This window comes from Zingiber officinale, chromosome 8A (assembly GCF_018446385.1).
Source record: "Zingiber officinale cultivar Zhangliang chromosome 8A, Zo_v1.1, whole genome shotgun sequence".
In the NCBI taxonomy this organism is placed as follows: Eukaryota; Viridiplantae; Streptophyta; class Magnoliopsida; order Zingiberales; family Zingiberaceae; genus Zingiber; species Zingiber officinale.
Window position 1 is genome coordinate 39446867 of NC_056000.1, and position 72089 is coordinate 39518955.

Sequence of the window (72089 nt, forward strand, 5' to 3'; positions counted from 1 at the left end):
GCTCTCTATGGGCGGAGGTGTAAATCTCTAATCTGCTGGTATGAGAGTGGTGAACAGAAAGAACTAGAACTTCAGACAGATCTAGTGGCAGATACCACAGCAGCTATACAACAGATCCACCAGAGGATAGAAACAGCTCAAAGCCGCCAGAAAAGCTATGCTGATACACGGCGCAGACCTTTAGAGTTTTCAGTTGGGGATTCAGTGTTCCTCAGAGTAGCTCCAATGAAGGGAGTAATGCGTTTTGGGAAGAAGGGCAAGCTAAGTCCCAGATATGTGGGACCATACCTCATCAGCAGAAGAGTGGGCAGGGTAGCATATGAGCTAGAGCTACCCCAGGAAATGTCAGCTGTCCACAATGTATTTCATGTCTCGATGCTGAAGAAGCATATCCCAGATGCCACCCAGGTGATTGAGCCCCAGTCGGTACGGATCCGTGAAGACCTCAGCTATGACAGTCGACCTATTCAGATAATAGACCGAGCAGTTAAGAAATTGCGGAACAAGGAAGTACCATTAGTCACAGTTATTTGGCACAGTCACACAGCAGAAGAGGCAACATGGGAGACAGAAGCCAGTATGAGACAGAAGTACCCAGAGTTATTCTAAGTTCGAGGACGAATTTTTTATAAGGTATGGGGGATTGTAATGCCCGAAAATTCTCAAAACTATTTTAGAAATATTCTATGATTTTTCTAGAATTTTAGAATATTTTTATGGAATTTTTAGAGTAGCGGAGGTAGCAAAAATAAATAGAAAACGAAAATAGCTTACGCGGGAATCGAACCCGAGACCTATGGGTCCTATGACTTATGTTGAACCTTAGTAACCAAGTGAACCCAGCAGGGTCGTGCTGAAAGGAAGGGGAAACAATTAAATTTATATTAGAGTTGGGCTGAGTTACCCACTTAATATAAATAAGGAATTAATTAGTGAGGAGATAATTTTTAACGCAACTTTTCTTCTCCTCAACCTAATTCCGCCGACCCCTCTCCCTTCCTCTTCTTCTCTCGGCGCCAACCACAAGCAAAGGCTAGGGTTCCGCCCCTAGGCTACCCGGAGCACCTTCCGGCGACGACTCCGACACGAGGACGCTTCCCTTCGCGAGAGGAACACCTAGACGCAAGAGAATCGTCGAGAAGATCGTCTCCACCGGAAATCTAGCGATTAGAATCGTAAGAAAACCAACACAGGAGGTAAGAAACCCCTCATCTGTAGTATAAGTAGCTCTCGTGTGAATTTCATGTATTAGTTTAGTAATATGTAGACTATCGATACAAAGGATGTAAATTAGCGCATACCAAGTGTTCGATTAAAGGTTTAGCATAGAAAAATACAACTTAGGCATTTTAGTAACTTAGATAAATGCAATAGAAGCATTTTATAGCTTATTTAGTCTTGCTCCAGCTTTTACAGGACTAGATGTCCAATGGGTGGGCTCCCACAGTCGCCTCTAGGTTTAGATAATCTAGTCCTAGGTTCAGACAACCTAGTAAAAGCAAGACAAGAATTTATTAGCTTATGTTCAGTATTTTACTTTTCAGTGGCACTGTACTGGATTAGATATCCATTAGGTTGGGCTCCCACAGTCGTCCCTAGGTTCAGATAACCTAGTAGCCCTACTAAATTCGGGACTTGCAAACCCGGGTCTAGTTAGGGATGCGCGCATAGCATGTACAGTTGTCGGGCCCATTAGCAGCATGATTATGTATTTTAATCTATTATAGTATTAGCTTTTCAAAACTCACAAAGATCAGTTATGTTAGTTGAGTTTGAATTCAGTTACAGTCTAGCTTAGTTCATGTTCAGCTCAGTTCTTCTTTATTGATACACATGATAGTTTATGGTTAGCTTTGTATGCCATGTTTTGGTGTTCATGTTTAGTGATTTCAGTATGCCATGTTTTAACAAGTTTAACATATGTTTGATAGCATGTTCTTAAAAGCATAAATGCATCGCATGCATGTTTTAGTGAGTTAGATGGTTTCTTACTAAGCGAAAGCTTATAGATACTTTCTTTTCCTTATACTGCAGATAAAGGTAAAGGAAAGATGGACTAGCAGAGGCTGGAGGGCAATGCTACGAAGATGTGTGTGGGCAGGAACTTGGAATAGAGATCTTAGGGAACTTTAGCAAGCTTGGTTTAAACATTAGAACTTTTCAGTGTTTTAGCATTTTGCACTTTAATATGTTAATTGCTAGGAATTAGTTAATCATGCACTCTATTATGCTTAGAACACTATTTTTATTATGTTAGAATGTTAGTTATTATTGTTAGGATGTTCTTAGTCATTTTTGGAGTCATTATGTGTGATTTGGCACGAGACAGTGCTGAAATCAGATCTTTGGCACGAAGTCAGAAACTCGAATCGATCAGCGGATCGATTCGAGGGTTTCCAATTGATCAATTGATCGACTGGGCAACTCGTCTTGCGAACAGTAGGCGTCGGGATCGATCAGCCGATCGATCCAGCCAATTCCGTCGCGAACAGAAGGCTCGGGGATCGATCACTGGATCGATTGACTAGTCTGGATCGATCAGCCGATCGATCCAAAATATTACCCTGAGCACAGTAGCGTACTGGATCGATCACTGGATCGATCCGACATTTCAATCGATCAATGGATCGATTGGGAGGTCTGATATCAGCGGGAAAATGTTTAAGTTCAGTTCCTTGACCATGGGGAAGGTAAAACATGTTATGAATAGTTAGTTTACACCCCTTAGCATGTATAGAACCAAGAAATGTTAGTAGTTTAGCAAAATTTCATTTAGTACCGCTTCCGCACCTAGATTTAATGGTGGTCAGGGAATAGTTTAGCACAGCATAATGTGACGATCGACCTTACAGGTTAGTTAGTAGAAGGTGGGTCGTTACAAAGTGTAACTGATCTTTTGACTTGAGACCTTCATTTATTCTATGCGTGGAGTTATATGCTTTGACGCCGTTAAAAGTAGTCTTTAATCGGATTGGGATTAATATGGTAGTTGGGTGTATGATAAAGCATAGAGAGAATATTGTTGAGTCAATAGAGGATTCTTCGCTCTCTTGGATTAGGAGTTAACATCCTGGCCACTTGATTGAGATATTAGTGACTCGAAATCCATAGTCATGGGAGGAATAATTTATCATTCAAGAGGAGTCTATTATATCTTGGAAATCAAGTAAAACAATTAATTTGGTAATGATGCATAATGTATCGAATTAATTGGGATGTAGGCTTAGATGAAGAGATTGAATTATACAGTAATCGGTTCATAGTGGTTTATAATTTATGACTGATATTAATTTTATCGCGTTGGGTAGCTAAAAACTGTTGCTAGACGGTTACCTTAGTTTGTGTATGGATTTACACTACCTTCTTGTATAAAACCTAAAGGGTCGCATGCATAACACATAGACATGAACAATGGTATCGGAAGCTAGTCGAGATCAAGATTAAATATGGATTTATTTGATACAAAGAAGAGAGAATTCGAATAGTCATAATCATGATGATTAATGGAGAATTCAAAGAGTCATTATAATGATAATTAATGAAGAATTTGAAGAGTCATTATAATGAAGGTTATAAATGAAGAATTTATGGAGCCTATAACTCCTCATCTTCCTAATTAATGAAGATAATAAATGATAAATTAATTGAGACATTAACTCTTCGTATTTCTTGGAGGCTCTAAGTAATCATCCTCGGAAAGATGCAAGAGACGAATTACTTCTCTCGATTTCTCCCTCGTCAACTTTTTCTTCGTGAACCTTCCACCGGAAGAGATCGGTAGTGCTTCCGAGACTTTGTCGATCCAAGAGGCTAGCATCTAATGGATCATATCAAGTTCGTGATATAGTGCGCTTGGATACCGCTAGAGGAGTCACCCGTGGGGCTCTTATCTGTCTATCTGTTTGTGATATCATTCACACCTATCGAGGACTCGAGGTATGTTTTTATGTTACTTTTGTATAAAACTATATATGCCACAAAAAGATCCATGATCAATATATGTCTTCTGCTGCGCTCCGAACCCAACAGTTGTCTTGCAAATCACGAAGCAAGTAAAGAGCATATGGAGTGTGTGATGAATTGGCTTGAATTGGAAAGAAAATTGAGAACAATAAAGTGATTGATGTAGATGCACAAGTACAACTTAATAAAGAAAAAATATTAGAAATAAATGTTACAGAGGATAATCGTAGTTGTTCAATGATTGGCAAAAAATAACTTAGCATTTTAAGGGAGTTGTGAAAAGCTTTATGGTGAAAATAATGGTTTGTTCCTAAAAATGATTGAAATGATTGCAAAGTTTGATCCAATGATGAAATAACACCTCTGGCACATTAAAGACCATGAGACTTATACTACATATCTCGATTATAAAATTCAAAATGAGTTACAGATGTTGGCAAGTGAGGTAAGAAAATTAATACTTGCAAAGGTTAGACAAGTAAAATATCTTTCAATAATATTAGATTGTACTCCTAATATCAGTCACAAGGAGCAAATGTCTATTATCATACGATGTTTAAATGATTTAGAAAGTTCTATAAAAGTAAGAAGAATATTGGGTGCAATTTTTAGAGGTTGATAATACTTTAGAACTTGGGTTTTTTATGTATCCTAAAATATTTTAGTCAATCTTGAGCTTGATATTGATGATATTAAAGGTCAAAGATATAATAATAGAACTAATATGACAGTGAGACATAAAGGTATAAAGAAAAAATTACTTGAAATGAATCCTAAGGCTTTTTATACTCGTTGTTGTTGTCATAGTCTTAATTTAATTTTAGGTGATATGGAGAATTGCTATCCTAAGGCTATGCAATTTTTTGGAGTGATACAACGAATCTATACATTGTTCTCCTCTTCTACCAAGTGATGAGAGATTTTCAAAAATTATCTGAAGGGGCTTGATAGTTAAACCATCATAACAAATATATTAGAAAAGTTATGTTGAGGGTGGTAAACATATTAAGGAGCACATTGCACAAGTAAGAGATACTTTGTATGACTTGACGAATGATAGCGAAGATCCTAAAACAAAGAGTGAAGCTGAGTTCTTAATGTTATATAAACTTGAGAACTTTAAATTCTTGCTTGGCGTGATAATTTGGTACAAATTGTTACATGCTATCAATACTGTGAGTAAATTTTTTCAATTTAAAGACATGGATATTGATATCAAACTTTTACAAGGAAATATTTTATTTCTAGAAGAATTTAGATATGATAGTTATGATAAGGCCATGGTTGAAGCTCAATGACATGTGAGATGGGCATTGAGTAGTATTTCAAGAGAAACAAGTTGTTCGAAAAAAGAAGCAATTTGGTGAAAGTAATAGTGAATAAGTGGCACAATTAGCAGTAGAATCTTTTTAAATCAACTACTTTCTCTTATAATTGATCAAACTCCTTCTATGAAAACTTGATTTGAACCGTTTAAAAAATATAAAGAAATATTTGATTTTTTTTTTTTCAATCCGGAGATGTTACAATGTGCACATGATGAAGTCTTATAAGAATCTTGAAAATTCTGACTTATAGGGATTGTTATGATATTCATGGGGATGGTTTATTTTCCGAGTTAATATTCATAAAGTGTTCATTACCAATTAGAGAAGCAAAATCGGCAATTACTTGAAGAAAATGGATGGACATTTTCCAAATACTCACATTACTTATAAAATCTTGCTCACTATATCAATTATCATAGCAATTGTAGAATAAAGTTTCACAAAGTTAAGTTCATCAAAACTTTTCTCCGATTAAACATGTCACAAGAAAGATTAAATAGATTAGTTATGTTATCAATCGAGAAAAAAATTACTGAACAACTTGATTATACAAATTTAATTAATATTTCAGCTTAAAACTATAAGGCGATTTATTTTTTATTGATTATTTTGGATATATTTATCTTATTATTTGATTGCGATATAAATATTTTGACTATTGTGTATTGTTTAGTTTTTTAATATTATCTTTAATGTATTGATTTAATTAGAAAAAAGTTATTATGGAACTAAAGAATAGGAACGCATATTAGGGATATTTTTTAAAAGTTAGGCTTAGACCCAAAAATCGATTGAGGCTTATTTTCTCATGAGGTTGTGAGGTAGCCTAAATCAATAGGTCAATTGATTCTGGGTTTATTTGCGAGAGCACAGATGCACTCTGAATCAATCGGTCGATCGATCAAAGCCTCCCCAATCGATCAATTGATCGATTGGAATATGATTGTTTTGCAGGATGTAGGGTTTGGACGGTTGAGATTGCTGGGATTTGACGTGACAATCGATTGGGAGCATGCCTAATCAATTGAGAGTCCTAAAAACGCAAACATAAAGACGACCGCGAGTTCAAATGATAGAGTGCTTACACGACACTCTATTTTGCTGCAAATCATCATCATCGAAGCGCGAGAAGCTATTCACCCCCCCTCTCTAACTCTGAAGTGACCCAACATAGTGTATATTGAATAATTAAGGATATATATTAGGATGTAGTGCTAAAAGTGAAGATTTCAAGCGGATAAACTAAAGTGTTTTTTATAAAAATAAGGTTACATCAAATATCAACTTTAAGTCCTTATTTTTTATACTAATTATAGATGAATTTACTGGATACATCCAAGACATTAATAAACTTATTGGATACATCCAAGACATGTTATAATAGTGTATGTTATTTGTGGATAATTTTTTTTTAGATGAAATAGTGAATGATTAAATGCTTAATTCGAATTTTGACAGAAAATACTAGAAGCGAATTTTTTTAAGTTTAGTAGAGTAAAGAACAAATATATGAAATTTAATTTTAATGATATTAAATGTAATAAGATAATTATTAAGATAAGAGATGTCGAGTTATTTATAAATGAGAGATTTAAGTATTTATGATTATTTTTGTAAAATGATAGAGAGGTGGAGAAAAATATCTTATATAGAATATAAGAAAAATGGTTGAAATAGAGGATAACGTCAATGTAATTGTAAAGTAGCTTTGAAATTTATAAGAGTGTTCTAAAAAGACGATTAAACATGCTATATTATATGAATATTAATTATGACTCGAATACATAAATAGAAAATGAAAATTGTAAAGATAAGAATGATGATATTAAATTGGACGTACAAACATACGAGATGAATAAGATAAAAAATAAGAATATTATAGTGGAAATCAAGATTACATCTATTGAAAAAAAAATTATGAGAAATATATTTAAAATAATACGAAGGTAATGTAAAACTTGTCGAATAAGCAAATTAAATTTTTTTTATGATATACATTGGTCGAGAATTAATATCTACCCTATATTATTATGCAATCTAAAGTAATTTTCAAATAGTTGAAATGATTGTTACTAAGTTTAAAGAATTATATATATATATATATATATAAAATTAACAATATGTTTTATATAAAAAACTGTACTTATCAATATATTTACGACAGATCAAAAGTATCTTGACCATCAAATCAAAATCATATTCCCTCCACTTCTAGTTCTACCCATCATCACATCATCACATAAATCCTCTTTCCGCTCCCGTAAATTATCATCATCATCATGCCTGCGTGCATGCTCTATTTACCTCATCACACACGTCAAATCTTCCTCATTAGGCCTCCCTCAGCACACCATGGACCTTGCTGCATGCCTCCCTGCCCTACGTTTTTCCTTTGACCAGAAACGCTCGTCTCTCCACCCAGAAAAGGCCAGACAGGACCATACTCATATACACAGCCTTCCTCTGCCATCATCCTTGGCAAACTGCTTGCTTATCATTACCTCAACACGCGCTTTGAGCCACTCCTTCCCTACCTCCCCTTTGCCATTGTCTTTTTCTTGCAGTTGGCGGAGCCATGAAGCTCCTCCCTCTGAGTAAAACCTAATTTGTCTCCAACGGCTATTTCTCTTTCTTTTTTTTTTTCCCCCTGCCGCCTCTCTCTCTTTATGGCGCGGTGTCCCGTAACGTTAAATGACTGCCTGCCACCTCTGCTTCGGCCCTGCTCTGCTTGCCCACTGCAAGCAAGCTGTTCACTGGCCACTGGTCACTGATCGCGGCAGAAGCTTTTATCGCAAGTCTTCCCTTCCTCACCTACTACTCCGCAGCATTTACTCCTTCTGGCCCCCGTATTCTACGCGCCTCAAAACCTCAAAGCCAAAGTCGTGGTCTTTCTCTCAGGAGTTCGCCTCATGGAGCGGCTGTGGGCAGTGGAGGCGGTTGTGGTTGTCGTACTGGTGGCCGTGGTGGCGATGGCGGAGGGGTTTCCAAGCGAGGACCTGGTGGAGAGGTTGCCCGGCCAGCCGAGGGTGAGGTTCAGGCAGTTCGCGGGGTACGTGGAGGTGGACGTGCAGGCAGGGAGGAGCCTGTTCTACTACTTCGCCGAGGCCGACGGCGTCGCCAACAAGAAGCCTCTCACTCTTTGGCTCAACGGAGGTTTGTGTCTCTCCGCCTCTCCTGTCAAGATCGAATCTTTGTGCCACTATTGCTTGTTTCTCCCGTTGTTTTGCTCCATATGATCTCTCATGGCACTCGATCTTTATTGCCCTTCATCCGGATAAAGATGAACGAGGTTGTTCATTTGAAGGAGTGCCAGGGGCTAAAGCTTTACTAGTTTATTACTCACTGTTGCATTGCTTGGGAAAGCATACTTTATGAGCTTACACTGCTTGGTTGGCCTACAGTTTGCTTAGTTTTTCTCAAAAGAAAAAGCAAGCTGCTTTCTCTTTACTTTTGTTGTCGAGAAATCTAGTCCCTTGGTAGATTAATTGCATCCCAAGTGTCATGCATTGTTTGATCTCTTTGGATGATTTGCCACCATAACCATAACATTCTCACGTTTAGCATTTTTGACTTAAAGATTCATGCACTTTTTCAAAGTTACTAGACAGACATTCTTGCTTGCTCCCTTGTTTTTACATGAAAGCAATATTTTGGTTGAAGATGAAGGGGCTTTAGCATTTCAAATGAAGAAATCTGAAAGGAAAGAGAAAGCATCTCTAGTTTTTACTATGTAACTAAATACCCTTCTAAGTAAGAGAAGCAACATCATAGTTGATTGTGTTTGCAACTAACATACTATGTACTAGGAAACATCAAGGTGGTGTGTCAAAGACAAACACGATTTGGTCTCATTATAGAATCTAACTCTGAAGTAGAGCTTTTAAGGAGGTCACCCATCCCATAATTATTCCACACTAAGTGTAGTTAGCTACAACGTCTTATGCCAATATTTTATCCTTGCAAGTACAATACTAATAGTAAAGGTAGCGGTTAAAAAACTTTTTTGTGTTTGTTAATATAAGAGATATAAATACAATCAAAATAACAAACACAAAAAGATACAACAATAAAAAGATGCTAACAAAATATGGATTCGGTTATATGGATACTCCTACGTAATTTGGCTAACACACATGTGAGGAGCCTTGTTGCAGCCATTAATTCCTAAAGTTCAAGAGTTCGAAAGAATCCTTGAAGTATCTTATGCTGGCTACTCTCAAATCTCATATCGTGTAATTGGTGCAATTGAGGGAATGGAATGATGCGTGAACTTACCTTATGATAAAGAAATATTAAACTAAATTTAAGTAAACATATCTGTGTCATGGTGATTATAACAAAGAAATAATTTCATTAACAAGACTATTATTCGAGAGTGAAAGAAATAATTTCATCAATTAGGTGTTAGTCAAATAGATGATAAAAATGAGTGAATAGATATTAAGATGGTAATGTTCAAAGAAGACAAAGATGCTCCTGGGGCAATGGTGCAACGGCATGACACCTTGATTTCCATGGCCGGTGGAAAACTTCTATGAGGCTGGGTCGGTTACCATCGAGATTAGTTGACATAAGTTGGATACCTAATGTCAACTAAAAACAAAGGGAAGACAGAGATATTAAATGGTTAGAAAAAAGTGAGTATATTATTAGAGTGGAATGTTCAAGTTCAAACAAAATATTAGTCAATATACTAAAATCATATACCCTTGAATATCCGATATGGGATACTATTCATATAACTAATTCCAAGTGGTTAGGATATGTACAAGCCTGCTGCTGATGTCCCTATGATTCAGGATACATGATTTCTTCTGATGATGCCCCTGAAAGGTCCAAAATGGTTATTTACTTCGCCTTGGGTATGTTGTTTTTTGTCTTGGCCTCAAGTTCCACCAAATCAAATAATGTCTTTGCGTCATCTTTTGAATGAATTTTTCTTGCCAAATTGCCATAACTTGAAATGGATTAGAGCTAATAGCATCTAAAATTGATGCTATATGCAGGTCCAGGTTGCTCATCGATTGGAGGTGGTGCTTTTACTGAGTTAGGTCCATTCTTTCCAAAGGGCAATGGCCGAGGTCTCCGTAGGAACAAAGATTCCTGGAACAAAGGTGCTGTTATTTTTTTTTTTTTTGCCAGTGTAGGACATTTTCTGTCAACTTATTGATGTTTATGCCTCAATATCATAGTATCAAATCTTCTTTTTGTCGAATCTCCTGCCGGAGTTGGATGGTCTTACTCGAGTACAACTTCTGACTATACTTGCGGGGATGAATCAAGTGGTAGGTTTTAAACTCAAATACTAAACCTCGTTCTTTATTTTGTCGCTCGTAGTTATGTTAGTATCTGCTTGCTAATGTTCTGTTAACCAAGAACATTATCTCCCGTCCATATCTTGTCTGATAATTTTTATCTAAAATTGGAAGCCAATGACATGTATGAATTCCTGTTACGATGGTATGACAAGTTTCCGGAGTTAAAATCGAGGGATTTGTTTCTCACTGGAGAAAGCTATGCAGGTCAACAACTGAACACCTTTACAAAATTCTCTTGTTTTGCTGTAGTTCTTCACTGTTTTTTAAATTGTTTTAGGGCACTACATACCACAACTGGCAAATGTTCTTCTCAATCATAATCAACATTCTACAGGGTTCAAATTCAAGATTAAAGGAGTTGCTGTAAGAAAATGATTTCTCTAACGGATTGTTCAATGTCTTTGTATATACAGTTAAAAAAAATTTAAACACAAAAAGCTCTCTCATGACTCAGATTGGCAATCCACTTCTGAAGCTTGATAGGGATGCTCCAGCGACCTATGAGTTCTTTTGGTCGCACGGTATGATTTCTGATGAGATAGGCCTGACAATCATGAATCAATGCGATTTTGAAGACTATACCTTTGGTACTCCCCACAATGTTAGCAAAGTATGCAATGATGCCATTGAGAAGGCAAATGCTATTGTCGGAGATTACATCAATGAATATGATGTGATTCTAGATGTTTGTTATCCAGCAATCATGGAGCAGGAATTGAGATTACGAAAATATGTATATTTTCTGTTCAAACTATTCCCCGAATCTTCTAGTTTCACTACTGAAAAAGTCATGATCACTTGAATTCTTATTGCATTTGCTTGATTGCCAACCTCAGGTTACAAAGATGAGTGTCGGGGTAGATGTGTGTATGTCATTGGAAAGGAGGTTCTATTTCAATCTCCCAGAAGTTCAGCTGGCTCTCCATGCCAACAGGACAAAATTGCCATATTCTTGGAATATGTGCAGCGGGTAAGTTGTAGATATTATTTTGTAGAATTCTTTTTAGTTGTTTTCATGAAATTAATAGATTCTGATACGTGCATTGGAGAATTCATGTATCGTATTGGCTACATGTGACCTCAATTGCTCTAGGAAAATGGACGCTCAAACTCATGTAGTCTAGTGAAGCACTTCAGCCAAACTAAATCGACTCTAGGCATGTTGTATTGCCTTGGCAAGAATATAAACCATCTCAGTTGAGTCTCATCTGCTTCAAGTGAATCACTCATACCCTATGTCTGAATGTCACTTGTACTCATCTGGCTACGAACCCATTTACTTGTGCATGTCAGATCGACAATAGAAACATATCGATAATAAGCTTTAACAACTATGCTTAATACTTTCTTGACTCTTTGCTGATTTTGATTCTACCAGCCTCCTCAACTACAGTGACGCGGATGGAAACATCAACATCTTGCCATTGCTGAACAGAATAGTAAAGCATGAAATACCAGTCTGGATTTTCAGGTAAAGTCTTTTTTTTTTTTATCAATATCATAGTCCTAAACATTCTAGTATCAGCCTCTCTTCATTGTGATATCTTTATCATTTGCTTCTTGTTCTCTACTCTACAGTGGTGACCAAGATTCAGTTGTTCCTCTTCTCGGGTCTAGAACACTAGTTCGGGAATTGGCACATGACCTAAAATTTGACATTACTGTCCCTTACAGTGCCTGGCTACACAATGGTCAGGTAATGAAAACACCAAATGCATGTTGTTATCAAAATGACAATTAAGTTGCAACTTGTTCTTGGAGATTACGAGTGAATGGTCCTAGTTGAGCGATAACGAAGATCTGGAAATATTGTATCCATACTAATGGGCATTCTTCTCATTATGATTTGCAAGGTTGGTGGCTGGGTGACTGAGTATGGTAACCTGTTAACTTTTGCGACTGTAAGAGGTGCATCTCACATGGTTCCATTTGCGCAACCAGCTAGAGCTCTTCGCGTATTCAGTTCGTTCGTTCATGGCCAAAGGTTGCCAAACATGACATATCCTCCTATTAATTAACTAGGCACTGCTCTATTTAGGTTCTATTTTCAATGGACAGAAAAAATTTCTGAACCTGTTGATAGATCTTGCATTTGTAACTTCTGTTTATGCTATAATAAAAGAACTTGTTCCTAATTTTCTATCTGAAGTTGATGTTTCAATCTAGAAGCTATGGCTGGTTTTCACATGTTATTATTCTTTATGTAGCTCATCATATATGTTTTAGTTATGCAACTTGAATGAAAGTGGAGTCATCTTTGACATTTCATCGACAAACACTTACCCTTGGGTTTGTTTGTTCTTGAGTTAAGTTCCATAAATAATCTAGGATTGTGGATTTTCCTGAGTGATTCACTTTATGATGGCTATGTTAACATGTGGGTTGTTTTCTCATCAATAGTAATATTCACTAATCTCAGCAACTTTTCCAATGATTGGAGGTGTCTATATATATATATATATATATATATATATATATATATATATATATATTTATTTATTTATTTATTTATCAGTTTTCATCTCCTGTGATGATAGTCCTGTGGTTTTGTGCGGTTTGGTGATGTGACAAGTTCCATGTTGTCATCTGTTGTGGTGAGAAGTTGCTAATGCGTGCAGAAAACTTTTGACGCACAGAAACCCATTCCTTACATTTTCCTCTCTGCAGAACCCTAGTCGCGTTGCTCCTCCCTCTCCGAATCGGCTCTCTCGCCGAAGTTGGGATGCGAGCTCTCTTGTGGTGATGCGCTACGTTCTTGTCCTCTAGTTGCCCTCTCTCGTTGAAGCTATGAGTCTCTCTCGCAACGAGCCCTCTCCTGCCGCGAGCTCTCCCTTGCCGCGAGCCCTCTCTCAATCGGCGAGCTCTCCTTCGACACGAGCCCTCTCCTTCCTGTCTGTGATCAGTCGTCGATGAACTAGGGTATCACTCTCCGCCAAACTAAAGTTTCGCCTCAACAGAACAGGAAGTTGATTGGTAAAAGCTCCTCTCATTTATTGCTGCAGGAAGTTCATTTGGTGCCTTGTCAAACATATGATCCAAACATTTAATTGAACTGAGAGATTGAGCTTGGGGATTCTCCCTTACAAATTCAATTTTTTTAACTCTTCGTAAAACTTAGCTTCTTCTGATATTGCTACTGTTTGCTTAATATATTTTTTGATGGATGTGTCGTTAGGTGTACGATAACTTAGAGCATTGATTTGAATGATTGTAATGCATGATTTCAAAGTTTTGTGGCTTCTCTGCTCCTTTTCTCTAGAATGCTTTTTCTTTTTAGAATGTTAGCTATTGAGTTATAATAGATCAGAATGTTAGCTACTGAGATATAATAGATCTAGCTAAGGATATAGTACTTTGAAGCTCTATGAATGTTGAAGTTTTAAAATTAACTCACGCTGTAAGTTTAGATGTCTCACTTGATTCTATGCTTGCATTTAAAATTGATTATACTTGAAAATGTGTGTTCAACCAGTAATGAATGTGATAATTAAGAGAGATTGAATATGAATATAACTCCCTTCATTCATTTGAATGTTGTAAATTTTAATATATGAATGTTGTAAAAAAATTTAATCTAATTAATGAAAATTTTGATTATTAGGTTGCTATTTCATGACATCATCAAGTTATAACAACATCGACAATACGAGATTTCAACCTGTAACATGTAGGGACTGTGGATAGAATATTTGTGTGTGTTTCTAAATCAACCAAGAATTTTGGAATACAACATTATAGATGTGGACAACATGGATAGCAAAAGCGGGTGACTACCGATACTAGTTCATCCTGCAAAATTGAAAGTGAACATCATGCTTCTTATGGACATAATTCGGGAATAATCAAGGTACCGAAATTCATTAGGATATTAGTGATACTAGACTTGATTCTCTTAGCGATAATCCTGATTTGATTGTTAGTTCATCTGGTTATTTAGTGTTGTAATATAACTGGCTAAATGTTTGTGATTCTGGACACAAACTTGGTTTGTTAGTTTATATCATTAAACATTGTTGAATAATAATGGTGTTGTAATTTCAACTTATATATTGTTATAATTCCTTGCTTCGGTTGAGTACTTGTTTCGCCATGTATCTCGATCGACTCTTAAAGACCCACGTGAGTGCTTGCAGTCTTTGCATTAAAAACCATAGTCTAAACCTTTCCCCATCCACAATTGTCACCCTTGTAATTTTGGATCAAGTAGAGTTGTTAAATGCTTGCTAGTATTTAGCATTTAGCATTTAGTTAACCCTGCACTTTTTATTGGAAGAAGATGTAACACTTTAGCTTTTCGTTTATATGTAACTAATGGATTTCACAGAGTAAACACTTAATAGAAGGACACAACTAAAAGTAATAGTTTAACAATAGAGATCGGCACACAGAGTACAACCACTTAATAATTTTATAGAGATAGCATGATGTGTATTAAGGAATTCAAAAAGTAATGATGCAAATTGATGTTACAGATGTGGCAGATGTCAATTGATTCTCAACCAAAATATCAGAGAAGGTAGAAACTACCAACTAGGCAAAATTAGTGTTTTATGCCCCCTCCTCACAAGCCAACATTGTACATCTTTCTTGCAAGACATACAAGACAATTATGCCTTAAATAAGAACAAAATCAACAACCCATGACAACACAGTTGAAAACAAAGTCTCCAAATTGCATAATGACAATAGTCTTCCACTCAGGTTGCCCTTTGTTTGGAGCCCAAGAATACAATTTAATCATCCCTCCGTGAGATTCTAGAATTCTCAATAAACAAAGCCTTAACCTAAGAGGATTGTAGAAAGACTAATTTTTCACATAATATGTCATTCATAATCCTGTAAGTGTTTACATTATGAAGGAAAATGCCAATATGCATAGATAATTTGTTAGAAAGAATATTTGTTAAAGACTAAGATTTCAATGAAAGAAAAAAAGACAATTTGTTAGAAAGGACATAGATGTATATCAACCATAAATAATTACACCATCCTATCGCATGTTATTAGAACTAGCAAAATAAATATAATTTATTAATTTCATTTTCTTAATAAACAATAAACCACTATAATTTAACAAAATAAAATTTTAATAGTATCCGCTATAGATCCCAAATCAAGTTCATGTGTATCGTTAAAACCGATATGATTATTATCTTCAATTGATCTGATAATTGATACATTATCATATACAAAATATAATAAAATTAATTTATGTTTGCAAGAAAAAATATAATAAAAATACAAAATAGAATCGACACATACCGTTGCTGCAAATTGGGACAGTTACACTTATCATGTGATACTCCTCGATGTCAGCATCCACGATAAAGCCTGAAATTTGAGGTTGATTTCTCGTTTGATGATTTCAATCTCTTTCCACATCCTTTAGTTGTTACTACAGAATGATCAATAATACTAAGACCATCATCAATGATTTTTTTTTTACTTCTATCATTGCATGTTGTACTACGGGACATCTCTTTCATTTTATTGTAGATACAATCGTATTGTTCATCCAAGAAGGTTGTCCTCTCATTACTTATAGATGCATCATCAACTAATACTGAAGCTTTATAGGATAACCTCAAGTACCTCGACATCAAATACCTTTCTAAATCTGGATCATCAATGAAATTTTGCTCCCCTAAAGCATATATTACTCCAACTTTTGCATTTCGTGTCCATTGTTTGAGTATATACATATCAGGTAAATAAAACACTTGGTTGATATGAAAAAAAACTAACATATGTCTATATGGAATGCTCTTAAACTTAAATTTCGTGCAGCTACACGATATGTAATCCCTTTGTTTGTCATGCCTAAGTACTCTTGATTTTGAGAAAGAACTTTAAAATTTCATCATATGGTGAACCGCTAAAGCAACTCCTGTAAATGTTTGTTGCACATAATAACTATATCTCTCGATCATTTCACTTTGAAACTTCAATCATTTCTTTTTTGTGTACAACTTAACCATTTGAGTTTCCATTGGCCAGGTTGTCTTAACCTTGGGATGATCATTCATATCAATATGATCTACAACTAACTCATATATCTTTGGTGTCTCAGTGCTCTATTAAAATGAGTAATAAATCTATTAATGAGTTCTTATTTGAGACATATTTCTAAAAAATGCATATGAGCCTTCAGATCTTTGACTACTTGATATTCCTACAGAAAATACATGACTAAAATATGCTGGTACCTATCTATGTCGCAATTCATATATCAAGGACAACCAATTATTTTTCTCTAAATTAGCACACTTGATAGTCTCTTCCCATGACTTCTCAAAATCATTAGGTGTTATAGAATTTGCAATGACATTTTTTATGCTGTGATAGTGGTTTCGAAAAGTCAAAGTGTCTAATTTATCTAGAAATTTGTTCAATATGTGCCATAAATAATATCAATGCACTGTTTTAGGAAAAATTTGTGTAATAACTTTTGTCATAGTAGGATCTTGATAAGTGATAATAATGTTTAGTGCACCTTTAGACATCACTTCTAAGAACTTTGTAAACAACCAAACAAAAAACTCAGTTTTCTTATCACTAAGAAACCCACAAACAAATAGAATTTTTTGATGATGATGATTACACTACAACAAAAATGTTAAAAGACAACACCATAAAGACAATGATTTTAAGAGAAATCGTTGCGAATTTAGCCAAAGACAACGGTTTTGTTGAGATGTATACTATAAGCCTAGCTTTTGTATGAACATATGTTTTGAAATATTTTGAAATGAGAATTACTTTGGTCAAATATTTGCATTTTATATTTATATATATGTTAATGCAGTTGTCTATTTAATTTATATTATAGATAACATGATGTGTGGTGCCACACAGAAGATCATGTTATCGGTTCCTTATAAATTATAAATAGTAACTCATAACCAAGATGGATTGGGGAAAACCATTGGAACGGTTGTAGTGTAATTTGGTATTACTCTGTCTTGACTATAAAATTACACTAGTACACTATGTGTGTATTGAGCAGGTCCATTTGAAGTTGTTTGATTTGTACTGACTACATAAAAGAACAGAACCTCTATTATTATGGATGCGTGTCCTCTTAATCCCTATATAATAACAAGCATGTATACTTAGTATTTATTTCTTTAACTTATCAATGGGTGAGATTTATTCGTTAAATCAAAGGCCCGATGAGTTGGGAAATAGTACTGTTTATATGATGTGTTATTGATTATAGAGGAAATCTGTGTCCTAATTATTTAGGCTGATGATATCCCCTAGAAAGCTCATAAGGATTATCATGTAAACTCTGCAAGTGGACTTAGCCCGACATGATAATAAAGTTGAGTGGTACTATTCTTGGAATCAGATATTAATTAATTGGGTTGTCAGTAACTCAATTAATTAATGGGCATACGATATCTTAAACACAAGGAGATTAACACACTCATGATGTAACGACCACCCTTCTTACTACTACTACTACACTCTAAGGATGACCGTTACTTGACTACTAACTCTACTTAACCGGTATGATTAAAAATCACATGGAAACCCTACCGAAAAATTTCGGCAGAGTCTCCCAGGTACCGGTAACTATAAACCAAGATAAAAGCATAGTATACATCAGCCACAGGCGGCTGGTACATTTATCAAACACCCACGCAGCTAAATAAGTATCAAACACACAAATATCTACTTACTAAACTGAACTCATCCTACATGCAATCTAAACAGAATAATCTCAATGACATGAACTTAAAATACAACTCAAATGTTTACAATAACTAAAATGCGGAAACTAAAATTAAAACTTCTTTCCTAGTCCCAAGGCTTCCATAGTCCTGGCATCACACATCCTTCGAACACCTCCTTGACGCCTTCCTTTCTATATCTTTTCCTTTCCTGTATCTGTAGTAAGAGGAAATGCAAACTATAAGCAAAATGCTTAGTAAGCGCTATCTAACTCACAAAAACTCGATATGCATGTGAATATACTGAAAACTAAAACGAAATGCTCAACAGAAAAACTACTCATGCTCATCTACTAGTAAATAAACAAACATACTGAAGTGTTAAACATGTAAAGCTACTCATGCTCTTCTAAGAACAGTAAGTTAATCTAAATAACATGCTAGCATAAAAGGAAAACTAAACTTGCTTATTTTAAGACAAAGTGAAACTTAATTCATTTGTTCTAAACTTATTCTTTTATACCTTTATACTTATGTGAAACTCATTTTGTTTGTTCAAAAACTTATACTTATAATACTTCAAAATAATAATCAACTTCTTCTTGGGCCTGACAACTGTACTTGCTATGCGCGCATCCCTAACTAGACCCGAGATAGCTGGTCCCGAATCTAGTAGGGTTTACTAGGTTATCTAAACCTAGGGACCGACTATGGGAGCCCAGCCCAAGGACTACTGAGAGTCCTGCATACTAGGTTATCTAAACCTAGGGACGACTATGGGAGCCCAACGCAAGGACAACTGAGAGTCCAGTACAGTGTCACTGATAAAAGTAAAATACTTGTTATCTTTTAATACTTCTAATATATAATGTCTCGGTATTTTAATAAGCACATTATGTGCCAAAATCCCTAAAGTCTTGACTTTGGGATCTACTTAATTAAGGCCTTGACCTTTTTATTTCTTTTCTTTATCTTTCTTATACTTGTTAATACTTCTAACAAAATAATGCTTCTTTAAAACTAAAATGTTTAACAAAAATCTGCATATAAGCTTAATAAAACTCTGTTCTAAAATTGGAGTTCTGCATGCAACACTTATCAAAATTTTCAAACAATACTTATAAAAATCTGCACTGCTACAAAATGCAAAAATCTGCACTTAATAGGTTTACACTTCTAAACTGTTTCCAACAAAGCAAAGCATAAGGAAAAGTTATCTGAGTAGATGTCAAGAAGAGGAACTAATTGACAAGTTATCATATATTACTGTATTGATTCGAAGATACATATATAAACTTGTGTTTATGAAGAGTGGTATTGCATAATGATAACAAATGACTAATAAATCTCTTTATAAAGGAACTACAAATTGTTATTGACTTTCATAATGATATACATACTGATATCATTGCAGTTATTCTAAATACATCAGGATGATATGTTAACTGAGAAATATTTGTCAGTTACATATTTAATGGTGCCACTAGTCACACCATTAACTCCAAAACATTTGATATTATCACTACTATTAGTGTGACCAATTTATTATCTCTGTTATGGCATAAACGACCGAGAAAATAAAGCAAACAAAAATCTTGAATACCAGCCTATACAACAGAGGTTAAAGGTGACCAATTCGAAAGATTCACTCTTTTAGTTGTTCCTATTTATTTAAGGAAACCCAAAGCTCAATCTACAATGCTTTCAAATACAAGGCTGGTTATATTCACAGCATAAATTCAAAACCCTAATGCTACAAGAAGGATTGTTCATGCTTGGCAAGGGAGTAAAGAAGAAAACAAAGTCACGGACTGCTGCAAACCCAAACTATATCTGTTCTTTACACCATGTGTCATGGCAACAGGAGGTCTTATGACATGCCACAGCTGTAATGCAAAGGAGAAGGCAAACCTCGATCCTACTCCCAAATCTCTAACAAGCTACATCTGTCCAGTGTATTCCGAAAGCCAAAAAAATGCAACCATATTCATCAGGCATGCTTCCAACAACTAAAAGGAGGCTAATCTAATCCGGAAGCAAGGAAAAACAAAATTCCAACATCCTCAATTCTCCACAACTAAAATCTGAATTCAAGTTATAAAGCTTGAGGTATAAAACCATACGTTTGAACTTTACCCATCCTGGTCTTTCTTTGAAGGTCACGGCAGAATCAATGAATCCCATGGTCATCGAATAAAATTCACAAAACATAGCGCGCTAGAAACCAAAATAGGATTCAAATCCAACCACACTGCATCTAAACCCAAAACTACTCTAGGGTTTTCAATAAGCTCCGAGAGAAACAAGAAGCTAACAAAAATCCGAACTACTCCTACCGTAGGTGAGAAAACGCTTACCTTACTGTTCTTGAACTCACAGCCGGCAAAAATCCCTTCTAGGGTTCGGAGGAGCCCACGATCTCGGCCTTCCTTCTGTGCCCGCGTCTTCTCTTCGACGAGAAGAGCTCGGATCCGTGAAGATCTCACGGAAAGACCCCTTGGCCGGCGCCGGAGATGAGCCCTAAACTCGCCTCTGTTTTCCGCTCAAGGGGAGTCGCCGACGCGAGAGAGGAGAAGAGGAAAAGAGAGAAAAGAAAAATAACTTAACCCCTCTCTTACTTATCCTTTTATAATCTAGGGTTATAGCTTAAGACCAATTCGTGATTGATTTGTTCACGAAACATCGCTTGGTCAGCTGGAAAGGCAGATTCCCGAAGGTCTCGGGTTCGAGCCGCCCTCGACTCCTTTTTAAACGGAAATTTTATTTCGTTTCTTAAGACTGCTTAACTATATTTAATTCCCTTAAATTATAACAAAACAACCATGGATCAGCTGGTTGTCTGAGTTCGGTTAAGACTCGGATTCGGGTCCGAGATCTTGGGTTCAAAACCCGACTCCAACATATTCTTTTTCTTTTCTTTTTTTTTTAAACTTCTTCCTCTTGGTAAAAATATCAAACTAACTCCAAAAATTACATAAAAATACGCTAAAATTTTTTAAAAATCCCTAGAATATTTCTATGGCATTTCTAAATATTTTTAAGAACTTTTAAAACTCTTAATGAGGAAAATTGGGTCGTTACAATCCCCCATACCTTATAAAAAGTTCGTCCTCGAACTTAGAATAATTCAGGCAAGTGGGTACTTGTTAAATTTGGCAAAAGAAATCGACACAAAAGAGTGGGTATCACCAATATCAAATAAGACGGTAGCTAAATGTAAAGGGTAGGTATTTGACCTGTGACTACCGTGGAGGTACCGGCAGCTTCTTCCTTAGTGAGAGAAAATACTCTGGCATTGATTGGAACGGGTGGGGCTTCCAACCTTTCCTGACCGAGATAGGGTCCCTCTAGTGATGTTGTCATGTAGTGTAACTGTGCAGGCTTGCCTTCATATTGCACTAACTGTTGCTGAGGTGCCTTAAACTTATTAGGACATGCTCTAGCTAGATGTCCTTCTTGGCCACATGAATAACATCCGGTCATACCCAAAAGACAGCCTCCTGGATGCGATCTCCCGCATTTAGGGCAGGAAGGGAACTTAACCTGCTCGTCTATTGGACCTCCCTTTTGGCTGCCTCCTGTATCCCCTCGTTTCCTTTAGTTACCCTTGTCATTCCAATTCTGATCCCTTGACTGAGATTTCTGGCTTCCCACTGTCTTGTTTTCGATCTTGATTGACTTGTGTTGCTCTTGCTGCCCCTTGATGTTGTCCAGATAGTGCTCAGGGACTAATGCTCTGCTGACCAGCTCTTCGCCAGTCTGGGGCTGGTGAGTTCCACTACTCACATTAAGTGCTATTACTGGTCTCAGCATCCTGAGCATCATTCTGACTCGTTCCTTTTCCGTACTTACTAGCTCTGGACAGAGACGGGCTAGCCTATTGAATTCTTGTACTGCTTCTTCCACCGACATGTCTCCTTGTCTGAATTCTATAAACTCCTCAAAATGCTTATTGGTAATCCGTTGACGGAATAATTCTTCGTAAAACTCTGTCTCGAAATCAACCCAGCTTATATGATTGACCAATCTCTTGCTCTTAACTCTCTCCCACCACATACGAGCATCACCTGATAGGCAGAAAGAGGCACACTTGACATTCTCGACTTCTGGCCAGTCAAGAAGCTCCATGGTGCTCTCCAGTGTCTTAAACCAAGCTTGAGCATCCCAGGGCTCAGTCGTGCCTGAGAAACTTTCTGGCTTCAACTTCAACCACTGTATCAGGTAGGCTTCTTGTCTTCTAGGTGCTGTGGGGACTTCCAGAGCAGCTGGTGGAACCTCAGTCACTACTGGAGTCTCCACATTAACAATTGGAGAAGTGGGAGGGACTGGTTGCTGATTCGCCATCAGGTTGACGATCACTTGTTGCTGCTCCGCCACTTGTCTCTGGAGTTGAGCAACAACTTCAGAGAGATTTGGTTAAGCTATTCTGGTCTCTTCGTCTTCCTGTGCTCGACCCTCAGTACGAACGGTATGGGGACGTCCTCTTCTTGACATCTAATTATGTAGGAGAGAACAAAACTAAAATCATCTCTATTCTTCCTAAGCATATGTATCCAAACATAGAAACAATAAATCAAGAATTTTTTTTCTTACTTAACCGCATATAAGCAGATATTCTACACCGCAATTAATAAGCATAAAAGAAACATTAAATACTTTCTTACTTGAAGACGGCAAGGATGGTGCTGATGTATGATGCTAGAGAATGGGAACTGCTCTGATACCAACTGTAACGACCACCCTTTTTACTACTACTACTACACTCTAAGGATGACCGTTACTTGACTACTAACTCTACTTAATCGGTATGATTAAAAATCACATGGAAACCCTACCGAAAAATTTCGGCAGAGTCTCCCTTGTACCGGTGACTATAAACCAAGATACAAGCATAGTATACATCAGCCACAGGCGGCTGGTACATTTATCAAACACCCACGCAGTTAAATAAGTATCAAACACACAAATATCTACTTACTAAACTGAACTCATCCTACATGCAATCTAACAGAATAATCTCAATGACATGAACTTAAAATACAACTCAAATGTTTACAATAACTAAAATGTGGAAACTAAAATTAAAACTTCTTTCCTAGTCCCAAGGCTTCCATAGTCCTGGCATCACACATCCTTCGAACACCTCCTTGTCGCCTTCCTTTCTATATCTTTTCCTCTCTTGTATCTGCAGTAAGAGGAAATGCAAACTATAAGCAAAATGCTTAGTAAGCGCTATTTAACTCACAAAAACTCGATATGCATGTGAATATACTGAAAACTAAAACGGAATGCTCAACAGAAAAACTACTCATGCTCATCTACTAGTAAATAAACAAACATACTGAAGTGTTAAACATGTAAAGCTACTCATGCTCTTCTAAGAACAGTAAGTTAATCTAAATAACATGCTAGCATAAAAGGAAACTAAACCTGCTGATTTTAAGACAAAGTGAAACTTAATTCATTTGTTCTAAACTTATTCTTTTATACCTCTATACTTATGTGAAACTCATTTTGTTTGTTCAAAAACTTATATTTATAATACTTCAAAATAATAATCAACTTCTTCTTGGACCCGACAATTGTACTTGCTATGCACGCATCCCTAACTAGACCCGAGATAGCTGGTCCCGAATCTAGTAGGGTTTACTAGGTTATCTAAACCTAGGGACCGATTATGGGAGCCCAGCCCAAGGACTACTGAGAGTCCTGCATATTAGGTTATCTAAACCTAGGGACGACTATGCGAGCCCAACCCAAGGACAACTGAGAGTCCAGTACAGTGCCACTGATAAAAGTAAAATACTTGTTATCTTTTAATACTTCTAATATATAATGTCTCGGCATTTTAATAAGCACCTTGTGTGCCAAAATCCCTAAAGTCTTGACTTTGGGATCTACTTAAGGCCTTGACCTTTTTCTTTCTTTTCTTTATCTTTCTCATACTTGTTAATACTTCTAACAAAAGAATGCTTCTTTAAAACTAAAATGTTTAACAAAAATCTGCATATAAACTTAATAAAAATCTGTTCTAAAATTGGAGTTCTGCATGCAACACTTATCAAAATCTTCAAACAATTCTTATAAAAATCTGCACTGCTACAAAATGTAAAAATCTGCACTTAATAGGTTTACACTTCTAAACTGTTTCCAACAAAGCAGAGCATAAGGAAAAGTTATCTGAGCAGATGTCAAGAATAGGAACTAATTGACAAGTTATCATATACTACCGTATTGATTCGAAGATACAGTTATAAACTTGTGTTTATGAAGAGTGGTATTGCATAATGATAACAAATGGCTAATAAATCTCTTTATAAAGGAACTACAAACTGTTATTGACTTTTATAATGATATACATACTGATATCATTGCAATTATTCTAAATACATCAGGATGATATGTTAACTTAGAAACATTTGTCAGTTACATATTTAGTGGTGCCACTAGTCACACCATTAACTCCAAAACATTTGATATTATCACTACTATTAGTGTGACCAATTTATTATCTCTGTTCTGGCATAAACGACCGAGAAAATAATGCAAAAAAAAAATCTTGAATACCAGCCTATACAACAGAGGTTAAAGGTGACCAATTTGAAAGATTCACTCTTTTAGTTGTTCCTATTTATTTAAGGAAACCCAAAGCTCAATCTACAATGCTTTCAAATACAAGGCTGGTAATATTCACAGCGTAAATTCAAAACCCTAATGCTACAAGAAGGATTGTTCATGCTTGGCAAGGGAGTAAAGAAGAAAACAAAGTCACGGACTACTGTAAACCCAAACTATATCTGTTCTTTACACCATGTGTCATGGCAACAGGAGGTCTTATGACATGCCACAGCTGTAATGCAAAGGAGAAGGCAAACCTCGATCCTACTCCCAAATCTCTAACAAGCTACATCTGTCCAGTGTATTCCGAAAGCCAAAAAAATGCAACCATATTCATCAGGCATGCTTCCAACAACTAAAAGGAGGCTAATCTAATCCGGAAGCAAGGAAAAACAAAATTCCAACATCCTCAATTCTCCACAACTAAAATCTGAATTCAAGTTATAAAGCTTGAGGCATAAAACCATATGTTTGAACTTTACCCATCCTGGTCTTTCTTTGAAGGTCACGGCAGAATCAATGAATCCCATGGTCATCGAATAAAATTCACAAAACATAGCTGCGCTAGAAACCAAAACAGGATTCAAATCCAACCACACTGCATCTAAACCCAAAACTACTCTAGGGTTTTCAATAAGCTCCGAGTGAAACAAGAAGCTAACAAAAATCCGAACTACTCCTACTGCAGGTGAGAAAATGCTTACCTTGCTGTTCTTGAACTCACAGCCGGCAAAAATCCCTTCTAGGGTTCGGAGGAGCCCACGATCTCGGCCTTCCTTCTGTGCCCGCGTCTTCTCTTCGACGAGAAGAGCTCGGATCCGTGAAGATCTCACGGAAAGACCCCTTGGCCGGCGCCGGAGATGAGCCCTAAACTCGCCTCTGTTTTCCGCTCAAGGGGAGTCACCGACGCGAGAGAGGAGAAGAGGAAAAGAGAGAAAAGAAAAATAACTTAACCCCTCTCTTACTTATCCTTTTATAACCTAGGATTATGGCTTTAGATCAATTTGTGATTGATTTGTTAATGAAACATCAGCGAGCGCGCTTGGTCAGCTGGAAAGGCGGATTTCCGAAGGTCTCGGGTTCGAGCCGCCGGCTCTTTTTTAAACGGAAATTTTATTTCGTGTCTTAAGACCGCTTAACTATATTTAATTCCTTTAAATTATAACAAAACATCCATGGATCAGCTGGTTGTTTGAGTTCGGTTAAGACTCGGATTCGGGTCCGAAATCTTGGGTTCAAAACCCGACTCCAACATATTTTTTTTTTCTTTTTTTTTAAACTTCTTCCTCTTGGTAAAAATACCAAACTAACTCCAAAAATTACATAAAAATACTCTAAAAATTTAAAAAAATCCCTAGAATATTTCTATGGCATTTCTAAATATTTTTAAAAACTTTTAAAACTCCTAATGAAGAAAATTGGATCGTTACAATCCCCCATACCTTATAAAAAGTTCGTCCTCGAACTTAGAATAATTCTGGCAAGTGGGTACTTGTTAAATTTGGCAAAAGAAATTGACACAAAAGAGTGGGTAGCACCAATATCAAATAAGACGGTAGCTAAATGCTAAATGGTAGGTATTTGACCTATGACTACCGTGGAGGTACCGGCAGCTTCTTCCTTAGTGAGAGAAAATACTCTGGCATTGATTGTAACGGGTGGGGCTTCCAACCTTTCCTGACCGAGATAGGGTCCCTCTAGTGATGTTGTCATGTGGTGTAACTGTGCAGGCTTGCCTTCATATTGCACTAACTGTTGCTGAGGTGCCTTAAACTTATTAGGACATGCTCTAGCTAGATGTCCTTCTTGGCCACATGAATAACATCCGGTCATACCCAAAAGACAGGCTCCTGTATGCGATCTCCCGCATTTAGGGCAGGAAGGGAACTTAACCTGCTCGTCTATTGGACCTCCCTTTTGGCTGCCTCCTGTATCCCCTCGTTTCCTTTTGTTACCCTTGCCATTCCAATTCTGATCCCTTGACTGAGGTTTCTGGCTTCCCACTGTCTTGTTTTCGATCTTGATTGACTTGTGTTGCTCTTGTTGCCCCTTGATGTTGTCCAGATAGTGCTCAGGGACTAATGCTCTGCTGACCAGCTCTTCGCCAGTCTGGGGCTGGTGAGTTCCACTACTCACATTAAGTGCTATTACTGGTCTCAGCATCCTGAGCATCATTCTGACTCGTTCCTTTTCCGTACTTACTAGCTCTGGACAGAGACGGGCTAGCCTATTGAATTCCTGTACTGCTTCTTCCACCGACAGGTCTCCTTGTCTGAATTCTATAAACTCCTCAAAATGCTTATTGGTAATCCGTTGACGGAATAATTCTTCGTAAAACTCTGTCTCGAAATCAACCCAGCTCATATGATTGACCAATCTCTTGCTCTTAACTCTCTCCCACCACATACGAGCATCACCTGATAGGCAGAAAGAGGCACACTTGACATTCTCGACTTCTGGCCAGTCAAGAAGCTCCATGGTGCTCTCCAGTGTCTTAAACCAAGCTTGAGCATCCCAGGGCTCAGTCGTGCCTGAGAAACTTTCTGGCTTCAACTTCAACCACTGTATCAGGTAGGCTTCTTGTCTTCTAGGTGCTGTGGGGACTTCCAGAGCAGCTGGTGGAACCTCAGTCACTACTGGAGTCTCCACATTAACAATTGGAGAAGTGGGAGGGACTGGTTGCTGATTCGCCATCAGGTTGACGATCACTTGTTGCTGCTCCGCCACTTGTCTCTGGAGTTGAGCAACAACTTCAGAGAGATTTGGTTAAGCTATTCTGGTCTCTTCGTCTTCCTGTGCTCGACCCTCAGTACGAACGGTATGGGGACGTCCTCTTCTTGACATCTAATTATGTAGGAGAGAACAAAACTAAAATCATCTCTATTCTTCCTAAGCATATGTATCCAAACATAGAAACAATAAATCAAGAATTTTTTTTCTTACTTAACCGCATATAAGCAGATATTCTACACCGCAATTAATAAGCATAAAAGAAACATTAAATACTTTCTTACTTGAAGACGGCAAGGATGGTGCTGATGTATGATGCTAGAGAATGGGAACTGCTCTGATACCAACTGTAACGACCACCCTTTTTACTACTACTACTACACTCTAAGGATGACCGTTACTTGACTACTAACTCTACTTAATCGGTATGATTAAAAATCACATGGAAACCCTACCGAAAAATTTCGGCAGAGTCTCCCTTGTACCGGTGACTATAAACCAAGATACAAGCATAGTATACATCAGCCACAGGCGGCTGGTACATTTATCAAACACCCACGCAGTTAAATAAGTATCAAACACACAAATATCTACTTACTAAACTGAACTCATCCTACATGCAATCTAACAGAATAATCTCAATAACATGAACTTAAAATACAACTCAAATGTTTACAATAACTAAAATGTGGAAACTAAAATTAAAACTTCTTTCCTAGTCCCAAGGCTTCCATAGTCCTGGCATCACACATCCTTCGAACACCTCCTTGTCGCCTTCCTTTCTATATCTTTTCCTCTCTTGTATCTGCAGTAAGAAGAAATGCAAACTATAAGCAAAATGCTTAGTAAGCGCTATCTAACTCACAAAAACTCGATATGCATGTGAATATACTGAAAACTAAAACGAAATGCTCAACAGAAAAACTACTCATGCTCATCTACTAGTAAATAAACAAACATACTGAAGTGTTAAACATGTAAAGCTACTCATGCTCTTCTAAGAACAGTAAGTTAATCTAAATAACATGCTAGCATAAAAGGAAACTAAACCTGCTGATTTTAAGACAAAGTGAAACTTAATTCATTTGCTCTAAACTTATTCTTTTATACCTTATACTTATGTGAAACTCATTTTGTTTGTTCAAAAACTTATATTTATAATACTTCAAAATAATAATCAACTTCTTCTTGGGCCCGACAATTGTACTTGCTATGCACGCATCCCTAACTAGACCCGAGATAGCTGGTCCCGAATCTAGTAGGGTTTACTAGGTTATCTAAACCTAGGGACCGACTATGGGAGCCCAGCCCAAGGACTACTGAGAGTCCTGCATACTAGGTTATCTAAACCTAGGGACGACTATGGGAGCCCAACCCAAGGACAACTGAGAGTCCAGTACAGTGCCACTGATAAAAGTAAAATACTTGTTATCTTTTAATACTTCTAATATATAATGTCTCGGCATTTTAATAAGCACCTTGTGTGCCAAAATCCCTAAAGTCTTGACTTTGGGATCTACTTAAGGCCTTGGCCTTTTTCTTTCTTTTCTTTATCTTTCTTATACTTGTTAATACTTCTAACAAAAGAATGCTTCTTTAAAACTAATATGTTTAACAAAAATCTACATATAAGCTTAATAAAAATCTGTTCTAAAATTGGAGTTCTGCATGCAACACTTATCAAAATCTTCAAACAATACTTATAAAAATCTGCACTGCTACAAAATGCAAAAATATGCACTTAATAGGTTTACACTTCTAAACTGTTTCCAACAAAGCAAAACATAAGGAAAAGTTATCTGAGCAGATGTCAAGAAGAGGAACTAATTGACAAGTTATCAATTGATTCGAAGATACATATATAAACTTGTGTTTATGAAGAGTGGTATTGCATAATGATAACAAATGGCTAATAAATCTCTTTATAAAGGAACTACAAACTGTTATTGACTTTCATAATGATATACATACTGATATCATTGCAGTTATTCTAAATACATCAGGATGATATGTTAACTGAGAAACATTTGTCAGTTACATATTTAATGGTGCCACTAGTCACACCATTAACTCCAAAACATTTGATATTATCACTACTATTAGTGTGACCAATTTATTATCTATGTTCTGGCATAAACGACCGAGAAAATAAAGCAAACAAAAATCTTGAATACCAACCTATACAATAGAGGTTAAAGGTGAACAATTCGAAAGATTCACTCTTTTAGTTGTTCCTATTTATTTAAGGAAACCCAAAGCTCAATCTACAATGCTTTCAAATACAAGGCTAGTTATATTCACAGCATAAATTCAAAACCCTAATGCTACAAGAAGGATTGTTCATGCTTGGCAAGGGAGTAAAGAAGAAAACAAAGTCACGGACTACTGTAAACCCAAACTATATCTGTTCTTTACACCATCTGTTATGGCAACAGGAGGTCTTATGACATGCCACAACTGTAATGCAAAGGAGAAGGCAAACCTCGATCCTACTCCCAAATCTCTAACAAGCTACATCTGTCCAGTGTATTCCGAAAGCTAAAAAAATGCAACCATATTCATCAGGCATGCTTCCAACAACTAAAAGGAGGCTAATCTAATCCGGAAGCAAGGAAAAACAAAATTCCAACATCCTCAATTCTCCACAACTAAAATCTGAATTCAAGTTATAAAGCTTGAGGTATAAAACCATACGTTTGAATTTTACCCATCCTGGTCTTTCTTTGAAGGTCACGGCAGAATCAATGAATCCCATGGTCATCGAATAAAATTCACAAAACATAGCTGCGCTAGAAACCAAAACAGGATTCAAATCCAACCACACTGCATCTAAACCCAAAACTACTCTAGGGTTTTCAATAAGCTCCGAGAGAAACAAGAAGCTAACAAAAATCCGAACTACTCCTACCGCAGGTGAGAAAACGCTTACCTTGCTGTTCTTGAACTCACAGCCGGCAAAAATCCCTTCTAGGGTTCGGAGGAGCCCACGATCTCGGCCTTCCTTCTGTGCCCGCGTCTTCTCTTCGACGAGAAGAGCTCGGATCCGTGAAGATCTCACGGAAAGACCCCTTGGCCGGCGCCGGAGATGAGCCCTAAACTCGCCTATGTTTTTCGCTCAAGGGGAGTCGCCGACGCGAGAGAGGAGAAGAGGAAAAGAGATAAAAGAAAAATAACTTAACCTCTCTCTTACTTATCCTTTTATAACCTAGGGTTTTGGCTTAAGACCAATTCGTGATTGATTTGTTCACGAAACATCAGCGAGCGCGCTTGGTCCGCTGGAAAGGCGGATTCCCGAAGGTCTCGGGTTCGAGCCGCCCTCGTCTCCTTTTTAAACGGAAATTTTATTTCGTTTCTTAAGACCGCTTAACTATATTTAATTCCCTTAAATTATAACAAAATAGCCGTGGATCAGCTGGTTGTCTGAGTTCGGTTAAGACTCGGATTCGGGTCCGAGATCTTGGGTTCAAAACCCGACTTCAACATATTTTTTTTTTTAAACTTCTTCCTCTTGGTAAAAATACCAAACTAACTCCAAAAATTAAATTAAATACTCTAAAAATTTCTAAAAATCCCTAGAATATTTCTATGGCATTTCTAAATATTTTTAAGAACTTTTAAAATTCCTAATGAGGAAAATTGGGTCGTTACACATGATAAGAAGGAGTCTATATTGTAATATGGGATTGATGCGGTAGTTCAATAATAACCCTTTAGTGGTATGAGTTATTATTGATGGACTTGAGTTGAGTGTTCGAATCGAACACAAGAAGCCCAACCCCATCAGGAGGTCTAAACCAATTCCTCCTCTAGGTCCCTATTGTAGCCTCTATATAAAGCCTCACATTCACCCATCCATGAGTAGTTGTTATGGTTTTCGACACCTCTTCTTTTCCTAGGGTCGGCGGCACCTCATCTCCTCCTAGGGCAGCCACCACACCTTCTCCTCCTAGGGCCGGTGCCACACCTTCTCCTCTTAGGGCCGACGCCACACCTTCTCCTCCTAGGGTTGGCGCCACCTCCACCTTGCTAGGGTCGGCACCACCTCCACCTTGCTAGGGTCGGCGGCACCTCCACCTTGCTAGGGTCGGCGGTTCCTCTACCTTTGTGAGCGGTGGCTTGGAAAAGAAGAAGAAGAGGAGAAGGTGTCTTATCCTAGAGCTTCTCTTGGTGGTCGGCAGTTTGGAAACAACGAAAGGAAGGGTGTTTGTCATCTTGGTAGATAGTCGCCCACACGACGTCCAAGAAGAGGAGAGGAGTACAACAGAAGACCAAGAGGTCTTTAGCTACAAAAGAAAGGTACAATAAGTTCTTTGATTCTGCTGTATAATTAGTTTAGTTTTCTTTGTATCGATTCTAAATACCAACACAAGAGGCCAACGATCTTGTATTTCAATCAAGGTGTGCTTTGATCCATCAAGAACTTGGTTGATTAATCAAACACATGTCTGATCGAACATGCGGGTTACTAGAAAAAGTTCTGTACTTGTACAATTTTTGTACAGGAAAATTGAAACAGAACGGAATTCCAACGTCTTCAGGTTTTTGACAAAATCGTTGTCTTTGAACTCCCATTAAATATAAAAGACAATGATTTTATGAAAATTGTTGTCATTGAGCGACTTCTTTTTAAATCAACAATACTTTTTACAATGGTTTTCTAAAATCATTGTCTTTAAACACTTTTTTTAAGGCCTATGACAATAGTTTTGATTAAACCGTTGTCTTTGACTTTATTAGTTTCGTCATTTCCCCCCTCACAGTTATGCTTTCCCTCTCTTTGAAAATCTTTTCGGCGTCGTGTTTTCCCCTTCACGTTCCCAAACCCTAAGCTATTTTTCTTTCTGTCTCCTCGGATGATCTCTTCATGGCATGACACCAAATGGAGCACTTGCGCGAGATCTGCAAGTGCCTCAAAACGCTAGTCGACTTCCTCCTTTGCCATCGTGACACCCTTTCGAAGCACAACCCCAAGCCATGGGATCCTCGCTTCGACCCGTCGTAGCCCTCTCCCCCGATCTCCTATCCCATCACCGCTTTCAAAGGCCTCGCCTCCCACTCCTACCTCTGCTCCTTTCATTTCCCCTGCAACCGCGCCTCCGTCCTCCGTCACCCCCCCTCAAGGATCCTCATTTTCCATGACATGAAGGCCAGGTACGTCGATGACCTGTGAGTGCAGGGGAGTGGCAACCTCAGGGCATACGCGATTTGGCATTGGCACCTCATGAATGTCTTCGTCTACTTCTCGCATGACCTGGTCATGCTGCCGCCGCCATGCTGGACCAACTACGCCCACACCCATGGCGTCAAGGTATTCTCTCTCGATGGTCCTCATCCCCTTTATGTTGTTGTTTGGTCTAAAATGCTCCAGCTCCACTATTCTTGATCATTACGGTGATGATTTTCTTTATGAGCTATACCTTGTTATTTTATTCATGTTTTCGCTGCAGATAAAACAGTGGTTGATTGATCAGTGACATTCTATTTAATTTTTCTCAAAACATTTACGTTTCTATGTCTCTGAGATTCATTTTTTCCTTTATCCAGTCTTGTTTTTTTTTTTTTTTGAACTTTCCTATCCGTTGTTTGCTTATTAACCTTTTATTTATCAAAGTGTGGAAGTTTATCTTACCTAAGTTCATTCAGTCAGCTTGATTCACATGAGCTTTCTATTCCGTTAAAGCTCGACTTATTCTTTTTGCTTTGTTGCATGATTTAATGGATATGAAGGTATTAGGAACTTTCTTGGTTGAATGGGATGAAGGTAGAGTAATTTGTGATACCTTGCTTTCGTCAAAGGAGTCTTCCCAAATGTATGCTGAACGACTTACAGAACTAGCTAGTGCTTTGGGATTTAATGGTTGGTCGGTTAGTCTAATCTTCTCTTCTCTTCCCTTTCCTTTTTTTTTGTGTGCATGTGTCTGCATAATCTTTGTTTTCAAATAATTATTTCCTTTAGTTTGGAGTTCTTGATTTTTTTGCTTTGTATCTTTTCCAAGAATTGCTTTTCTAGGAGTTGAATTCGATCTTGATTTGTTAGTTCCGTTTTGTGTGTTGACCCATATAAAAACGATACATGATAGTAAGACTTTTCAGGTCAATATAGAAGTCAAACTAGACAAGAAGCAAGTTAATAACTTGAAGAAGTTTGCCCATCATCTATCTCGTACTATGCATTCTTCTGTTCCTGGGTCTTCATATGGTCATTTAACTCACTAAATTTTAAATTCTCTAATAATATAACTCCTCATTACACTTTCTTGGTGAGCTGTATTAGTGGTCAGAATGATTTGTAAAATGCAGGCTTAGCTACATGAAATCACTACAACAAAAATGCTAAAAGACAACAAATTTTATCCGTTGTCATAGGCCCTTAAAACCATTGTAACCGACTGTATTGTTAAAACTGGGGGCTACGACAATGATTTTAAATCGTTGTCTTTGAATGAAACGACAACAGTTTTACAATGATTTAAAACTGTTGTCTTTGAATGAAAAGACAACGGTTTAAAATCGTTGTTGTTTAGAGCACTTTTAATAACGCTGCCAGTTACAATGATTTTTGGGACTATGACAATGGTTTTTAACCGTTGTCTTTGAGGGCGATATACAACAACAACGGTTTTAAACCGTTGTCTTTTAAACTATTATCATTTAATATCAATATATCATATTTCAATATAAATATATAATAAAGGCTCATAATCATAAAAGAAAGAATATTCTCCATATCAATGTTATTCTACTTATACAAGAATTACAATCACTAAAGAAGAAACATGTCTCATGTTCAAATAAAATTTATCCCAATACAAATAAACAAATAAACTCCATTTACAACTAATGAATAATAGCCAAAAGACTAGAAACTTGTGATGGTGGTTCATGCCATGTAACCCAAGTCCCATCACAATCTTCAACTTGTAGGATTTCATTGGACTCCTCTTTCTCACTTGCTGATTCTTTCATGCCAACCTTTTCCAATATTGTTGATCATCAGTTCCATAACAATGCAGTCTTCCCCACACCAGTTCTATCAAAAAGTCCAATCTTTCCACCCCTTTATAAGGCACCAAGATATCAACAACTTATTAATATCAAAATAAATACACTATTATATATATATGAAAAAACTTGTTCTGAAAGAATAATAAACACACATATACTTTTACAACAGTTACCATATGTGTGCCTTTGTTATTCTTTCAGAGTTGTGAATGGTTCCACAATTTAAAAAGTATACATAAATTTGAGATTTTATTTCTGAATATGCAAAGATCTAATAATTTAGGTTTTACCTTTATATTCTGCATTAGTCATTGACCTTGTGTATGGCAACACCGAAACAACTTCCAAGTAAATTGAAAGTGCTAACAATGACAAGGCACAATCTACAATTATATAAATAAAAAAAAAGTCATCAGATCTTGTAAAAACAATCATATAAATAAAAGAAATGTTTATCGAATCTTGTAAAAACATGCAAGCTATTTATGATCAAAAGAGACAAGTTTCAAAATCTTGGACAATTCACTTCAACAGGTTAAAACTAGAACCAGTCGCCAATCTTGTCTGGTAGGATTGATGGACTCTGGTTAACCTAGAATTTTCACAAGTTTAACTTGGAAAGAATAGTAAGACCTCCAAGTGAAACCACAATCCAGATTTTTCAATACAGGGGTCCTAACAATTTATAAGGTATGACATAAATCATGAAAGAACATAAGATCACTGCCCAACTTACCGACAGATATCGCAGTTGTACTCCTCTTATATTTGTACATTTGGACATAGAATAGGAAATCTCAGTTACAATATCAATCATTGGAGAACAAAAATATTAGTTACATGTAAAGAAGTATTTACACATAAGAAAGGGAATGAACAAGCCCCTACATTGAATCAGTAAAAAATCCATTCTCATCCATTAGCCAGTTCTTTAAATAAGTTTTGCATTCGGCTGACAGGGTACACTAAGTTAATAGTACATACTATATGTACAACATAAAAAGGAGGCTACGTACCATGCATGTAGCTAAGCCGACATTTTACAAATCATTCTGACCACTGATACAACTCACCAAGAAAGTGTAATGAGGAGTTATATTATCAGAGAATTTAAAATTTAGTGAGTGAAATGACCATATGACTAAAGACCCAAGAACTGAAGAATGCATAGTACAAGATAGATGATGGACAAACTCCTTCAAGTTATTAACTTGCTTCTTGTCCAGTTTGACTTCTATATTGACCTGAAAAGACTTATTATCATGTATCATTTTTGTATGGGTCAATACACAAAACGGAACTAACAAATCAAGATCGAATTCAACTCCTAGAAAATCAATTCTTGGCAAAGATACAAAGCCAAAAAAATCAAGAACTCCAAACTAAAGGAAACAATTATTTGAAAACAAAGATTCTGCAGACACACGCACAAAAAAAAAAGGAAAGGGAAGAGAAGAGAATATGAGACTAACCAACCAACCATCAAATCCCAAAGCACTAGCTAGTTCTGTAAGTCGTTCAGCATACATTTGGGAAGACTCCTTTGACGAAAGCAAGGTATCACAAATTAACTCTACCTTCATCCCATTCAACCAAGAAAGTTCCTAAAACCTTCATATCCTTTAAATCATGCAGCAAAGCAAAAAGAATAAGTCAAGTTTTAACGGAATAGAAAGCAACATCATGTGAATCAAGCTAACTGAATGAACTTAGGTAAGAGAAACTTCCACACTTTGATAAAAGAAAGGTTAATAAGCAAACAACGAATAGGAAAGTTCAAAAAAAAACAAGACTGGATGAAGGAAAAAAATGAATCTCAGAGACATAGAAACGTATGTGTTTTGAGAAAAATTAAATAGAATGTCATTGATCAATCAACCACTATTTTATCTGTAGCGAAAACATGAATAAAATAGCGAGGTATAGTTCATAAAGAAAATTATCACCGTAATTATCACAAATAGTGGAGCTGGAGCATTTTAGACCACACAACAACATAAAGGGGATGAGGACCATCGGGAGAGAATACCTTGACGACATGGGTGTGGGCGGAGTTAGTCCAACACGACGGTGACAGTGTGACCAGGTCATGCGAGAAGTAGACGAAGACATCCATGAGGTACTAATGCTAAATCACTTATGCTCCGAGGTTGCCACTCCCCTGCACTCGCAGGTCGTTGACGTACTTGGCCTTCATGTCATGGCAAATGAGGATCCTATGGTGGGTGGGGGGGAGGCGGTAGAGGACGGGAGCGGGACGGAGGCACGGTTGAAGGGGAAATGAAAGGACAAGAGGTAGGAGCGGCATGCGAGGGCTTTGAGGACATTGATGGGATAGGAGATTGTGGGAGAGGGCTGCGACGGGTCGAAGGGAGGATCCCATGGCTTGTGGTTGCGCTTCGGAAGGTTGTTGCGATGGCAAAGGCGAAAGTCGACTAGGGTTTTGAGGCACTTGTAGATCTCGCGCAAGTGCTCCATTTGGTGGCATGGCGTGAAGAGATCGTCCGAGGGGAGGAAAAGAAAAATGGCTTAGGGTTCAGGAACGCGAAGGGGAAAACATGGCGCCGAAAAGATTTTTGGAGAGAGGGAAAGCAAAACTATGAGGGGGAAAATGATGAAACAAATAAAGTCAAAGACAACGGTTTTATCAAAACTGTTGTCGTAGGCCTTAAAAACGCTTAAAGACAACAATTTTAGAAAATCGTTGTAAAAAGTATTTTTGATTTAAAAAGAAGTCGCTCAATGACAACAGTTTTCACAAAATCGTTGTCTTTTCTATTTAATGAGAGTTCAAAGACAACGATTTTGTAAAAAAATCGTTGTCTTTGGCTAAATTCGCAACGATTTCTCTTAAAATCGTTTTCTTTATGGTTTTGCCCTTTAACATTTTTGTTGCAGTGATAGTACGACCTTGTTTTTATGTTGTACGTATCGTATGTACTGTTAACTTGGTGCACCCTGTCAGTTGAATGCAAAACTTATTTAAAGAACTAGCTAATGGATGAGAATGGATTTATTACTGATTCCATGTAGGAGCTTGTTCATTCCTTTTCTTATGTGTAAATACTTCTTTACATGTAACTAATATTTTTGTTCTCCAATGATTGATATTGTAACTGAGATTTCCTATTCTATGTCCAAATGTACAAATATAAGAGTACAACTGCGATATCTGTCGGTAAGTTGGGCAGTCATCTTAAGTTCTTTCATGATTTATGTCATACCTTATAAATTGTTAGGACCCCTGTATTGAAAAATCTGGATTGTGGTTTCACTTGGAGGTCTTACTATTCTTTCCAAGTTAAACTTGTGAAAATTCTAGGTTAACTAGAGTCCATCAATCCTACCAGACAAGATTGGCGACTGGTTCTTTTAACCTGTTGAAGTGAAATGTCCAAGATTTTGAAACTTGTCTCTTTTGATCATAAATAGCTTGCATGTTTTTACAAGATTTGATAAACATTTCTTTTATTTATATGATTGTTTTTACAAGATCTGATGACTTTTTTTTATTTCTATAATTGTAGATTGTGCCTTGTCATTGTTAGCACTTGCAATTTACTTGGAAGTTGTTTCGGTGTTGCCATACACAAGGTCAATGACTAATGTAGAATATAAAGGTAAAACCTAAATTATTAGATCTATGCATATTCTGAAGTAAAATCTCAAATTTATGTATGTTTTTTAAATTGTGGAACCATTAACAACTCTGAAATAATAACAAAGGCACACATATGGTAACTGTTGTAAAAGTATATGTGTGTTTATTATTCTTTCAGAACAAGTTTTTTCATATATATATAATAGTGTATTTCTTTTGATATTAATAGGTTGTTGATGTTGGATCGAAAGCGCTAGAGGGGGGGGGGGGTGAATAGCGCTCGCGGCTATTTCACGTTTTTCGAAAATCGTTCGAGTAATTTAAACGCAGCGGAAAGTAAATGCAAATACACAGTAGAATTACTTCGTTCGGAGCCTAGCTCGACTCCTACTCGAAGGTCCGCGATCCTTGACCGCTTTTGGTGGGCAACAACTATAGGTTCATTAAATGATTACAATTTGAAGTACAATAATTAATAACAATAAAATATACCGACAACAATGGAAAGATGGAAGAACTGAGCTCCGGGTCGTCGAGATGATATTGCAGCACTTCGGGATCGACTTGTTAGCAGTAGGAAGTAGAAAGTTCGCTTCTGTGATTCATTATCGAAGCTGCACCCCAAGGCTCCCTTTTATAGCTCTATAGATGCTTATCTAGATCCCCAAGTCTCGGGATCAGTTTTGACCCGAAGTGGATCGGTCGACCGATCCTCATGTTCGGTCGACCGATCAGATGTTCTCCACCGCATTTGATCCATCGATCTGTCGCTCCGCCTCGATCTGGTCAAACTCTATCCCTGGGTTCGATCGACCGATCCCAGGTTCCGGTCGACAGATCAGTCTCCTCTGACCCGCTCACCTCGGCTTGATCCAGTCGACACCTATCCCAGGTTCGGTCGACCGATCATGAGGTCCGGTCGACCGATCCCCTGGTCGAGCCCGGTCCAACCTCTAGAGATCTGATCTGCTAGCTTGTGGGTTCGGTCGACCGATCCCGGTCAGTACTAACCCTACACAAAAGTATTAGTTTCCTGCAAGATAGAGTTAGAACACAAAGGATAATATATAGAAATGAATTTGACAGTCACCGGACTGTTCGGTTCTGACTTCGGGTTTCCAACCGGAAACCCTAGGTCGACCCGACGCCTACTGTTCGCTCTACGGGGAACGCGTCCTCACCTACTCCTCTCAGGAGATTTACCTGTTGCCAGTACGATCCTCCAGATCGACTGGATTTTTGCTCAGCGTCCGATGCTTCCGGTCTTCATGCTGGATGTCCGATCCTTGACCCATCCAGACTTCTACCCGGTTCGCGACGCCAGGATTTTAACCTAGGGTTACCACCCCCTAGGATTTTTGCCCGAAGCGTCGACTCACCAAGACTTCCCGCATAGGGTTACCACCCCCTATGACCTAGAGTTACCACCCCTAGGGTTTTTCCTTGCCTAATCGCAGCTAGGACTTTTCTCCACCTAGGGTTACCACTCCCTAAGACCTAGGGTTACCACCCCCTAGGGTTTTCACCTGCCTCACCATAGTTAGGACTTTCCTAAAACACTCAATCATACACATTAGATAATAATTAAACTTAATTTTGAATCCCTTTGTCATTATCAAAACTAAGGTTCGATCGTCAGATGCTTCCCGCACCAACAATCTCCCCCTTTTTGATTATGGCAACCGAAATTCAAAGTTAAGGAAAAAAAATGCAATAAAGGTAAATATAAAAGAGTATAAGCATGAATAAAACCTAAGCACATTGAAGCTCTCCCTTAATGAAAACTCCCCCTTTAACTGATTTCTAAAAGAGTATAAGCATAAATAAAACCTATGCACATTGAAGCTCCCCCTTAATGAAAGCTCCCCCTTTAACTGATTTATCTTAGTTTTGAATTTAGTTTCCTTTTATTTTCCTTTGAATTTCCTTATACTCTCCCCCCCTTTGCCATATATCAAAATAAAGAGGGGAGTAAAAATCGAGTATAGAAGTAAACACTTAGCTTTGCAAAGTATTTTCTTGGAAACATTAAAGTCTAAGTGTTTATTTTAAAAATTACTTCTAAACTCTAAGTTTAAGAAATAATTTTAAATTATTAAGAATAATTTTCAAAGTATTTTTCAAATAAGTTTTGAAATTAATTTTCAAGGGATTTTCCAAATGATTTTTGAAATTAATTTATAAAATTAATTTTCAAAGGATTTTTCAAGTAATTTTTGAAATTGATTTTGAAATTAATTTTCAAAGGATTTTACAAATAATTTTCAAAATTAATTTTCAAAGTATTTTTAAAGTAATTTTGAAATTAATTTTCAAAGGATTTTTAAAGTAATTTTTAAAATTAATTTTCAAAGAATTTTTAAAGTAATTTTAAAATTAATTTTCAAAGAATTTTTAAAGTAATTTTAAAATTAATTTTCAAAGAATTTTTAAAGTAATTTTGAAATTAATTTTCAAAGAATTTTACAAATAATTTTGAAATTAATTTTCAAAGGATTTTTAAAGTAATTTTGAAATTAATTTTCAAAGAATTTAAATAATTTTTAAATTAATTTTCAAAGATTTTTAAAGTAATTTTTAAAATTAATTTTCAAAGAATTTTTAAAGTAATTTTGAAATTAATTTTCAAAGGATTTTTAAAGTAATTTTTAAAATTAATTTTCAAAGAATTTTACAAATAATTTTGAAATTAATTTTCAAAGGATTTTTAAATTGATTTTGAAATTAATTTTCAAAGGATTTTTAAAGCGATTTTGAAATATTTTTCAAAGGATTTTTAAAGTAATTTTTAAAATTAATTTTCAAAGGATTTAAAGTGATTTTGAAATTAATTTTCAAAGAATTTTTAAAGTAATTTTTAAAATTAATTTTCAAAGAATTTTTAAAGTGATTTTGAAATATAATTTTCAAAGGATTTTTAAAGTAATTTTTAAAATTAATTTTCAAAGGATTTTTAAAGTAATTTTGAAATTAATTTTCAAAGGATTTTTAAAGTAATTTTTAAAATTAATTTACAAAGGATTTTAAGTGATTTTGAAATTAATTTTCAAAGGATTTAAAGTGATTTTGAAATTAATTTTTAAATAATTTTACAAATAATTTTGAAATTAATTTTCAAAGTATTTTTAAAGTAATTTTTAAAATTAATTTTCAAAGGATTTAAAGTGATTTTGAAATTAATTTTCAAAGGATTTTTAAAGTGATTTTGAAATTAATTTTCGAAGAATTTTTAAAGTGATTTTCAAATAATTTTTAAAGGATTAAAAATAGATTAAATTTTGTTAAGTTGATTGATTAGATTACATTGATTATAGACTAAGTTTAACTTTTATCCATCTCACCCGATTCTAAGTTGTCAATCAGGTAATTTTAAGTATTTTTGTGAGATGGTTATATTTGATTTAAATTATTTCTAAGGATTAATTTACATTTGAATTAAAATTAGGTTTTCCAATTAGTCAATTAAATAAGTATTTCAAAGATTGATTCCCAAGGGCGAGGCTCTAGGCCTTCTTGGGTATGAGATCATCCACCCCTTCCTAGACAGAATCGCTCAAAGAAATATATATTCAATTTTCTTTTTGAAACTCCTAGATTTAACTAGCAAGTGTAAATTACGCATAGATCCTTAAGCTATCCTAGTCTAAGCATGTATATTGCAAGGAAAAAATAAATAAACAAGCATCAATCAGTTCTATTTATTGGTAACGATTGTCTTTCTATAGGCTCCCCCTGGATCATAGCCTCGATATGGTCTATCAAGGTAATGGATCTGATCTTTGAGGACCCAATAGTGACCAGGTCCAACTTGATTAACCAAGTTTGACTTGGGGACCCATGCTTGAATTATGTTTCTATCATTTCTATTTACTAACGACAAGTATGATTTAAATTTTGTTTTGGTCTTAAATCCAAGTCCGAATTTGTTGTAAACGGCTCGCTGTTTCCCAAGAATCAAATCCAGATTCTTGGAACCCAAGGTGAACCGTTCCAACGTGTCCTTGAGTTCTTTAATTTGAGTTTTCAAATTGGAATTTTCTTTCTCAAGTTGTTGGACTTGAGTTGAACTTCCAATTTGAACTGACTCAGTTAAAGAACTCGAGTCAGTTGCCCCCTTAAGGGCTGTTACCTCCTTTTGGAGCGACTTAACCCGGATGTTGGATTTAGCCAACTTTTTAAGCCAGTACGGAATTAAATTTTGCAAGTCATCTAATTGAGTTTCGGCAAGTAAGGCACTTACAATGGGGTTTGGTCCTTCGGAAGCGGATGCATATCCGTGGCTTTGCTCGGACTTAGTTTCCGACTCGATCTCGGTTTCAGACTTGAATTCAGACTCGGTTTCGTCAATATTTACTTGTACTGGCAACGCGAGGAAGCTTGTCGGTTCTTCTTCGTCGGACTCGGATTCATCTGAGGACTCGGACCAGGTTGCTTTTAATGCCTTCCTTCTTTTCTTCTTGTTTGGACAATCTGTCTTGTAGTGCCCCTTCTGGTTACAGCCGTAGCAGGTCACTTCGAATTTGTCCTTTGAGCTTGGTTGGGCTTCTTTGGACTGGATGGCCTTTCTGACATCCTTTTTGTTGAATCCCTTCTTTTTGCAGAGTTTTTTTACCAGGTTGACTATTTCGGTTGTAAGCTCGTCGTCGTCATCCGAATCTGGTTCTTCTTCTGACTCTGGTTCGGTTCTACGTTTTATCTTTGATTCGCGTATTCTTCCTGTTCCTGCAACCAAAGCCAACCCTTTCTCGGTCGGGCGTGCATTAATCTGTTCATGAAGTTCAAATTCTGCAAAAAGTTCATCTAACTTAATGGTAGATAGGTCCTTAGAAACCTTGTGGGCATCTACCATGGATGCCCACAAGGTGTTCCTCGGAAAGGCGTTTAAAGAGTACCTTATGATATCCCAGTTATCTACCTTCTGTCCAATTGCATGAAGTCCGTTGAGCAGATCTTGAATCCGGGCGTGGAGTTGAGCAGCTGTCTCACCTTCCTGCAATTTAATATTAAATAATTTATTGAAGATTAAGTCTCTTTTACTTACTTTGGTGTCGGACGTTCCTTCGTGAAGTTCAATGAGTTTCTACCACAGCTCCTTGGCACTGTTGAAGGGGCCGACGCGGTTAAGTTCTTCTTTTGATAGGCCACACTGGAGGGTGCAGGTTGCCTTGGCATTAGCTTCCACCTTCTTAATCAGAGATGCGTCCCAGTCCTCGTATGGTAGTGGCTTGCCGGCACTATCAGTTGGTAGTTGGAATCCGGTTTTGACGATCATCCATACTTCAAAATGAGTCTGGAGATATGCCTCCATCCGACCTTTCCAGTATCCGAAGTCGTATCCGGTGAAAAGCGGGGGGCGGGCTGTACTGTAGCCTTCTTGAAGGGCCATTTTAGTTCAACTAAAAAAAAGTAAACAACAAGAAAATTCCAGGACTTGGTCCTGGATTAGTAGTGCGGGAAGTATAAAAAATAGAACACGAACTCGGGTGGTGTTGCACCAACTTCGAGCAAAAACTGATTTGAGAAAAGAATTAGAATATAGCTATGAGGCTAAATTCTAATTGACTCCGAAAAATCTGAAAAATACCACGAAAAAATTATTTTGAATGGTGGTTGCACCGATTCAAAACGACCCCGCTCTGATACCAATTGTTGGATCGAAAGTGCTAGAGGGGGGGGGGGGGTGAATAGCGCTCGCGACTATTTCATGTTTTTCGAAAATCGTTCGAGTAATTTAAACGCAGCGGAAAGTAAATGCAAACACACAGAAGACACAGTAGAATTACTTCGTTCGGAGCCTAGCTCGACTCCTACTCGAAGGCCCGCGGTCCTTGACCGCTTTCGGTGGGAAACAACTATAGATTCATTAAATGATTACAATTTGAAGTACAATAATTAATAACAATAAAATATACCGACGACAATGGAAAGATGGAAGAACTAAGCTTCGGGTCGTCGAGATGATATTGCAACACTTCGGGATCGACTTGTTAGCAACAGGAAGTAGAAAGTTCGCTTCTGTGATTCATTGTCGAAGCTGCACCCCAAGGCTCGCTTTTATAGCTTTGTAGACGCTGATCCAGATCCCCAAGTCTCGGGATCAGTTTTGACCCGAAGCGGATCGGTCGACCGATCCTCATGTTCGGTCGACCGATCAGATGTTCTCCACCGCATCTGATCCGTCGATCTGTCGCTCTGTCTCGATCTGGTCAAACTCTATCCCTGGGTTCGGTCGACCGATCCCAGGTTCCGGTCGACCGATCAGTCTCCTCTGACCCGCTCACCTCGGCTTGATCAGTCGACACCTATCCCAGGTTCGGTCGACCGATCACGAGATCCAGTCGACCGATCCCATGGTCGAGCCCGGTCCAACCTCTGGAGATCTGATCTGCTAGCTTGTGGGTTCGGTCGACCGATCCCAAGGTTCGGTCGATCGATCCCGGTCAGTACTAACCCTGCAAAAAAGTATTAGTTTCCTGCAAGACAGAGTTAGAACACAAAGGATAATATATAGAAATGAATTTGACAGTCACCGGACTGTCCGGGTCTGACTTCGGGTTTCCAACCGGAAACCCTAGGTTGACCCGACGCCTACTGTTCCCTCTACGGGGAACGCGTCCTCACCTACTCCTCTCAGGAGATTTACCTGTTGTCAGTACGATCCTCCAGATCGACTGGACTTTTGCTCAGTGTTCGATGCTTCCGGTCTTCATGCTGGATGTCCGATCCTCGACCCATCCAGACTTCTACCCGGTTCGCGATGGCAGGATTTTAACCTAGGGTTACAACCCCCTAGGATTTTTGCCCGATGCGTCGATCCGCCAAGACTTCCCGCATAGGGTTACCACCCCCTATAACCTAGGGTTACCACCCCCTAGGGTTTTCCTTGCCTAACCGCAGCTAGGACTTTTCTCCACCTAGGGTTACCACCCCCTAGGACCTACGGTTACCACCCCCTAGGGTTTTCACCTGCCTCACCATAGTTAGGACTTTCCTGAAACACTCAATCATACACATTAGATAATAATTAAACTTAACTTTGAATCCATTTGCCATTATCAAAACTAAGGTTCGATCGTCGGATGCTTCCCGCACCAACAGTTGATATCTTTGTGCCTTATAAAGGGGTGGAAAGCTTGGACTTTTTGATAGAACTGGTGTGGGGAAGACTGCATTGTTATGGAACTGATGATCAACAACATTGGAAAAGGTTGGCATGAAAGAATCAGCAAGTGAGAAAGAGGAGTCCAATGAAATCCTACAAGTTGAAGATTGTGATGGGACTTGGGTTGACAATAATTAAGTGTAATCCTATATGACATGAACCACCATCACAAGTTTCTAGTCTTTTGGCTATTATTCATTAGTTGTAAATGGAGTTTATTTGTTTATTTGTATTGGGATAAATTTTATTTAAACATGAGACATGTTTCTTCTTTAGTGATTGTAATTCTTGTATAAGTAACATTTTGAATGACATTGATATGGAGAATATTCTTTTTTTATGATTATGAGCCTTTATTATATATTTATATTGAAATATGATATATTGATATTAAATGACAATAGTTTAAAAGACAATGGTTTAAAACTGTTGTTGTCTATTGCTCTCAAAGACAACGGTTAAAAATCATTGTCGTAGTCCCCAAAACCATTGTAACTGGCAGCGTTATTAAAAGTGCTCTAAACAACAACGATTTTAAACCGTTGTCTTTTCATTCAAAGACAATGGTTGTAAACCATTGCAAAACTGTTGTCGTTTCATTCAAAGACAACGGTTTAAAACCATTTTCGTAGCCCCCACTTTTAATAACACAGTCAGTTACAACGATTTAAGGGCCTACGACAACGGATAAAATCCGTTGTCTTTTAACATTTTTGTTGTAATGAATTAACTCCTACAAAGGGTGCCAAAATCAAATCATATTTATTGGTGTTATATGTCGTATCAAATACAACTACATCACCAAATACACTGTATGCCCTTCTTGATACATGATCAACCCAAAAGTACCTCCAAAATCTGTTATCTGAATCAGTCTTGTAATCAAAGAAAAAAGTTAAATTCTTCTCTTGCTCAGATGTAAATGATTAGTGTTTCGACATCAATACCCTTTTGTTCATCCCTTAGATTTCTCTCAAAGTTGCTAATATCAATTTTTGTGCAACCTACTTGCTCAGGGCCTCCATACTCTATCTCCAATAAACACATTTGTTGATAAGTTGGTATATTAGTCTTTGAAAACTATTTTGTCAATGCTTTCTGTTAGATTTTGAGCGATGTCCAAAGGCATATTATATGTTTTTACTAAATATAGATTCACTATTTGAATGCATATTATATGTTTGAATGTCTTAAACTCATTTACTTAATACCCGCAATATAATTCATAGCATGAGAGAAATTGTGATTGGATCAAAACTACTGATTATCTCTACATGTGTAATTATGAACGTATTGGAATTTCCCTAGTCATCGAATTGATGCATTCAGACATCATCAATTCTGTAAAACTAGCATGGGTTATACTCTTTGGTTCACCAAGTAGCTGTTTTCTCACTGGCTGGAGATAATGGGATGCCAAGAGTTAAACGTAGATGCTAGTTATGGTAATTAGTTCATTGAAGTGACTTGCTGTAAAACTTTATATGGTTATCTATATATATGGATATGTCTGTGAAGCTCTTATTGCAGCTTGAGTGCAAGTTTCCTTCGACTTGAGTTATTCAAGTCATCTTGGTTATGAAGACTTATACTTTGACATCTTAAACAAGTACCTCATTGAGGTGTGGACCCGGGATGATTACGTATAAGTCAAAATACCCGAAGATGTTTAAATGACCCATAAAGGATTCACCACTCTTTATGAGGAGGCGTATACCCTATGACCACTCGCTACAATTATTGCTCAAAGTCTTTTGCCAAAGCATCACATGTTAAGAGTACGAGACTCTTGTACACATGTACGAGTAATTCAAATCCGTAAACGAGAAGGTATTACTTAGGCTAGGTGTGATGTAGTCAGTCTAGTAGGGACAACCACATAGACCATGTCCTAAACCAAGTGGGTATAAGATGAGTGAAAGGAACAAGACACGATTCACTGTAGTTGCTGAAGGGTTTAAAATTAGTTCTAAGATCAACTATGATTTTTCGGCTAATTGGGGATTATGATGTACTACTAGATGCCACTCGTGATTATTCTATAATTAAGTAGTTAATTATATATAACCAAGATAAACCGAAAACCTATTAGACCACATGTATTAACGAGTCTCTAAAAGTCGTAAAACAAGTTAAAGAATAGGATTTTTAGATTAAGAGATAAATGTTTGGTTGGACCATACATAAGACAAATATGGAAATATTTGTCATGAAGGAAGTTTGGATGGGAGACATCTCTTATGGTAGAGTTGAACTATATTTAGTTTAATCATGAATTAGTTATGAACCAACTTGGTTTAGTTGTGAACCAAATCAAGAGATTAATGGGCTAATTTTTAATTAAGGGATAATGAGTTAGATTTGAGCTTTCTAATCCAACTCATTAAAGAGGATTATATATATGTAATTGGGAGAGAATTAGATACAAGTTTTATTATTTGATTGATTGGCTTTTGGAAACTTAATCCTCCTTTCCCTCTCCTTTCTCTCTCGTTGCCCGCAAGAGGGCTCTCCCTCTTGTTGCCGTGACCACCACAAGGGAGAAAAATTCTCCCTTTTGTGTTTTCTTCTTCTTCCTCTTGATCCCTCTTCTTTGCTCATGACTAGTAACTTCCGAAGGAGAGGCTTGTACTCAAGGAGTTGCCTTGAGGAGCTCGACGTGGATACAAATATAGGTGAGGGTTGACAACGTCGCTACGGTTGATGCCCTTCTTGTTATAGGTCATTTGTAAGATATACCTAGTGTAAATTTACTCCCCGCTAAATTTTAATTATGTGATAATGTTTGATATGTTTTATCCTTGTATGTTGTGGTGTGTGTGATGTAATAATTAGGAATTATTATTGTTTTATTTTCCGCTGCGCATCTTTACGAAACATGTTCTAGAACGCATCCACATTAGGCATATCCCAACACTTTTTTGGTTGTCGAAACACTATAATGTGAGCATATCAAATGCACCTTTGATGGAGTCAAGAGCGGATGATTATGGGTTTCTATAAAGTTACAGACAACTCAATCAGGTCCCGTCTATTTCTTGATAAATACAATATTTGACTTACAACTTGTTCTAACTACGCCACATGGTCTTTCCCTTGTTTGCTGATTAGGGTTTGGATGTTTATTGCGCCGCATTAGATCTGTATGTCCTTTAAAACATACAATTTGTTTTCACGTTACTTCATTTGTCATCATGTTTTTCTTGCTCATGTTACTCCTTGAACTAAATCCAACTTCTTATGTATATTGGTAATATAACGAATATGCATCCTCTAGAGATGAGACTTCAATTCCAATTTTGCTTAGGGAATGAATTCCTGATCATCAACTCTATTTTCTTCCATTTTTAGGCACCCTCTGCATTATATTTGATAATAGATAAATAAAATAAAAATTATTCCAATTAACTTGACAGAGATACTAAACTCTAACAGTTGTCTAAAGCATAATAACAAAATAAAATAGAAGCGAGAGAGTATTGATGCTTGTATAAAACAAAAGTGATTCTGATATACAGAAACAAATTATCAGGAAAGAAATAGTAAAGTAATGCATAAGGTTACGTTCAAACATCTAAAAGTTAACAAATTCTAGATCAAATAGGCTACACGGCCACTTAGATTCGATGTTCAGAAGAAAAACTACAAGGTCTGTTATACAAAAAAAAAAATTGATTCAAGCAATTTCTCATTGCTCTCTATGCATGTTCAGATGAGGTTAGAAAATATAAATGTTGGAAGGAAGGGAAATTTTGAACCAGTCCTCTTTTGATTTAAATCATCTATGATCCAAACATGAAGTATGCCACACAAAATAGAAAGTATGATCCAAATAAATTTCTTGCTGTTAAACTAGAGAACAAGGATGATTCAAATATGAAGTATGTCACAAGAAATATATAGCAAAATGGAAGCTTTTACCGGTGAAACCATAAACCCTAATACCCACAATCAACACTAAACAGAAAGAGGGAGCTTTTACCGACGAAAACCCTAAAAAAAAATCATCACTCAATAGAAAGTATAGAAGCTTTTACCATATAAGGATTTTTCGGGTGAGAGAAAATCTAGTTGTGCGGTTTGGTGCGGAGGGCTAATTGTGGCATAGGGAGAACTTGAGTAGGCGAGAATAGAGATCACCGGTAAACCGCGATGAGAGAGGTGATTCAGAGAGGGAGGAGCGACGACTAGGATTTTGCAGAGAGGAAAACGCGAGAAATGAGTTTCTGTACATCAAAAGTTTTCTGCGCATTAAAACTTTTCTGCACGCGTTAGCAACTTCTCATCGTAGTGAATGACAACATAGAACTTGCCACATCACCAAATTGCACAAAACCACAAGACTATCACTGCGCGCACACGCGCACACACACAGATAATATATATAAGGATTGAATTCTAGTTTGGATGAATTAAGATTAATGGATATAAACTAGATATATGGAGCCAACTTTTTTTTTTCCTAACTAGTCATATATGTAACACTATGTATGACATGGCTACATTTTCAGCAACATGTAGTTATAATAATGTTATAATATAGATTTGAATATAACTTTGTGGGAAATTCTTTTAAATTTAGCTTACAAAGGACAATATAATAATAGCCTTTTAAAAATGGTATATTCTTTCAACCTTTTTACTAAATCTCCATAATATGAATTTGATTGAAAATGGGTTTAAGGGTGGCAACATGGAGATTTTGATTGACGATATCTTCTCACAAAAATATTTTTAAGCTACTTGACTCATTACTAATGCCGCTATATACTGAAGTAAGTATATTTTTGAAATATAAAATATCTTTTTTTTTTAAATTTTAAAATATAATATTTTTAATGACGAGAAAAAATAATGACGTCTTTCAATTTTTACTTTATTTTTATATATCAACTGTTATATATATACTGTCAATCATTAGTTATTTCACTTGTTCAAATTTAGGCAACCAGTAAACACATTCAAATAACTTAGCTGACCAATAAACAATTTTGGAGAGCATTATTAAAATAAATAGAAATTGACCTTTTTACGCTAGGTGCAATTTCAGAGACATGGGTTTAGATGTCTAGTCCTAAATTAATAATGATATTATTAAATAAAAAACTAAAAAATATATACCTCTATAAAAAAAGATAGATCCGTTTTATTTTAATGGTAAAAGATGAATATATTCGGTGCTCCATCAATTCGTCTTGTCCCCCCAATCTATCCGGGCCAAGGAGGAGGTAAATGATACTATTAGTTTTGGGAATAATGACTAGTATATGAAGGAGATATTTATCTCAGTTATATCAAGATTTAAATCTCAGACCTTATGATAATAATATTTTATGTGCTACCCACTATACCATCATGAGAGAACGCGTCTATATCTCTACAAAAGATTCTATCATGAGCCGCCAAACTATCAAACTTTTTTTTTTTTCTCTTTTAACCACGGGGAACCCTTTCCTGGTCGCCTATTAGAGATTTGGCTGGATTTCTTTTGTTGTAGTTCGAAAAAGTTGATTGCCTTAGGAGTCTCCCTTGGATCTTGGGTTTTTGCAAATTTTGTTTAAAGATATGATTTCTGGGTTAGATTCTCAATTTTCATCCGTCAAAAGAAAAGTCTTGTTCTTAACCAATGATGTGCTTCAACTCACTGGTCTTGTGTTTTTCCACAATTCAACAGTGTTCTCTTTTTGCTCATGCAGTCTAAGAAAATGCTTCCTAACCAGATCATACTCTTCCTTTCATGAATCTCTGCCTTTAATGAGAAAGATCATAGTTTGTCACCAGCAATTTGAGTGCCTAAGATTTACTTTGCTTTCTTTTTGTAGGTGTTTTGACCATATCAACACAACGGGAGGCAGAAATGAAGTGCAAAGGCATGAGCACATGGCCGAAGGCAGGCAAGTCTTCTCCTGCAGTCCAGTTGCAGAGCATCCTGTTGGTGAAAATGGTTTTTCTCATGCTCAAGCTTCGACAGAGACCATATTCAGTAGGACTGCAAATCCTTCTCCTGGCCTGAAAGGGTCTCGTTTTCCTACTTCACCTGTTCATCCCGGTTCATTTGGTTTGTCCCCAACATCCCCAACCCGCTGGCAAGATAATTTGCCCAGCTCACCTCATCCCCCACCTCTTCCGCCAAGCTCTCCGAGCAGTTCTCATTCTCCATCTTCTTCCTCTTCACTATCTCCGAAGACACAGTGAAAGAAAGGGCAATTGCTCAGCAGGGGTACTTTTGGTCATGTCTATCTTGGATTCATCAGGTACCTTCTTCTTTACTATCTTACTATATATTGGAGAAACTAAATCCTGTGACGATAGTTGAATTCCCATTATGGTTATTAGTAATACCAATTTACATACTTCATATTTAATTGAGTTATCCATTGTTTACACCTTCAATATCATTTAACATTACATTTATGTGTCCTGCTCCAGTGAAAGTGGCCGTCAGATGTGTGCCATCAAAGAGGTCATAAATATTTTCGATGATGCAAATTCCAAGGAATCCCTTAAACAACTAAACCACGTAATCTTCTAATCTTTTCATTTGTCTCATAAGATATCGTCTATTCTTTTTCTCATGATCGAAGTATGCACTTGTCATTTTGTATATATCTGCTAGTCATGAAACAAGGAAAATAATTTGAATCCTTTGCTCACAATCACAGGAAATAGCTTTACTTAGTTAGCTCTCACATCCCAAATATTGTGCGGTACTATGGCAGTGAGCTGGTAAGTTCACTATTTCGCTAGGTGGCTTGCGACCTGTATGAATTTGGTTATTTTCGACAACAATAGCATGAATGAGTCAGAACCAGTTTGGATTTAAAACTGTGTCCAGTTTTGGCTAGTTTTACTCTTTCATAGTTGTTATTACATGAGTCATTAGGATCTGTTTTAACATCTATTTTGCAGGTCGAAGACACACTGTCTGTTTATCTTGAGTATGTCTCTGGAGGTTCTATACACAAGATACTTCAAGAATATGGTGCTTTTGGGGAAACATTAATTCGCAACTACACTGCTCAAGTACTTTCTGGACTTGCCTACTTACATGGGAGGACTTCTGTACATGCAGGTACTTGGCCACATAAGTTTCATGTCACATGTATTGCTGATAAGCCGTCTTGTGTGTTTTCCCCAAATCTATAGTCCATGAAATGGAATCTAATCTTGCCGAGATATTAAAGGGGCAAACATACTGGTAGATCCTAATGGTGAAATCAAACTGGCTGATTTGGCATGGCTAAACATGTAAGTTTCTTCTACTATCTCGCTTGTAGATTTTGTAAAATTGACATGTACTAACTGTTGGAATGTATACTAAAACCTAACTTTTGTAAATATTTATTTAGAAATAAAAGAATCACATTGATCAAATGTCTATATTTATTTACTAAGTGTAGTTGTTCAATTAATTTATATTATAGATAACATGGTGAATGGTGTAGTAAAACGAAGGTAAAGGACTTTTATGGAAATAGTTAGATCAATAATGAGTTATTCAGAATTACCAAAATTCATTTTGAGAATATACACTGGAAACAGAAGTGAACATAGTACCTTTTAAGTCAGAACTCTCTACTCCCATAGAATTACAGAATGGGCGTAAGTCTAGTCTGAAGCATATTCGGATTTTGGTGGTCTAGCACATGAGAGACACTGATAAGTTGGACAGGAGTTCACTTGTTTGAAGGTTATCCTAGAGAAACGAAAGGAGGTTTATAGTCCTAAAAATCAGAAGGTCATTGTTAGCACCAATGGTCGATTTTTAGAAGAGGACTATGTAATAAACCATAAGCCCATAAGTAAATTTGTTCTTAAGGAAATAATAAAGGACATGTCTAATCTAGTACCAACTGTATAAGATGAAATATCACAATAAACTGCAACACGTATCACAGATGATACACAATTGCAGAAAGTTCCTCATCGTAGTAGGAGGATTGTTAGGTAACCTGAAATATTCATATTTTGGAAGAGTCTTTGGACTTGATCCCTGGTGAACATGAATTTAATTCCTGGACATATGACGAAGCGCTCCAAGATAAAGATACAACATCTTTGAGAAATGAATACATAATTAGAATATATGTGTTCTAATAAATTCTGGGAGCTTGTAGAGCCACCAGATGGTGTAAAAGCCATTGGGTCTACAATAGGAAAAGAGGGATAGATGGGAAGGTGGAAACTTTCAAAGCAAGGCTTGTTGGAAAAGGAAACTTTCTCACCGGTAGCCATGCTTAAGTCTAATCCGGATTCTTTTATCTATTGTTACTTATATGAACTATGAGATTTGGCAAGTGGATCTCAAGATAGCTTTCCTTAAAGGAAGTCTTGAAGAAAATATCCATATAAAGCAACCAGAAGGGTTCATTGCAAAGGGCAAAGAGCATCTTGTGTGCAAGCTCAATCAGTCTATGGACTGAAGCAAAGCTTCAAGGTCTTGGAACATCTGATTTAATAAAGTAAACCAGACCTATGGATTTATTTAATAACCGGATGAGTCTTGTGTATATAAGAAGTGTGATGGAAACGTGGTGGTATTTCTTTTACTATACGTAGATAATATTTTTGGTAGTTGGAAACAATATTAAAGTGTTGTCGGAAGTAAGAGTATGATTGTCCAAACAATTCGATATGAAGAACTTGGAAGAATGCATATATTCTTGGGATCAAAGTAATGAGGGATCGCAAGAAAAGAATATTTTTTTTATCCCAAGCTTCATATATCGATACAATCCTTGCTTGTTTTAGCATGCAAGACTCCAAGAAAGGTTTTCTACCTTTTAGACATGGAGTAAACTTTATCTAAAGAGATGTCTCCGAAGACATCAAAGGAGATAGAAGACATAAAGGCAGTTCTTTATGCTTCGGCTTCAAAAACATGAATGTCTCATCACTTGGTAACTTCTCTTACTTTAAATTTCCTCCACATTGTTTTTAGTTTTCATTGGGACAATGAAAAGTTTAAGTCTAGGGGGATGCATTAGATGCATTTAGTTTAGTTCAGTTTTTACTTATTTCTTTTTGCTTAGTAGTTGCATTCTACATCATATTATGATTGTTTGTTCCTTATTGCAAAATACTAGCACGTTTATTCTAGATTTTATGTGGTTCAGGTGCTAGTATGTTTAGTGATCTATCTTTTTCTATCTATGATAGCATGAAGTGAGCAATGTTTTTACTATAAGAGTTTAAGTATTGGCCTTGTTTTAGGATCTCTATACACTATGCCTATTTTTGATGGTTGATGATTCATATAATTGGACTAGTACTTGTGTTTCTATGGTGACCTCTCAACTACATTTTGGTTATTGGATAAACTCAGATCATGTAAGCTCATTTGGAAAAATCAATCCCAAAAAAATAAAAAAAATGAAGAAAAATGAAGGTTTGTTCAAGTTTGATACTTTGCAAACATTCAAAGAAAAAAAATAAAAAAAAAAAGGATAAAAAAATAGTTGTCGTGAGTGGAAACTAGCAATTCACCCCTTTGAGACCGAGTTAGGTTACTGGGAAAATGAATGCTATGTTTCTCTTGATACTGAGTATTCCTTTGAGACCTTTTGTAGACGATGCATAGTATTTTTGAGGGGAACGAACCTTGCGTGTGGCAGGTAAGTGTCTATCGCCGGAATCATAAGGAACACAATTTTATGACGACTTGACTAGACTTAGGGATTGAAACTTGATAAATCTAGGCCACTTTTGCACTGAGCACGGAGGACTACTACTTAGGTCATACTTAAACTACTTTTGTATCTTGCTCACCAATGAAATCATTTGATAGAATTAGATTGACTTGCTAGAGATTATGATGCACTATCTAACCACATGAATCTAGATTGCGGGCTTTGCTTGAGGGCAAGCAAAGGTTTAAGTCTGGGGGTGTGATGTGCGTAGATCTCATGATTGTTTATGCATGTTTTAGCGCACATTCACTTGCTTTATGCATACATATTCTTTGCATAATCGTATCCTTTAGTGCATACTCATCATAAATACTCTTTTGTTCGGGGATATGCTCTTTGCTTGTTTTCTTGTTGACAGGACATTATTTGGAGCAGAAATGGAGAAAAAGGGCACACAGGAGCTTGGGTCGTGCATGGCCACACGACCGTGTGGCCATGAGCGTGTTCCGGCCGTGCCAATCAACTCGTGGCCAAGCAGCATTCCAGAGAGGAGGAAGGTCACGACCGTGTGAAGCCACACGGCTGTGTGATCCTGGGCAGAGAAGCAGAAGGCCACGACCGTGCAACCTTGCACGGCCATGTGGCCACTCCAGAGAGGAAGCAAAGCATGGTCGTGCAATCTTGCACGATCGTGCCTCACAACCAGCGGCCAAGGAAGACACGGCCGTGCGGACTCACACGGCCGTGCCACTCAACCAGAAGGAAGGAAAGGCGTGGCCGTGCCAACCTTGCACGGCTGTGCCACGGCCCGTGCAGCACCCGTTCCCTAGCATATAAAAGGGTCAAGAACCCTATTCTTGGATTCATCTTGGGTTCGGGACTTCGTCCCTCCCCTCGGGGAAAGCCGTCGAGTTTCATCCACCGCCGTCTCTTCACGATCCGTCCATCTCCGGAGCAAGGAGGCATCCTCAAGACATCGAAATCATCGGCAAGCATCTCTACTCCCCTTTCTTCTCACATCTAGGGTTGTAAGTATTCTTTTTTTATTGTTCTGGGGTTGTTCTTCCCCCCATAATGGAGTAGACATCCTCTTCTAGGATTAGGAAGTATTTGTAATATGATGGAGATGTAGAACTATGTTGATTCGCCTTATTTCTATTCAATGAATTGTTTATGCCTTGTTTATACTTGATGAAGTTGTGTGTGTGGCATAGTTATGTTTCTTGCACGCTTTGTTGATTGATGTGGAGGATTGTTGATCACGCAAGGGGATGCCCTAGAGCGTATTGACCAAGGTATCCTCGTGACAAGGGTAACCCTTTCCGGACGTCTAAGACGTTCCCTTAAAAGGAGAAACAATCCCATATGAATTGTTGCTCTCATAGAGAGAGTGCTCTAGATCGTATACCCGAGGGGCCCTAGTGACAAGGGTAACCCGTTCACGGACGTTTAGGACATTCTCTTGAAAGGAGAGGCAATTCCTCCATAAGGAAGTAGGAACCCGTACCATCTACCTTTATCCTTATTGCTATTTACTAGACACGAATTCTTGCGATCTATCGAGGCACCCTCGTGACAGGGGTTTAACCGTTACAGGATTTCACAGGGATCGTCTCTATTCGATACTTAGGGATATTGACCAATCTAACTTCCTACAAGGGCATGGACATAGAGGGTAGAAACTAAGCAATCTATGTAGTATCTCCTAGTATTACAATGAAACAGAAATCCTAGAATCCATCTCCCGAAGCTCACTCTGTCCAAGATTAGTTCTTTCTCTTTCTCTCATCCTTCTCTTTCTCTCTTAAATCACACTCGATAGTTTGCAAGCGCCAAAGACAACTTTCGACCGTCTAGATAACTTACTTGCGACATCTCTAGTGTTTAATCAACAGTCCCTGTGGATTCGACAAATCTTTTATATTACTGACGACGAAACCGTACACTTGCGGTTGCGTAACAACCTCACATAGGAATTGCCCCTAGATCGTACACCTGAGGGGCCCTAGTGACAGGGGTAACTCGTTCATGGACATCTAGGGCACTTCCTTAAAAGGAGAGGCAAATTCTCCTCAAGGAAATGAAATACCGAACTCAGCTCTTAACCGATATTCTTAACTTACTAATTGGAGTTGTGTCCTCTAGATTCGCTGAGGCACCCTAGTGACAGGGATAAACCGTAACAGGCTTTCTTAGGGATATTCCTCCTCTTGGTGCTTAAGTATAGCTGCTCTAGTTCCCAGCAATTGCATGATAAAGGACAGCGAGAGTAGGATAAATCATGGCACATCAATACCACCACAACGAAACCGACCTCCTAAAATACCTCATAACCAAGTGAACATTTTGACTTTCCAGCTTTTGATTCTTTTTCCTGACCTCTCTTCTTAGATTGTTCAAAACCATCGGTAGCTTAGCTAACCCTAAGTGAACAATTGTTAGTGCTTATAACCAGTCCCCGTGGGATCGATATTTTTTATTACTGATGACGAATCCGTGCACTTGTGGAATCGTAACAAGTTTTTGGCGCCGTTGCCGGGGGCTGCGTCTATAACATTAGCACATTCATATTGGATTAGACTAGGTTTTATTTTCTTTATTTACTGCATTTTTATTCTTTCCTCTATCATCCCTTATTTCGTATTGCAATATTCTACACCTTGTTTTTGCATGCGAAGAGCTAACTTTTCAGGACATCTTCTCCTGTTCGATCTAGAGATTGACAGGACCTTTCTGCGGAGAAGGAATTTACAGAAGGCCTTCCAAGCTACACAGGAACCCTCAGAAATGGCCAACAAACTGCTGAAAGATTACGCGACACCATATGCACGAGGGGTTCGATCCAGCATCACCTGACCTCTTATTGAAGCCAACAACTTTGAGATCAACCCTGCAGTAATTCACATGGTCCAACAGAATCAATTCGGAGGAGAGTCGCATGAAGACCCAAACCATCATCTAGAGCTATTCTATGAAATATGTGGTACGATGAAGGTGAACGGTGTCCCTCCAGAATTAGTGAGACTTACTTCTTTTCGGATTTTCTCTAAAATACAGGGCCAAGCAGTGGTTGAACTCTCTTCCAGCAGACAACATATCATCTTGGGAGCAGTGTGAACAGAAATTTCTAGACAAGTTCTACCCACCAAGCAAGACTGCCCACATGAGGAACCTGATTGCCAGCTTTAAACAGATAGACTCAGAATCATTATTTGAAGCCTGGGACAGATTCAAGAATATGCTGAGACAATGCCCCCATCATGGTCTTGAGAAGTGGCTAGTTCTACACACCTTCTACAATGGAATTAATTACCACACGAAGGTATCCTTGGATTCTGCAGCAGGAGGAGCGTTGATGAACAAGAGCCTTGATGAAGCTGAAGAGATTATAGATAATGTGGCACAGAACCACCATCAGTGGGCGTCTGAAAGATCCAGCGGTGCGTTCTCGGGGAGTCAGATGAAGACATCAAGAAAGTTCGAGTGGATGCGTTCACACTCATGTCTGCAAAGCTAGACGCCCTAACTAAGAAATTTGAAGCAATGGGAAGCAACACAGCCAATGCCATAGTTTGTGTTTGCGACATCTGCGGGAGCACGGACCACGCTCAAGACACTTGCCCCCTTGGGCCGATGCAAGCGCAAATAAACCAACTTGAGCAGTGCGATGCAATAACTAGCTACAATCAGAGGCAAAATAATCCGTACTCCAATACCTACAATCCTGGATGGAGGAATCACCCCAATTTTTCGTACAGGAATAATCAAGAGCAGGGACCAGCACATCAGAATTATCAACCCGGACAACAGAGCTACCAACCTGGGCAACAACCACCTTCACAACTATCCAGAATTGAAAAGATGCTTGAGGAAGCCCTCTCAGAGCAGAAGGAGATGAAAAGTGAGATCAAATAACTGACTCAAAGGCTGGAAAATTCTGAGAAGCATCAAAAGATGCAAGACAGCCAGATAGCTCAATCCGTCTCAAGAGCACAGGGTACCTTCCCAGGGAAACCAGATTTTAATCCAGTAGAACATTGCAACCGCATTGAGCTGAGGAGCGGACGTACCGTGGGTGGCCCCCAAATCATTACTTAGAAGGAGCTTGACCCAGAAAAGGAGCCCTCTCTTCTAATGCCCAGTCAGACTCCAAACAGGGATGGAGAAGAGGCTACTAAACGGGTTGAAGAAACTCTTCAAGCTACGCCACAGAATCTGAAGATCCCTTTTCCGTAGAAGATTATAGCATCCCAGAGAGATGAAGAGTTTAACCGTTTCCTAAAGAAGATCAAAGAAATCTGCATAGAAGTACCATTGATAGATGCGCTGCACTAAATACCGAAGTTCGCTAAATTTTTAAAGGGAATTTTATCTAACAGAAGACAGAAGGGTGACTTCGAGACTGTAGCACTGACAGAGAATTGCAACGCCCTCCTTATGGTGAATCCTCCACCCAAGCTTCAGGACCGAGGAAGTTTCTTCATACCGTGCAAAATTGGTTCTGAACTTATACCGCGAGCTTTCTGCAACTTGGGAGCTAGTGTCAGCCTGCTCCCGTACTCTTTATACAAGAAGTTGGGTTTTCAGAACATTAAACTGACCACAATGACACTGCAACTAGTTGACCATTCATGCAGGTACCCGATGGGAATAGTGGAGGATGTGCCAGTTGAAGTGAGTGGATGTATAGTTCCTACAGATTTCATTATCTTGGACATGGAGGAAGATCCCAAGATACCGATCATCCTTGGAAGACTATTCCTTGCCACGGTGATGTGCGCAAATATTATGATCATTTACGCATGTTTTAACGCACATTCACGTACTTTATTCATATATATTCGTTGCATGATTGCCTCTTTCGTCTTGTATTCATTATATATATATTATTTTGTTTGAATATATGCTCTTTGTTTGGTTTTGTGTTGACAGGGATGTCTTTCGGAGCAAAAACGGTGATTATCTACGCACCAAAACAAGCCAAAGAACACGGTCGTGCAACACACGACCGTGTGACCAGACAGAAGGGAGCAGTGCTCGACCGTGCACCCTTGCACGACCGTGCGGCCATGGCAGAGGTGGAGCAGTGCACGGCCGTGCATCATTGCACGGCCGTGCCACCCCAGGCCGAGATAAAGGAATGCCCGGTCGTGCATCCTTGCACGACCGTGCCTCAGGGAACAGAAGCCAGAGACCACACGACCGTGCCAATCGGCACGACCGTGCAGCTTCGCCAGAGGAGAGGATGGGCGTAGCCGTGCCAACCTTGCACGGTCGTGCCACGGGCCGTGCGACGCCCATACCCTAGCTTATAAAATGGTCAAGAAACCTATTCTTGGGTTCATCTTTGGTTCAGGACTTCGTCCCTCCCCTCGGGGAAAGCCGTCGAGCTTCATCCACTGCCGTATCTTCACGATCCGTCCATCTCCGGAGCAAGGAAACATCCCCAAGACATCGGAATCATCAAACATCTCTTCTTCCTTTCCTTCTAAAGTTGTAAGTATGCTTTTCTTTATGTTCTGGGGTTGTTCTTCCCCCACAATGGAGTAGATGTTCTCTTCTAGGATTAGGGAGTATTTGTAATGCGATGGAGATGTAGAATTATGTAGATTCATTTTGTTTCTATACGATGACTTGTTAATGTTTTGTTCATGCTTGTGTGATATGTTTATATTTCTATTCTTTGATTGATTGATGTGGAGGATTATTGATCCCGCAAAGGGGATACCTTAGAGCGTATTGACCAAGGTACCCTAGTGACAGGGATAACCCTTTCTGGACGTCTAAGACGTTCCCTCAAAAGGAAAGACAATCCCTTAGGAACCGTTGCTCTCATAAAGAGAGTGCTATAGATCGTATACCCGAGGGGCCCTACAAGGGCAACCCGTTCACAGACGTCTAGGACATTCTCTTGAAAGGAGAGGCAATTCATCCATAAGGAAGTAGGTAACCGTACCGAACCTCTACCCTTATCCTTATTGTTCTTTACTAGATATGTATCCGAGTGATCTACCGAGGCGCCCTCGTAACAGGGGGGTTGACCGTTACAGGATTTCACAGGGATCGTCTCTACGTGATACTTAGAGATACTGGCCAATCTAACTTCCTGCAAGAGCATTGACATAGAGGATAGAAATTAAGCAATCTATGTAGTATCTCCTAGTATTATAATGAAACCGAAATCCTAGAATCCATCTCCCGAAGCTCATTCCCTCCAAGATGGATTCTCTCTCTTCTCTCTCTTCTCACTTTCCTCTTCTCTCTCTCTCTCTCTCTTACTCTCCTTTCTCACCAATCTTAGGTTTGTCTAGATAACTTACTTTGCGATATCTCTAGTGCTTAATCAACAGTCCTTGTGAATTCGATATTTTTATTACTGGCGACGAAACCGTACACTTGCGGTTGCGTAACAAGTTTTTGGCGTCGTTGCCGGGGACTGTTCGCATTAACATTAGTAGATTAGCAATTTAGTTAACCTAGACTTGTGAATAGTTTTTATTTTTCCATTTTAAATTGCAATTTGTTTTCCATATACATAATCAAAAAAAAAAAAAGAAAAAAAAATCTGCATTTTTTTTAGCAATTCAAATTTTGCATTTTGTTTCTTGTTTTTCATATAGCATTTCATTTCCTATCTTTAGTTCTTCATTTTTATTTTTACTCATTTTATTTCGATGAGCACTAACATGTCAAGCAGGGCCTTAAGAGATTTCTCGGCACCTATTTCTGCAAGATTTATGTCTCCCATTGTGCAACCTCTTATTGAAGTAGAAAATTTTCAACTAAACCCAGAGTTAATTTCCATGATACAAGATCACAAATTCATAGGAGAAGTATCAGAAAGTCCTTATCTGCATCTTGAGACATTTCTAGAGCTTTGCGATTTGGTGAATTGTGAAGGAGTATCAACAGATGCGGTTCGGTTGATGGCATTTCCTTTTAGTATCAAGGATAAAGCAAGGACTTGGTTATATTCTCTTCATCCTCAAAGCATCACAAGTTGGGAACAATTGGAGTAACAATTTTGAATCATTTTTTCCCTCCAAGCAGAACAATCTACATGAGGAGTTGCATCACAATTTTGTTTAAGCAAATGGAGAATCTTTATTTGAAGCATGGGCAGATTCAAGGGTCTACACAGGCAGTGCCCTCCCCATGGCTTGGAGAAATGGTTGATTCTACACATATTCTATAGGGGAATTTCTTTTTCAGATAAGTGTTTGTTAGATTCATCAGCTGGAGGTTTATTTATGGACAAGAGTATAGAAGAAGCTTATACATTAATTGATCAAGTGACATTGAACCTCTATGGATGGTCGAGCAAAAGTTGGGTGGAATCTCCCTCAGAAACTCAAGAAGTATAAGCCATATATACTAGAGAGTCTGTCAAACGAAATACAATTCAACCACCCAAGAATGTCGAAATTCGGAAGTCACAGAGTGAGAAGTTCAAACATTTGGGGCCAAAGATTGAGAGCATAGTTTCAAAATGGTTCAAAGAAGATCCCCCTCCTACACAAATAAGATCTAGTGAAAAGTGTAATGATAGTAAGTTGAGGAGCGGCAAGAATCATGAAGAACTTCTAAAAAATGGCTTGTATAGAATTGAGGAGAAGAACAATAGAAGATCACATGAACTCAGTTCCATTATTCCAGGAGATTCCCAAATGCCACAAGTACCTTTCCCTCAACTATTGATCAGACCATCACTAGACAAGCAATTTGAACCTCAGCCATATGCTCAACCATTCTAAAGACTTTCACTAAGGGTTCCTTTTCCACAAAGGCTAGTGGGGGCTAACGAAGATAAAGATTTTGGAAAATTTTGTAATACAAAAATGCTTGAGTGTAGATTTCTGGATGTATATGAAGATGAGGACTCTTCAAATGAGGATTGTGATAATAATGCAGTGGATAACAAGTTTTCATATCTTCCTCCAGATTTTACAGGATGTTATAGTGACATTGAATTTTCAGATGATGAATGTATTGAGGTAGATCAACGTAAAAATGCAAACGAAGTCAATGATCCTCCTATAGTTGATTCTCTTGTTGAAGATATAAACGTTGGTTTATTTTTCGATGCTTGTGTTGATAATGATGATTTGGAAGGAAGTGTAGGGAGCTGTGGTGTGGAAACAGCATCTCAAGAATCACCTCCTTCATCCACACAACCTTTAGAGATTATGAGAGTTGCAAAAATTGAACATGTTGTGGATTCATGTGTAGGGACTTGTGCAAAGTTAGCAGAGTCTCAAGAATCACTACCTTTGGAAGTACCAACATCGGAGCCAGAGCCAGAACCATCATTTGACAGAAGAAGTCACATTCACATGTTTAGAAATTTCATGTACCTCTCAGCAAAGTAAGGTTAGTATTTCTTGTGATCTTTTGGAAAATTTTATAGAGGTACCTGTAACGACCCAATTTTCCTTATTTTGAGTTCTAAATGTCCTTAAAAATATTTGGAAATGTTTTTAAAATATTCTAGAGATTTTTAGGAATTTTTAGAGTATTTTTATGCAATTTTTGGAGTCCATTTGGTATTTTTACCAAGAGGAAGAAGTTTAAAAAAAAAAATAAATAAATATGTTGAAGCTAGGTCTCGAACCCGTGACCTCGGGTCAGACACAACCCATCCGGACGTAGCTCGACCAACTGAGCCAGCGAGTTTTTGTTAATTATATATGGAGCAATATGTATATAAGTAGTAGTTAGGAATAAGAATAAATAGGAAGGAAAATAGTGGCAGCCGAGACTCGAATCCGCGAGCCCTGACTTAATCAAAGCGCAGCCAACCAATCGGTCTACGAAAGCTTTGTTAATTACATAGGAGGTGGAATATATTTAAGCTATAGTTAGAGCGTTTTGAATAAAAGGGGAATAAAAGTGCGCGGCTGGGATTCGAACCCATGAGCTGGGCTTTAAGCAAAACCGGCCCAACCAGCTGAGCTACACGGTTTTGTTAACCTTATAGGGAGAGAAATATAGTTAAGTTATAATTGAAATAGAAAGATTAAGTTATAAGAGGGATTAGGGTATTTCTTTTCTCCCGAAATATTTTTTTCCCTTCTCCTCTTTTCTGCGTGCGGCGGCTCTCGGGCGAAAAAAACAGCAGGAGACCTAAGGCTGCTCTCCGATGGCCGCCGGAGGGAGATTTCACAAGCTCTTCTTGGATCCGAGCATCTCTCGACGAGGAGCACACGTAGGCGGACGAAGAGGAGCCGGAAGACTTGAGTTGACCGAAACCCTAGAGCTTTTCTTCTTCCTTTCGGTTGTAAGTCCAAGAACAGCGATGTGAGTTGCTTCTCACCTGCAGTAGGAGTAGCTCCGAGATTTTCGTTTCTTGCTTTCGGTTTTTGCTGTGCTAATTTGCTGTGCTAAGGGTGCTGGACCGAATTGGCCATGTTAGGGCATTAGGTTTCAGATTTCTATGCTAGGGTTTCTCTTTGGAGTAAGCTAGGGTTGCTGTGCTGAAATTCCTGTGTTAGCTTTTCTTTTTTTTTGAAGTTGCTATGCCAAATTGCCATGCTAAGTTGCTGTGCCGAAAGTTTCCTGCTTGGGTGGCTGTTGAACAGGATTATAAGCTAGGATTTTCCCTTTCATTCCTTACCTTCCGTAGCATACATATTAAGCATGCTAATTTATGGTTTGAGTTTAAATGTATAGAAGGAGTTCATTTTAATTCTTAGCAAGTAAGCGCAGTAAGAAATGTTTAGATTACCTGTTATGCTGTTTCCTGCTGTGAGATACAAATCAGTGGCGTAGCTAATCTATAACATTTGCTAGGTATGCTAGTTATTGTTGAGTTTAGTTCTTTTCTAGAAGGTTAGCATGATCTAGATTGCAAATCAAAGTGTGTAAACAGGTTCTATTTATGCTTGCTGATTTTTGAGAATTTCGGCTGTTCACTTTGTAGTATTAGTGTTTCATCTCACTGCCATGTATAAGAATGGGATTAGTATCTTCCTTGCAACTCAAAAAGGCAAGAATAGCCTTTATTTAAAGTATGCAGTACAGAACAACCTTATAGTTAGTGTTTCGGATGTGGTTTCTTTGGTTTCCGGATTTTAGTTGTAGATTTGATAAGTGCAGAATTTTAGTTCATTAAGTATTAACTTCATTAAGTATTAACTGCATCCTTTCCATGTGTCCCACTTTGTTAGAATAAATCAGAATGTGCAGATTTTAGTAATATGTCATTAACTGGACATGAACAGCATGTGATTTAAGTATTTCGGTTTATTTGTAAGCATGAGCAGATTTCTTTTCCTGTTAATAGAAGTGCAGTTTTCTTTTCTAGCTTTTCTTTAATTATTACATAAGCATGAGTAGACTCCTTTTCTTTGCCATTAGATGTGCACAGTGATATTTTTTAGTCTCTTTTTCTATTAGAATATCTTGAGCATGCAGTTATTAGTTTCTTTGCTATTACATAAGCATGAGTTTCTATCTTTAGGAACTATAAGCAAGAAAGACTAAGGTTTAGACTTGATTTCAATTCCAGAATATTGAATATCAAAAGCGCACACAAGGTGTTTGCTTAAATGCCAAGTAAGGGCAAGTATAAAGAAGTTATAGTTAAAAAGAAAGTATTTTACTTTTAAAGGGCATGTACCGGACACAAGGTCCAAGGGATGGGCTCCAAGTTGCCCCTAGGCACAAGGCCTAGAAGTATCTTAGTAGTTTCGGGATTAGCTACCTCGATTCTTATTAAGAATGCGCGCTAAGTGGTACAATGCCGGGCCCAAAAGAAGTTTATTATTATTTTGAAGTATTAAAGTATAAGTTTTGAAACAAATGAAACAAGCTTCAAATATGTTTAGAATTAGAAAGTTTAGTTTCTTGTTATTTGAAGCATGCAGTAATAGTTTTATTTGTTTCTTGCTACTAGATTATTCAGCATGTTTAGTTTTACATGTTTAGTAGCTTTACATGTTTAGTATGCTTCTTTTATTGGTTTATAAGCATGATGAACTACAAATGTTTAGTATCTCAGTTAGCATGATTCCTTTACTATATATGAGCATGAGTAGTTTTATATGTTAGCATTTAGTTTTAGCATGTTTTTATTTATATACATGCATATCGAGTTTTTGTGAGTAGATAGCGCTCACTAAGCTTTATGCTTATAGACTGCACTTCCTCCTACTGCAGATAAAGGAAAGGAAAAGATTTAGCAAGGAAGGCGACAAGGTGGTGGTGATGAAGGTGTGTGATGGCTGGACTATGGAGAGATCCAGAATGAGCTAGCAAATTGCCAAGACTTTTCTGTTTAGTTATTTTAGTTCTCTTTTAATGCTATGATGAAGTTGAGATTGTAATTGAGTCTATTCCGCACTTGTAGTTTGGTATGTCTTATCGTTGGAGTTCTATTTGTTTACTATTGCTAGAATAGTTTCCTTTTAGTTATTGTGATATTATTACTGCGTGGTTGTGAAGTATTTATACCAGCCGCATGTGGCTGATGGTTTATTATTTGTTTGTATTATGGGAAATGGTCACCGGTACAGGGGAGACTCTGCCGAAATTTTTCGGTAGGGTTTTCCTAGAGATTTTTAATAAACCGGTTAAGTAGAGTTAGTAGATAAGTAACGGTCACTCTTAGAGAGTAGTAGTAGTAGTAAGAAGGGTGGTCGTTACAGTTGGTATCAGAGCAGGTCCCATTCTCCAGCATCACACACATCAGCATCATCCTTGCCGTCTTCAAGTAAGAAAGTATTTAAATTCTTTCTTTATTCTGCTTTCCTTATTATTAACTGCAGTATAGAGTATTTGTTTTTAAGTGCATAAGTAAGATAGAAGTTTGTTTCCCTTTTCTTTATTCATATATATATATATGATTAGAAGGGTTAGAGAAGCTATTTAGTCTTTTTCCTCTGCATAATTGGATGTTAAGAAGAGGACATCCCCGTACCGTTTATATTGAGAACCAAGATCAGGAGAACGAAGAGCCCAGAACCCCTGGGCCTATTCTCCCTGAAGTTATTACTCAACTTCAGAGACAAGTAGCGAGCAACAACAAGTGATTGTCAATCTAATGGCCAATCAGAAGCTAGCTCCTCCCACTCCCCCAACCATTAATGTGGAGACCCCAGTGGTGACTGAAGTCCCATCAGCTGCCCTGGAAGTCGCCACAGCATCTAAAAGACAAGAAGCATACCTCATCTAGTGGCTGAAGCTGAAACCAGAAAGCTTCTCAGGCACGACTGAGCCCTGGGATGCCCAGGCTTGGTTCAAGACACTTGAGAGCACAATGGAGCTTCTTGACTGACCAGAGATCGAGAAGGGTAAGTGTGCCTCTTTCTGCCTATCTGGAGATGCTTGTATGTGGTGGGAGCGAGTTAAGAGTAAGAGAGCAGTCAACCAGATGAACTGGGTTGACTTTGAGATAGAGTTTTACTAAGAGTTCTTCCGTCAACGGATCACCAATAAACATTATGAGGAGTTTATAAAATTTAGACCAGGTGACCTACCAGTAGAAGAAGCGGTTAAAAGATTTAACAGGCTAGCTCACCTTTGCCTAGAGTTAGTAAGTACAGTGAAAGAACGAGTCAGACTGATGCTCCTAACGCTGAAGCCAGAAATAACACCTAATGTGAGTAGTGAAACTCACCAACCATAGATTGGTGAAGAGCTAGTCAGCAGGGCATTAGTGAGCACTATCTGAACAGCAACAAGGCACAACAAACACAACACAAGCCAGTCAAGATAGAAGACAAGACAGTGGGGAAACAGAGACCCCAGTTAAGTAGTTAGAACTAGAAAGACAATCAAAACAAGAAAGACCCAAGCAGGAAGATGTTCGGGTAGTCTGTGAGTACCAGAGGTATTCCCAGAAGAGCTACTTGGACTACCTCCCAACAGAGAAGTGGAGTTTGAAATTGAGTTGGTACCTGGTACCGGTCCAATTTCAAAAGCTCTGTACCGAATTTCCTTAGCAGAGCTGAACGAGTTGCAAGAACAATTGCAGGAGCTACTTGACAAGGGTTTCATCCGCCCTAATCATGCACCCCGGGGAGCTCCAATGTTGTTCGTTAAGTAGAAAGACAGATCTATGCGGATATGCATGGATTTTAGAGCGCTGAGTAAAGTAATAGTTAAGGACAAGTACCCTCTTTCCAGAATAGATGATCTATTTGATCAGCTAAAGAGGGCAACAATGTTCCCTAAAATAGACCTACGTTTTGGGGACCATTAGTTGAAAGTGAAAGGAAGTAATACACCCATAATAGTTCCCAAGACCAGATATGCGAACTACGAATTTGTAGTTATGCCTTTTGGTGTGACTAATGCACCTGCAGTCTTCATGGACTTGATGAATAGAGTGTTCAGTGAATACCTTGACAAATTTGTCATTGTGTTCATCGACGACATTCTAGTCTATTCCAGAACTTCAGAGGAGCATGACACGCACTTGAGAATAGTTCTGCAGACCCTTCAACAAAAGCAACTCTATGCTAAATTCTCAAAGTGCGAGTTCTGGTTGGAACAGGTGGCATTTCTAGGTCACATTGTTTCAAAAGAAGGTATTCAGGTAGATCCAGCCAAAGTAGAAGCGGTCAGCAACTGGAAGAGACCCAAGAATGCCAGGGAGATCAGAAGCTTCCTTGGTTTAGCTGGGTACTACAGGAAATTTGTGGAAGATTTTTCCAAGATAGCCTCTCCACTTACAGCCCTCACCAGGAAGGACAAGAAGTTTGAATGGTCATATAAATGTGAGCAGAGTTTTCAAGAACTCAAGAGGAGACTGACCAGTGCTCCTATACTGACTGTTCCAGAGGATGACAAGAGTTTTGACATGTACAGTGATGCTTCCAAGATGGGCTTAGGAGCTGTACTCATGCAGGAAGGAAAAGTTATAGCTTATGCTTCGAGACAACTCAAAGACTATGAGAAGAACTACCCCACTCATGATCTAGAGCTGGCAGCTGTAGTCTTTGCACTGAAACTCTGGCGACACTACTTGTATGGAGTCCAGTGCAGAATCTTCACAGACCATCAGAGTCTTAAGTACTTCTTCACTCAGAAGGACTTAAACATGAGACAGCGCAGGTGGTTAGAGTTGGTCAAAGATTATGACTGTGAGATCCTCTACCACCCAGGTAAAGCTAATAAAGTGGCAGATGCACTAAGCAGAAAGTCCAGTGCATCCTTGATGTCCTTATCATCATTAGCCCTGCCACTACAGAAGGAGTTGTCAGATTTCGGACTTGAAATTATTTATGGGCAACTTTCTGCATTGACCCTAGAGTCAACCCTGCTTGAGGATATACAGAAAAAGCAAAGTGAAGATCCAGATATCCAAAAGATCAAGCAAGGAATACAAGAAGAAGGAAATTCAGAATTTCGAGTATCAGACAGTGGAATTCTTTATCAGGGAAATCGCCTTTGTGTTCCCAATGATGAAGAGCTGAGAAAGAGAATTTTAGAAGAGGCCCATAGTACGCCATACTCTATGCATCCTGGTTCTACCAAGATGTACCAAGACGTGAAACAGAAATTCTGGTGGTCTGGACTCAAAAGAGATGTGGCTAAATATGTCAGTACCTGCCTGACATGTCAGAGAGTCAAAGCAGAACACCAGACCCCCCCCCGAGTTCTACAGCCTCTTCCTATACCAGAGTGGAAGTGGGAAGACATATCCATGGATTTCATAACAGGTCTCCCAAGAACCACAAATGGATACGATGCGATATGGGTGATAGTGGACAGATTGACCAAGTCTGCTCATTTCCTAGCCATCAAGGTGTCACACTCTATAGAGCAGTTAGCACAGCTATACGTTAAAGAGGTGATCAGACTTCACGGAGTTCCCAAATCTATTATTTCTGATAGAGATGGGCGCTTCACCTCTCATTTTTGGGAGTGTGTTCAGACTGCACTGGGCACCAAACTCAAGTTCAGCACAGCCTTCCATCCTCAGACTGATGGACAAACAGAGCGAGTAAATCAGATTCTAGAAGATATGCTCAGAGCTTGTGCACTAGATTTCAAAGGAAGTTGGTGCAAGTACCTATGCTTAGCTGAATTTGCCTACAACAACAGCTATCAGGCCACCATCAAGATGGCACCTTATGAGGCACTGTATGGCAGGAAGTGCAGATCACCCATTTGCTGGCAAGAAGCAGGTGAAAGAAGAGATATGGAAGTGGAACTGGGCATCCAGACAGAGCTGATAGATGAGACTATTCAGGCTATTCAGAAGATCAGACAGAGAATTGAGACTGCCCAGGGTAGACAGAAGAGTTATGCTGACACACGCCGTAGGCCACTTGAATTCCAAGTAGGGGATTCAGTCTTTCTCAAGGTCGCTCCTATGAAGGGAGTGATGAGATTTGGCAAGAAGGGCAAATTAAGTCCTCGTTATGTAGGACCTTACCTGATCACAGAAAGGATTGGGAAAGTAGCTTACAAGCTGGATTTACCACAAGACATGTCAGCAATACACAATGTATTTCATGTCTCCATGCTAAAGAAGTGACTCCACGACCCTAGCCAAGTGATTCAGCCTCAGTCAGTGCATATCCAAGAAGATCTTGGTTATGAGAGTTGACCTACACAGATAGTGGACAGAGCAGTCAAGAGACTAAGAAATAAAGGAGTACCACTAGTGAAGGTTGTATGGCAGAACCAGAAGTACGAGGAAATCACTTGGGAGCGGGAGGACAGTATGAGACAGAAGTATCCAGAGCTATTCTAAGTTCGAGGACGAACTTTTTATAAGGTATGGGGAATTGTAACGACCCAATTTTCCTTATTTTGAGTTCTAAATGTCCTTAAAAATATTTGGAAATGTTTTTAAAATATTCTAGAGATTTTTAGGAATTTTTAGAGTATTTTTATGCAATTTTTGGAGTCCATTTGGTATTTTTACCAAGAGGAAGAAGTTTAAAAAAATAAATATGTTGAAGCTAGGTCTCGAACCCGTGACCTCGGGTCAGACACAACCCATCCGGACGTAGCTCGACCAACTGAGCCAGCGAGTTTTTGTTAATTATATATGGAGCAATATGTATATAAGTAGTAGTTAGGAATAAGAATAAATAGGAAGGAAAATAGTGGCAGCCGAGACTCGAATCCGCGAGCCCTGACTTAATCAAAGCGCAGCCAACCAATCGGTCTACGAAAGCTTTGTTAATTACATAGGAGGTGGAATATATTTAAGCTATAGTTAGAGCGTTTTGAATAAAAGGGGAATAAAAGTGCGCGGCTGGGATTCGAACCCATGAGCTGGGCTTTAAGCAAAACCGGCCCAACCAGCTGAGCTACACGGTTTTGTTAACCTTATAGGGAGAGAAATATAGTTAAGTTATAATTGAAACAGAAAGATTAAGTTATAAGAGGGATTAGGGTATTTCTTTTCTCCCGAAATATTTTTTCCCTTCTCCTCTTTTCTGCGTGCGGCGGCTCTCGGGCGAAAAAACGGCAGGAGACCTAAGGCTGCTCTCCGATGGCCGCCGGAGGGAGATTTCACAAGCTCTTCTTGGATCCGAGCATCTCTCGACGAGGAGCACACGTAGGCGGACGAAGAGGAGCCGGAAGACTTGAGTTGACCGAAACCCTAGAGCTTTTCTTCTTCCTTTCGGTTGTAAGTCCAAGAACAGCGATGTGAGTTGCTTCTCACCTGCAGTAGGAGTAGCTCCGAGTTTCAGATTTTCGTTTCTTGCTTTCGATTTTTGCTGTGCTAATTTGCTGTGCTAAGGGTGCTGGACCGAATTGGCCATGTTAGGGCATTAGGTTTCAGATTTCTATGCTAGGGTTTCTCTTTGGAGTAAGCTAGGGTTGCTGTGCTGAAATTCCTGTGTTAGCTTTTCTTTTTTTTGAAGTTGCTATGCCAAATTGCCATGCTAAGTTGCTGTGCCAAAAGTTTCCTGCTTGGGTGGCTGTTGAACAGGATTATAAGCTAGGATTTTCCCTTTCATTCCTTACCTTCCGTAGCATACATATTAAGCATGCTAATTTATGGTTTGAGTTTAAATGTATAGAAGGAGTTCATTTTAATTCTTAGCAAGTAAGCAGAAGAAATGTTTAGATTACCTGTTATGTTGTTTCCTGT

At 38.0% G+C, this 72089-nt stretch overlaps 2 protein-coding genes and 1 pseudogene across 2 annotated transcripts; 2 read left to right on the forward strand and 1 right to left on the reverse strand.

The window, feature by feature from the left end:
• Nucleotides 1-7916: 7916 nt before the first annotated feature.
• LOC122011421 (serine carboxypeptidase-like 42) lies at nucleotides 7917-12746 on the forward strand. Its single transcript, XM_042567811.1, has 10 exons — nucleotides 7917-8444; nucleotides 10298-10405; nucleotides 10484-10576; nucleotides 10721-10813; nucleotides 10887-10972; nucleotides 11064-11342; nucleotides 11446-11579; nucleotides 11988-12080; nucleotides 12188-12305; nucleotides 12463-12746. The coding sequence occupies exons 1-10, from the start codon at nucleotides 8201-8203 to the stop codon at nucleotides 12625-12627; spliced, it is 1413 nt and encodes a 470-aa protein (XP_042423745.1). The 5' UTR covers nucleotides 7917-8200; the 3' UTR covers nucleotides 12628-12746.
• A 20184-nt stretch (nucleotides 12747-32930) lies between these two features.
• Nucleotides 32931-56049, forward strand: LOC122010709 (mitogen-activated protein kinase kinase kinase 3-like). Its single transcript, XM_042567205.1, is given in 9 exon segments — nucleotides 32931-32941; nucleotides 51224-51440; nucleotides 51600-51655; nucleotides 51831-51921; nucleotides 52064-52093; nucleotides 52095-52127; nucleotides 52311-52473; nucleotides 52586-52649; nucleotides 55449-56049. Coding segments are annotated over 9 exon segments (819 nt in total). The 3' UTR covers nucleotides 55603-56049.
• Nucleotides 56050-58225: 2176 nt separating this feature from the next.
• LOC122013139 lies at nucleotides 58226-58297 on the reverse strand (annotated as a pseudogene).
• Nucleotides 58298-72089: the final 13792 nt, after the last annotated feature.

Coding starts and splice junctions, on each gene's coding strand:
- LOC122011421 (XM_042567811.1), top strand. CDS start 8,201: ATGGAGCGGCTGTGGGCAGTGGAGGCGGTTGTGGTTGTCGTACTGGTG. Junction 10,406..10,483: donor CAAAGATTCCTGGAACAAAG/GTGCTGTTATTT, acceptor TCAATATCATAG/TATCAAATCTTCTTTTTGTC. Junction 10,973..11,063: donor TCAAGATTAAAGGAGTTGCT/GTAAGAAAATGA, acceptor CTCATGACTCAG/ATTGGCAATCCACTTCTGAA.